General features: G+C 42.7%; 3 protein-coding genes across 6 annotated transcripts; all 3 read left to right on the top strand.

Annotated features, from left to right (window-relative positions):
- The first annotated feature begins 16,331 nt into the window (after window positions 1–16,331).
- Window positions 16,332–26,395, top strand: LOC118388008 (E3 ubiquitin-protein ligase NEURL3-like). Its single transcript, XM_035776871.1, has 4 exons — window positions 16,332–16,455; window positions 19,648–20,157; window positions 20,277–20,459; window positions 25,987–26,395. Exons 1-4 carry the CDS (start codon window positions 16,434–16,436, stop codon window positions 26,166–26,168), a joined length of 897 nt encoding a protein of 298 aa, XP_035632764.1. The 5' UTR covers window positions 16,332–16,433; the 3' UTR covers window positions 26,169–26,395.
- Window positions 26,396–36,469: 10,074 nt separating this feature from the next.
- rab11fip1b (RAB11 family interacting protein 1 (class I) b) lies at window positions 36,470–61,548 on the top strand. Of its 4 annotated transcripts, none has more exons than XM_052525760.1 (7): window positions 36,470–36,961; window positions 49,364–49,800; window positions 49,902–51,198; window positions 51,540–52,001; window positions 53,445–55,085; window positions 56,005–56,119; window positions 60,569–61,548. In XM_052525760.1, the coding sequence occupies exons 1-7, from the start codon at window positions 36,612–36,614 to the stop codon at window positions 60,764–60,766; spliced, it is 4,500 nt and encodes a 1,499-aa protein (XP_052381720.1). In that variant the 5' UTR covers window positions 36,470–36,611; the 3' UTR covers window positions 60,767–61,548. The 4 variants fall into 4 exon arrangements, with proteins under 4 accessions (XP_052381720.1, XP_052381719.1, XP_052381718.1 ...); XM_052525759.1 differs by having other exon boundaries at window positions 49,902–51,366; XM_052525758.1 differs by having other exon boundaries at window positions 49,902–51,438.
- Window positions 61,549–62,193: 645 nt separating this feature from the next.
- On the top strand, window positions 62,194–64,999 carry brf2 (BRF2 RNA polymerase III transcription initiation factor subunit). The gene is made up of 4 exons (XM_035776239.2): window positions 62,194–62,548; window positions 62,754–62,813; window positions 62,947–63,268; window positions 63,407–64,999. The coding sequence occupies exons 1-4, from the start codon at window positions 62,392–62,394 to the stop codon at window positions 64,269–64,271; spliced, it is 1,404 nt and encodes a 467-aa protein (XP_035632132.1). The 5' UTR covers window positions 62,194–62,391; the 3' UTR covers window positions 64,272–64,999.
- Window positions 65,000–65,940: the final 941 nt, after the last annotated feature.

Raw genomic sequence — 65,940 nt, 5'->3', positions numbered from 1 at the left:
GTCAATTTATCAATATTTAGACTACAGATTGTCTATAAAATAATGCTTATAATAGTTTTAAAAAAGCTGCACTTTGTCACATTATGTCAAAATGTAGTCTAATCATGTGGGAAACATGATGGAAGAACATGGATCATTTGAAAATGAAGTACATTGAACTATATACACCATCTGAAAATGCCTTAATTTCAATGTAATTGAATATTTATGTTTGGAAACCAAAGAAATCCATAATTTGTTCAAATTTGATATCAGTCCTCATTTAACAATCCTTAACTAGGCCTAACTATAAATGCCATTAAGCAGATCTAAAGTAATGTATGTAATATTGTTGAGCTGAGTAAAAATGTTATACAAATTGTCATTCTAATATGGCATTGCTGGCATAACCATATTCAGTTGCCAAAGTTTTGAAGGTTGCAGATAGAAATACCATGAATAGAGCCGTGATTCCTTATTCTACATGTCAAAGAGGCATGTTTGTAGCATACTGCTGAAGGCTCTTTTGGCCTGGTAGACCTCTGTAATTTACTAAATAAACATCAAGTTAAAAAAAACTATTGGAAGTTCTTATTTGAGTTGTTAGTTGTAGGAATGTAAAGGTTACATTTTTTAAAACACGTTTTTCAAGAAAAGATAGTTAGGGTTCAAAGAAAATGACTCAAGTAAAAGTGAGTCACCCAGTAAAATACTACTTGAGTAAAAGTCTAAGAGTATTTGGTTTTAAATATACTTAAGTATCAAAAGTAAATGCAATTGCTAAAATATACCTTACTATCAAAAGTAAAAGCATGAATAATTTCAAATTCCTAATGTTAAGCAAACCAGAAGGCACAATTGTCTTGTTTTTTAAATTTACGGATAGCCAGGGTCACACTCCAAAACTCAAACATAATTTACAAATGAAGCATTTGTGTTTAGTGAGTCCGCCAGATCAGAGGCAGTAGGGATGCGCATGGTCGTTCTCTTGACAAGTGTGTGAATTGGATAATTTTCTGTCCTGCTAAGCATTCAGAATGTTACAAGTACTTTTGGGTGTCAGGGAAAATGTATGGATTAAAAAGTACATTATTTTTGTTTAAGAATGTAGTGAAGTAAAAGTTGTCAAAAATGGAAATAGTAAATTAAAGTACGCATAACCCAAAAAACTACTTAAGTAGTACTTTAAAGTATTACTTTTCATCACTGTGTGCTTAGCTGATGTGTAAAATACCTATCCAGGCGTTGTAAGATCTGGCAGGCATCAGCAGAATTGGGTAGGTTACTTTCCGAAAGTAATCCATTACAGTTCAGTATTACTTGTCCAAAATTGTAATCAGTAACGCAACTTCTGGATTAGCCAAAATAAGTAAAGTAACGTGATTACTTTCAGTTACTTTTGGATTACTTTCCCCTTCAGAGGCATTAGAAGAAGATAAAAAGGACCGGTCAAACGCATTTGGTGTATCATTCCCACGTACCACTAGCAGCTTTTTAGCCCCATACGGTTACATACTAGCCGTCTAGTGTTTTATAAATGTGCAATAAACATAAAACACAATTATATAAGGAATTGACAACTCGTTCTCATTCTGAAAAATAAGGTAGGCCGCTTGATTTCTGTAAAGTGTACACTGGGAGTCGGGAAGCAAGTTCATGGAGTGTATTTAATAAATAAATGAACATAGAACAGAACAAGAAACACAGATAGCATACAGACATGAACACTGGAACAGAAACAATAACACCTGAGGAAAGAACCAAGGGGAGTGACAGATATAGGGGAGGTAATCAAAAAAGTGATGGAGTCCAGGTGAGTGTCATGAGGTGCAGGTGCACGTAACGATGGTGGCAGATGTGCGTAAAGATTAGACAACTGGCGACAATGAGCGCCAGAGAGAAGGAGCAGGAGTAGACGTGACAATTTCAATATCTTAACAAAGTGGACAGGCTGACGTGCTTTTCAAACAGTTGGAAACAGACAGAATGGTGTGTTCGTAACTATTCAACTGTTCAACCTTGTTAACTAGCAAATAGATCCAAGTTGGCTAAACTTGAAATACAAAGATTAGCTGGCTAATCACTAGCACGTGGGTTTGAGAGATTGTTGATGAGACCTGTGTTCATTTTCTATGGCCTAATGCCTCCTACAAGAAGTTAGTCATTCTTAGTGAATATGCATTATGCATGGTTCTAGTTAAATTTGTAACAAAAAAGGTAATTAGTGTTCATTGCAAAAAAAAGCCTGTTAAACTATTTTGATAAACACATTTCATTATTAGTGGGTCTTATGGTTGTGGAAGGCTAATATTTAGCCTAGGTGTAAACCCAGAATTCCTTAGATTATTACTAACTGTTTGAAATGCAATGTATTTGACCTTCAATTGTAAAACAATGATTATTTTCAAAGTTGTTCAAGCTCTGTCAAATTGGTTGTTGATCATAGATAGACAACCATTTTCAAGTCTTGCCATAGATTTTCAAGTAGATTTAAGTCAAAACTGTAACTTGTTCACTCAGAAATAGTCACTGTCTTCTTGGTAAGCAACTCCAGTGTAGATTTGGCTTTGTGGTTTAGGTTATTGTCCTGCTAAAAGGTGAATTAATCTACCAATGCTTGGTGGAAACCAGACTGAAACCGGGTTTCCACTAGGATTTTGCCTGTGCTTAGCTCCATTCCTTTATTTTTTATCCTGAAAAACTCCCCAGTCCTTAATGATTATAAGCATACCCTTAACATGATGCAGCCACCACTATGCTTAAAATATGGAGAGTGGTACTCAGTAATGTGTTCTATTGGATTTGCCCCAAACATAACACTTTATGTTCAGGCCATTGCCTTACCACATTTTTTGTCCGTATTATTTGTTGCAAACAGGATGCATGCTTTGAAATATCTCTTCTCTGGAGGCTTCATTCTTTTCACTCTGTCAATTAGGTTAGTATTGTGGATTTTAACTACAATGTTAGTTAAGTATGGCTGTATCTATGTAGTGACTGCATGTATTGATACACCATCCAAAGTGTACAGTAATTTTCTTCCCATCTACCAATCAGTGGTGTGTACTTATGGATGCCAGGCTTCCCAAAGAATTGACCAAGAAAAAAATCCAATCAGCGTTGAGCTAAACTGAGTGACCTATGAATGGTCCTGCTCACCAAAAAAAAGTGTCAAGGGAAGCCAGTTTGGATTTGGCTTAACACTAACCACATCACATCAAAAGCAGAATGTCATTACAGAAAAATTGGGTTGGCATGGTTACACGCGGACTGCAGTTGTGAGTCTGATTGGAAGTACAGTGGCTTGCGAAAGTATTCACCTCCCTTGGCAGTTTTCCTATTTTGTGGTCTTACAACCTGGAATTCATTTAGTTTTATTGGGGGTTTGTATCATTTGATTTACACAACCACAACATGCCTACCACTTTGAAGAAATATGACAAAAAAACTGAAAACTTGAGCGTGCATAACTACCCCCCCCCAAAGTCAATACTTGAGACACCTTTTGCAGCAATTACAGCTGCAAGTCTCTTGGGGTATGTGTCTATAAGCTTGGTACTTCTAGCCACTGGGATGTTTGCCCATTCTTCAAGGCAAAACTGCTCCAGAGCTTTCATGTTGGATGGGTTCCGCTGATGTACAGCCAGCCATCTTTAAGTCATACCACAGATTCTCAATTAGATTGAGGTCTGGGCTTTGACATTTAAATGTTTCCCCTTAAACCACTCGAGTGTTGCTTAAGCAGTATGCTTAGGGTCATTGTCCTGCTGGAAGGTGAACCTCTGTCCCAGTCTCAAATCTCTGGAAGACTGAAACAGGTTTCCCTCAAGAAATTCATCCATCATTCCTTCAATTTTGACCAGTTTCCCAGTCCCTGCCAAATAAAAACATCCCCACATCATGATTGGTGTTCTTGGGGTGATGAGAGGTGTTGGGTTTGTGCCAGACATAGTTTTCCTTTATGGCCAAAAAGCTCAATTTTAGTCTCATCTGACCAGAGTGTCTCCCTCCATATGTTTGGGGAGTTACCCACAGGCTTTTTGGCAAATACCAAACATGTTTGCTTATTTTTCTCTTAAGCAATGGCTTTTTCCTGGCCACTCTTCTGTTAAACTCAACTCTGTGGAGTGTACAGCTTAAAGTGGTCCTATGGACAGATACTCCAATCTCTGTGGAGTTTTTCAGCTCCTTCGAGGTTATCTTTGGTCTCTTTGTTGCCTCTCTGATTAATGCCCTCCTTGCCTGGTCTGTGAGTTTGGTGGGCGGCCCTCTCTTGGCAGGTTTGTTGTGGTGCCATATTCTTTCAATTTTTTAATAATGGATTTAATGGTGCTAAAAGTTTCTGATATTTTTTTATAATCCAACCCTGATCTGTACTTCTCCACAACTTTGTCCCTGACCTGTTTGTGAGAGCTCCTTGGTTTTCACCACTTGCTTGGTTGTACTTCGGTGTGCTGCTTAGTGGTGTTGCCGACTCTGGGGCCTTTCAGAACAGGTGTATATCTACTGAGATCACATGACAGGTCATGTGACACTTAGATTGCACATAGGTGGACTTTATTTAACTAATTATGTGATTTCTGAAGGTAATTGGTTGCACCATATCTTATTTAGGGGCTTCAGAGCAAAGGGGGTGAATACCTATGCACGCACCACTTTTCCATTAAAACATTTTTTTTAAGCAAGTAATTTTACAAGGCACTGTACTGCCAAATTCTCTCAAATGACATTGGTAGAGAAATTAACATTCAATTCTCTGGCACCCGCTCCGGTGACATTCCTGCAGTCATCATGCCAATTGCACGCTTCCTCAAAACTTGAGACATCTGTGGCATTGTGTTGTGTGACAAAACTGCACATTTTAGAGTGGCCTTTTATTGCCCCCCAGCACAAGGTGCACCTGTGTAATGATCATGCTGTTTAATCAACTTCTTGATATGCAACACCTGTCAGATGGATGGATTATCTTGGTAAAGGATAAATGTTCACTAACAGGGATGTGAACAAATTTGTGCACAAAATTTGAGAGAAATACAGTTGCAAGAAAAAGTATGTGAACCCTTTGGAATTACTGGGATTCCGGCATAAATTGGTCATCAAATTTGACCTGATCTTCATCTAGGTCACAACAATAGCCACTTAGTGTGCTTAAACTAATAACACACACATGATTGTATTTATATTGTCTATATTGAATACATAATTTAAACATTCACAGTGTAGGTTGGAAAAGGTATGTGAACCCCTAGCCTAATGACTTCTCCAAAAGCTAATTGGAGTCAGAAGTCAGCAAACCTAGAGTCCAAACAATGAGACAGGATTGGAGATGTTGGTTAGAGCTGCCTTGCATGATAAAAAAACACTCACAAATTGAGTTTGTTTTTCACAAGAAGCGTTGCCTCGAACAAAAGAGATCTCAGAATACCTAAGATTAATAATTGTTGACTTCCGGGTTACAAAATTATCTCTGAAAGCCTTGATGATCATCAGTCCACGGTAAGACAGATTGTCTATAAATGGAGAAAGTTCAGTACTGTTGCTACTCTCCCTAGGAGTGGCTGTCCTGCAAAGATGACCGCAAGAGCACAGCGCAGAATGCTAAATGAGGTTAAGAACAATCCTAGAGTGTCAGCTGAAGACTTACAGAAATCTCTGGAACATGCTAACGAGTCTACGATACGTAAAACACTAAACAAGAAGGGTGTTCATGGTAGGACACCAAGGAAGAAGCCACTGCTGTCCAAAAAAACATTGCTGCATGTCTGAAGTTTGCCAAAGTACACCTGGATGTTCCACAGCACTACTGGCAAAATATTCTGTGGACAGATGAAACTACAGTTGAGTTGTTAGAAAGGAACACACAACACTGTGTGAAGGGGGAAAAAGGCACAGCACACCAACATAAAAACCTAATTCCAGCTGTAAAGTATGGTGGAGGGAGCATCATGGTTTGGGGCTGCCTCAGGGCCTGGACAGCTTGCTATTAAAAATGAACAAATTAATTTCCAAGTTTATCAAGACATTTTGCAGGAGAATGTTAGGCTGTCTGCCAATTGAAGCTCAACAGACATTGGGTGATGCAACAGGACAACAACCCAAAACACAGAAGTAAATCAACAACAGAAGAAAATGCACCTTCTGGAGTGGCCCAGTCAGAGTCCTGACCTTCTGGAGTGGCCCAGTCAGAGTCCTGACCTTCTGGAGTGGCCCAGTCAAAGTCCTAACCCTCACCCTTATTAGTTTAAGCAGACTGCGTTTGTCTATTGTTGTTACCTAGGTGAAGATCAGATCAAATTTGATGACCAATTTATGCAGTAATCCGGATATTTCCAAAGGGTTTGCATACAGTTGAAGTCGGAAGTTTTACATACCTTAGCCAAATATATTTAAACTACATTTAATCCTAGTAAAATTGTCCTGTCTTAGGTCAGTTAGGATCACCACTTTTTTTAAGAATGTGAAATGACAGAATAATAGTAGAGAATGATTTATTTCAGCTTTGTCTTTCATCACATTCCCAGTGGGTCAGAAGTTTATATACACTCAATTAGTATTTGGTAGTGTCGGCTAGCCTTCCACAAGCTTCCCACAAGTTGGGTGAATTTCGGCCCATTCCTCCTGACAGAGCTGGTGTAACTGAGTCAGGTGTGTAGACCTCCTTGCTCGCACACGCATTTTCAGTTCTGCCCACACATCTTCTATAGGCTTGAGGTCAGGGCTTTGTGATGGCCACACCAATACCTCGACTTTGTTGTCTTTAAGCCATTTTGCCACAACTTTGGAAGTATGCTTGGGGTCATTGTCCATTTGGAAGACCCAACTGGCGACCAAGCTTTAACTTCCTGACTGATGTCTTGAGATGTTGCTTAAATATATCCACATCATTTTCCTACCTCATGATGTCATCTATTTTGTGAAGTGCACCAGCAGCAAAGTACCCCCACAACATGATGCTGCCACCCCCGCGCTTCACGGTTGGGATGGTGTTCTTCGGCTTGCAAGCGTCCCCCTGTAACGATGTTCGTCTGAGGAAGAAGTAGACCAAAGCGCAGCGCGGTATGTGTTCATATTTCCTTTAATTAACTGAACACTAAATAGAAAGAACAAGAGAATAAATGAAAACCAAAACAGTCCCGTATTGTGGAAACACTGAAACGGAAAACAACTACCCACAACCCATAGTGGGGAAACAGGCTGCCTAAGTATGGTTCTCAATCAGAGACAACGATTGACAGCTGCCTCTGATTGGGAATACCAGGCCAAACACCTAGAAATATAACACACAGAACAAAACATAGAAGGCCCACCCCAACTCACGCCCTGACCAAACTAAAATAGAGACATAAAAAAGGAACTAAGGTCAGGACGTGACACCCCCTTTTTCCTCCAAACATATCGATGGTCATTATGGCCAAACTGTTCTATTAGACCAGAGGACATTTCTCCAAAATGTACGATCTTTGTCCCCATGTGCAGTTGCAAACCGTAGTCTGGCTTTTTTGTGGCGGTTTTGGAGCAGTGGCTTCTTCCTTGCTGAGTGGCCTTTCAGGTTATATCGACACAGGACTTGTTTTACTGTGGATATAGATCCTTTTGTACCTGGTTCCTCCAGCATCTTCACAAGGTCCTTTGCTGTTGTCCTGGGATTGATTAGCACTTTTCGCACCAAAGTATGTTCATCTCTAGGAGACAGAACGCATCTCCTTACTGAGCGGTATGAAGGCTGCGTGGTCCCATGGTGTCACGCCCTGGTCGAAGTATTTTGTGTTTATCTTCATTTATTTGGTCAGGCTAGGGTGTGGCATGGGTTTTTGTATGTGGTGTGTTGGTATTGGGATTGTAGCTTAGTGTTGTGTTCTAGTGAAGTCTATGGCTGTCTGAAGTGGTTCTCAATCAGAGGCAGGTGTTTATCGTTGTCTCTGATTGGGAACCATAAACACCTGCCTCTTTAGACAGCCATATTCTGTGTTTTACCAGATAATTGTGTGTCGTGGGTGATTGTCCTTATTGTCCTTATGTCTGTCGTTTATTTTTTGTTCATTTGCACCAGTATTATGATGATGGCTGCCTAAATATTAAATATTATTAGAATGATATGGCTGCCTCAGGGGTCTCTTTGGGTCAGATAAGATGCAGGCTCACGAGGTGTGGTTGGGAGGGGGTAAATGGTCAACCTAGTGACGGCCCAACGTCCCTTTGATGCGGTGAAGTTGTCCTGTCCCCTTAGCAGAAAACCCCCAAATGCCCTGGCTGAGGGAAGGAGGTTCTCACCAAGATTTCACGGTAAATGGCATAGTTGTCCTGTCCCCTTAGCAGAAAATGTTTCCACTTCCATGTTTGACAGTGGGGATGGTGTTCTTGGGGTCATAGGCAGCATTCCTCCTCCTCCAAACACGGCGAGTTGAGTTGATGCCAAAGAGCTCCATTTTGGTCTCAACTGACCACAACACTTTCACCCAGTTGTCCTCTGAATCATTCAGATGTTCATTGGCAAACCTCCGACGGGCATGTATATGTGCTTTCTTGAGCAGGGGGACCTTGCGGGCGCAAGAGTGTTACCAATTGTTTTCTTGGTGACTATGTTCCCAGCTGCCGTGAGATCATTGACAAGATTCTCCCGTGTAGTTCTGGGCTGATCCCTCTCCGTTCTCAGGATCATTGCAACTCCACAAGGTGAGATCTTGCATGGAGCCCCAGGAGATTGTCCCTGACATCCTTGGAGAGCTCTTTGGTCTTGGCCACGGTGGAGAGTTTGGAATCTGATTGATTGATTGCTTCTGTGGACAGGTGTCTTTTATACAGGTAACAAGCTGAGATTAGGAGCACTCCCTTTAAGAGTGTGCTCCTAATCTCAGCTCGTTACCTGTATAAAAGACACCTGGGAGCCAGAAATCTTTTTGATTGAGAGGGGGTCAAATACTTATTTCCCTCACTAAAATGCAAATCAATTTCTAAAATTTTTGACATGCGTTTTTCTGGATTTTTTCATTGTTACTCTGTCTCTCACTGTTCAAATAAACCTACCATTAAAATTATAGACTGATCATTTCTTTGTCAGTGGGCAAATGTACAAAATCAGCAGGGGATCAAATACTTTTTACCCTCACTGTACACAGATGGTTCAAAATATCCAAGGACAGGGCGTACTGGGTCAGCATTTGTAGTGCAGGAATGTGGGGTGAAAATCAGGGAACAGATATTACAGATCATCTGGCTGTATCTACGGTGGAGATGATGGCCATACTGTTGGCCTTGCAGTGGGTGGAGGAATTTAAACCAGATGAAACCAAGATTGAACTCTTTAGCCTGAATGCCAAGCGTCACATCTGGAGGAAACCTGGCTCCATCCCTACGGTGAAGCAAGGCGGTGGCAGCATCATGCTGTGGGGATGTTTTTCAGCGGCAGGGGCTGGGAGACTAGTCAGAATAGAGGGAAAGATGAACGGAGAAAAGTACAGTAAGATCCTTGATAGAAACCTGCTCCAGAGAGCTCAGGACCTCAGACTGGGATGAAAGTTCACCATCCAATAGGACAAAGACCCTAAGCACAAAGTCATAAGTCGCTCTGGATAAGAGCGTCTGCTAAATGACTTAAATGTAAATGTAATGTAAATTCTTTCTGAATGCACTGTACATGACAGTTTCTGACCATTAGTGACTCACCACCCTAGCCTGTACTGAGCTCAAAGCCAGTCTTATGGTTATTTGTGGAACACACTGGTTGTTTTTAGATTTCTGAGAAAGGCGGTTTTGTTAATGTCTCATTTAGTAGTTTCTTTGCTCTGTCCACAGTGAGAACAAACCAAGGAATGGAGGAATCTGTGTGTTCAATCACAACTGCAATTGACATCATCATCCTGGCCAATGACGGCTGCTTTTCTATGGTATGTAAATCCTAGTGTGTCACTGTGAGCATTGTGTGTATGTGAGGCCGTCTCTGTGGTGTATGTGTGCAAGTTCGGAACGTGTGGGGCGTTTGGTTGGCAGATGTATAACCCATTATTTGCAAAGATATTAAGTTGATCAAGATTGCCACACAGTCTTCACGTCCTCTCTCAGGTTGGCTAGATACATGGTGGTCTGCCTGCCTGGGGTTGTCCAGGAGCCATGGTGAAATCCAGCCCCCACATTTGGTTTGAGATATCTGAAGTCAAAGACTGACACCTTGTGGCCAAAATGTAATACTGCAGCTGCTTGTTAAGAAACAACTGCACGCTTTCCTTCCATGTCTCATCTTCAGACTGTTGTTCTAAGGGCATTAAAATACAGTGGTGGAAAAAGTATCCAATTGTCATATTTGAGTAAAAGTAAAGATACCTTAATAGAAAAGGACTCAAGTAAAAGTAAAGATACCTTAATAGAAAAGGACTCAAGTAAAAGCGAGTCACCCAGTAAAATACTACTTGAGTAAAGTCTAAAAGTATTTGGTTTTAAATGTACTTAAGTATCAAAAGTCAATTTAAATTGCTAAAATATACTTAAGTATCAAAAGTAAAAGTATTAATTCCTTATATTAAGCAGATGACAATATTTTTTATTTAACTGCAACAAACTATTTGTGTTTGAGTCCACCAGATCAGAAGAAGCAGGGATGTTATCTAGTTAAGTGTGTGAATTGGACCATTTTCCTGTCCTGCTAAGCATTCAAAATGTAACAAGTACTTTTGGGTCTTAGGGAAAATGTATGGAGTAAGAAGTACATTATTTTGTTTAGGAATGTGGTGGAGTAAAAGTTGTCAAAAATGTAAATAGTAAAGTACTGATACCTAAATAAACTACTTACAGTAAGTAGTACATTAAAGTATTTTTACTGAAGAACTTTACACCACTGTTAAAAAGCAACAAATCAATTATGGCACAATCTTCTAACGTGGTGCAAACTGTTATTATTAACATGTTATTCACTTAAAGTTCCTCATCCTCATCTTCCCAGAGGTTTAGTATGGAAACTTTTCTGATGGATTGAGTGCTGCTCAAATAGAGATGAGCTAAGGCACCTAATGAAAGCTGTACTATAAATTAAATTAAATCAAATAGAATTAGTCACGTGCCGAATACAACCGGTGTAGACCTTACAGTGAAATGCTTACTTTTAAAACCTTTAAGAAAAAAATAGATACATAAAAACAATAACTGTAACAAATAATTAAAGAGCAAAAATAAAAAATAAAATAACAGTAGCGAGTACAGGGGGTACCGGTACAGAGTCAATGTGAGGGGCACCGGTTAGTCAAGGTTATTGAGGTAGTATGTAATGTAGGTAGAGTTAAAGTGACTGTGCATAGATAATAAACAGAGAGTAGCAGCAGTGTAAAAGGGGGGGTAAATACAAATAGTCTGGGTAGCCATTTAATTAGCTGTTCAGGAGTCTTATGGCTTGTGGGTAGAAGCTGTTAAGAAGCCTTTTGGACCTAGACTTGGCGCACCGGTACAGCTTGCCGTGCGGTAGCAGAGGACAGTCCATGACTACATTCACATTACATTTAAGTCATTTAGCAGACGCTCTTATCCAGAGCGACTTACAAATTGGTGCATTCACCTTATGACATCCAGTGGAACAGCCACTTTACAATAGTGCATCTAAATCTTTTAAGGGGGGTGAGAAGGATTACTTTATCCTATCCTAGGTATTCCTTAAAGAGGTGGGGTTTCAGGTGTCTCCGGAAGGTGGTGATTGACTCCGCTGTCCTGGCGTCGTGAGGGAGTTTGTTCCACCATTGGGGAGCCAGAGCAGCGAACAGTTTTGACTGGACTGAGCGGGAACTGTACTTCCTCAGTGGTAGGGAGGCGAGCAGGCCAGAGGTGGATGAACGCAGTGCCCTTGTTTGGGTGTAGGGCCTGATCAGAGCCTGGAGGTACTGAGGTGCCGTTCCCCTCACAGCTCCGTAGGCAAGCACCATGGTCTTGTAGCGGATACGAGCTTCAACTGGAAGCCAGTGGAGAGAGCGGAGGAGCGGGGTGACGTGAGAGAACTTGGGAAGGTTGAACACCAGACGGGCTGTGGCGTTCTGGATGAGTTGTAGGGGTTTAATGGCACAGGCAGGGAGCCCAGCCAACAGTGAGTTGCAGTAATCCAGACGGGAGATGACAAGTGCCTGGATTAGGACCTGCGCCGCTTCCTGTGTGAGGCAGGGTCGTACTCTGGGGATGTTGTAGAGCATGAACCTACAGGAACGGGCCACCGCCTTGATGTTAGTTGAGAACGACAGGGTGTTGTCCAGGATCACGCCAAGGTTCTTAGCGCTCTGGGAGGAGGACACAATGGAGTTGTCAACCGTGATGGCGAGATCATGGAACGGGCAGTCCTTCCCCGGGAGGAAGAGCAGCTCCGTCTTGCCGAAGTTCAGCTTGAGGTGGTGATCCGTCATCCACACTGATATGTCTGCCAGACATGCAGAGATGCGATTCACCACCTGGTCATCAGAAGGGGGAAAGGGGGACTAGGGTGGCTGGAATCTTTAACAATTTTTATGGCTTTGCTCTGACACTGCCTGGCATCTCCTGCGAATGACGGGGGCATAGAGGTCCTGGATGGCAGGAAGCTTGGCCCCAGTGATGAACTGGGCCGTACGCACTACCCTCTGTAGTGCCTTGCAGTCAGAGGCCGAGCAGTTGCCATACCAGGCAGTGATGCAACCAGTCAGGATGCTCTTGATGGTGGAGCTGTAAAACCTTTTGAGGATCTGAGGACCCATGCCACTACCACTAACTTGTGGAGAAGTACAGATCAGGGTTGGGTTATAAAAAAATATCAGAAATGTTGAACATCCCACGGAGTACTAAAACATTTAAAGAATATGGCAACACAACAAACCTGCCAAGAGACGGCTGCCCACCAAAACTCACGGAAAAGGCAAGGAGGGCATTAATCAGACAGGCAACAAAGAGACCAAAGATAACCCTGATGGAGCTTCATAGCAGAGATTGGAGTATCTGTCGATAGGACCACTTTAAGCCGTATACTCCACAGAGCTGGACTTTACAGAAGAGTGGCCAGAAAAAAAGCCATTGCTAAAGAGAAAAATAAGCAAACACATTTGGTGTTTGCCAAAAGGCATGTGGGATACTCCCCAAACATATGGAAGAAGATACTCTGGTCAGATGAGACTAAAATTCAGCTTTTTGGCCATCAATGAAAATGCTATGTCTGGTGCAAACCCAACACCTCTCATCACCCCGAGAACCCTATGTTTTTCATTGACGGTGACTGGGAAACTGGTCAGAATTGAAGGAATGATGGATGGCGCTAAATACAGGGAAATTCTTGAGAGAAACCTGTTTCAGTCTTCCAGAGATTTGAGACTGGTACGGAGGTTCACCTTCCAGCAGGACAATGACCCTAAGCATACTGCTAAAGCAACACTCGAGTGGTTTAAAGGGAAACATTTAAATGTCTTGGAATGTTCTAGTCAAAGCCCAGGCCTCAATCCAATTGAGAATCTGTGGTATGACTTAAAAATTGCTGTACACCAGTGGAACCCATCCAATTTGAAGGAGCTGGAGCAGTTTTGTCTTGAAAAATGGGCAAAAATCTGTAATTGCTGCAAAAGGTAGCTCTAGAAAGTATTGACTTTGGGGGGGTGAATAGTTATGCATGCTCAAGTTCAGTTTTTTTCTTACTTCTAGTTGTTTTTCACAATAGAAAGTAAAGCAAAACCTTGAGACTTCCTTATATTTCGTGCACCAGCTGTTGTTTACAAATATACATAGACCTCCACCCCTTGCTGTTCTATCCAGCTGAAAATGTGTAAAACCCGCCAGCAGTATGTTATTAATGTCATTGTTCAGCCACAACTTGGTGAAACATAAGATATTACAGTTTTTAAATATCCCTTTGGTAGGATATATATGCTTGTGGTTCATCTTTTTTATTATCCAGTGATTTTACGTTGGCTAATAGGATCGATGGTATGGGCAGATTACACATTCGCCATCAGATTCTTACAAGGCACCCAGACCTACATCCCCGATATCTCAGTCTCTAGTCTCTTTCTCCTGTGAATGACGGGGATGAGGGCCTTGTCGAGTGTCTGGAGTAAGTCCTTTGCGTCCCACTCGTTAAAGAAAAAATCATTTCTTCCAGTACGGTGAGAGTAATTGCTGTCCTGATATCTAGAAGCTCTTTTTGGTGATTAGACATGGTGGCAGAAACATTATGTACAAAATAAGTTAAAAATAACGCAAATTTAAAGATTCACCCTGTGTTGGATCTGTGTGAGTGTGTAATGCCATGGCGTGACTGTTTCCCACTCAGGCACCTGCATCAACCATACCTCAGTGATGATGTTGAAAAAGGGCAGCTTTGAGATCGACATGTTATGCTTGACCTGCTCAGTTTTGTACCACACAACACCAAAACATTTATAACAGATCCAGATAACCTGCTTTTACACTATAATTCAACTATTAGATATGAAATGTTTCTTTTTTTTAAAGGAATAGTTTCACTATATTAAAATGAGAGTTGGCCCCTAAAATGAGGGACAAACATAAATGAATCACTAATAATGTTTTATGTTTTTACGGTTTTACAATGATGGTGAACATTTTTGGGTTACATGGATTAAAATAATCCCAGAAGATGGAAAAACATGAGGAAGGGCAGGTTTTTGGCAATGCTGATTTTTTTTTTTTGAGGGGGGGGTCATTTTAGCCGATCTATTCACATAAAAAATTGGTTTTATGGAATTTGCCATGTGTCTTACATTAACGGGGACTTTCAGAAAGCAATATTGGTGCACAATTACTACTTAAAATATCAAAGGGATGCAAAAAGCACTCTATCTGTGGAACATCCCATTTATGCATAACGGGAGGCAAGTTTACCAAGCAACAGCAGACCAAAGATACAGATAAATAGGTCTATATCTGTCCCTGTCCTAGATGATAGAGATCATGACATGGAAGACCGTGTTACCAAAGCTCATTATCAAAGCTCATTGAATGTGTTGTATGTGTGGATCCTTTGGTCGTCATAGTTAGGGTCCAGTGGTCTGTCATAATCCCCATGCACTTCTGAGGTAACACCAGGGGCTTCCTCACTCTGCTCCCAGCAGCCCCCTGGTGTAGACAGACTGGGACACACTCTGCTTCCTTCTCCACTTAGTCCGGCGGTTCTGGAACCATACCTGATGGGAGAAGATAGGTTTTAGTGTGCACTGTAGTTTGTATCAACAGCTGGACTGACCACTATTAAACAACATTTTGTCTTTGTCATGCAACAAACCCATTTCAGGATAAAATGAGTGTAAGTGTGAAGGACTAAATGATGTTGGGCCATGAAGCAAACAGGTTTACTTGAACTGTAGCCGACTCAATTTACAAGAAATCGCTACGTGTGATTTCATATCACTAAAGTCCTCTGATGTTTTATGGCTCTATTGCCTCTTGTTGATTGGTTAAGATAGTCATGCTGTGTGACTGTGGACGTAAAATTGAAACTGAAAGGGATGTATATAATTTATTATTACCCTGACTGATACCTGGACAGTCTTATCTGAGCTTGCCAAGGGTGGCCTGTGCTGTAAACCAGAGCATGAAGGGACTCATGTGGTCCGTAGAAACGTGGTCCAGACAGCCACTGGGCAACCAAACCCTGGATTGTTTAGATTCATCTTGAACCCATGTCATCTCTCAGTTGATCATAAGTTGTTGATTCCCTTCCTTTTCAAAGGTTTGTCATTGATGTCTGTGCTGTAACTCTCTTTCGTATCCACAGTTTCCATCCACAGTTTTAATGCAAGTAAAGTCATCATATACAGTTGAAGTTGGAAGTTTACATACGCTTACATGCACAAGGCTGGGATGGGCTTCAGGACAATAGACAAGCAGCTTGGTGAGAAGGCAACAACTGTTGGCACAAATATTAGAAAATGGAAGAAGTTCAAGATGACGGTCAATCACCCTCTGTATTTTTTTGGTTCTAGTCAAGATTCTAGTAACCGTGTTTAGCACTACCTGTAGTTTATATAGTGCTTTATCCAGGTAGCTGGAAAGTAGAGCATTGCAGTAGTCTAACCTAGAAGTGACAAAGCATGGATTGATATTTGTCATTGAAATGTTTGTAGTGTTTTGTCAAAAGAGAGATCAGGGTCCAGAGTAAAGCCACGGTCCTTTCAGTTTTATTTGAGACGACTGTACAACCATCAAGACTAATTGTCAGATCCGGCATCACCTCTACTTTATTGCAGACATGAAATAAAACCGTTAAAGTATAAATATTGCCAAGTCATTTTGCTGAGCAAAGACAACGTGATATGGGGAAGAGTGGGTAGGTGAGGCTGTGTTATGCCCCTCCCCTAACCTTTAACTGAAGAGGTTGTGCTGTCTCAAAACAAAACTATACACGCCACACTAAGAAGAGCCAACATCACTGCTGCCTTGCTACTGTATCAGTCCAGTGTGAAGACTCCACGGGAAGAAAGCCAACTTCAAGACAGGCAAACCTGAAGAGGATGGAGATTGGTAGGAGAACTGGTAAGAATACAATATTAATATTATTCACATTCCGATGTATTCATCAACATATGTCTAGGCAGATATAACACGTGTACATAAATTCAATTAATTAGAAATGTGGATATAATTAGACATTCGAAATGTAAAATACTATTTGGCAACATTTTGACTTGATAAATGTTACTTCACAACCAGGATGTGAACAAAGCATCAAAACAACTGCGGTGAATCATTCAAACTATTTCAAAGGTCTTGAAATAAGCAGGTAAAAACGTACAAAAAAATAGCAACTTTAATATTAAATGGTAACCTGTGAGATTAGGTTAATAACTGGAAATATTTCCATTGTTGTTTGTGTGTAGATGGTGCAAGTAATGAAATTAACATCCATTTTTTTATTTAATAATTTAATAATTAGGGACCAATTATTAGCAAGTATCTAACAAATGATTTAATGAAAGCGGCTGAGAAATGCACCCAGGTAAATGATACCATACAAGCACATACAGTGGAATGTTTGTGGAGTCATAATATGCTATGTATGGAGTTTAACATCAGTTTCAGTATAGAACACTTGCTTCCCACGTGATCTTGTTAATCATGTAAAGCAAGGTACAAGGAGGATGTTTCAGAGAAATGGCTTGCATATAATAACGTCCTCATTCATATGACTTTTGGACTATGGAAAAATTAGAAGGGTTTAGCACGAGACATATTGACATATAATGAAACTGAAAGATCCATAACATGAGGGTAGTGCTTACGGCCCAGGACATCCCTGGGGCTAATGTGCAGTCATAAACTGTTCTCTCTACTACCGCATGGCAAGGGGTACGGAGTGCCAAGTCGAGGACCAAAAGGACCGTTTTTACCCGCAAGCCATGATTACCTGTTCAGGTGTCTTAAATGGCTACCCGGACTATTTGAATTGTGTGGCTCCCCCCAACCCCTCTTTTACACTGCTGCTACTCTATACCTACATGTACAAACTGCCTCAAATAGCCCGACTAACCGGTGTCTGTATGTAGCCTCGCTACCCTTATAGCCTCGCTACTGTTATTTTTCACTGTTTTTAGTTTTTATTTCTTTACTTATCTATTGTTTGCCTACAGTTGAAGTCGGAAGTTTACATACACCTTAGCCAAATACATTTAAACTCAAATTTTCACGATTCCTGGCATTTAATCATAGTACAAATTCCCTGTTTTAGGTCAGTTAGGATCACAACGTTATTTGTAGATTGTGAAATGTCAGAAAATAGTAGAGAGAATGATTTCTTTCGGATTTGATTTCTTTCATCACATTCCCAGTGGGTCAGAAGTTTACATACACTCAATTAGTATCTGGTAGCATTGCCTTTAAATTGTTTAACTTCAGTCAAATGTTTTGGGTGGCCTTCCACAAGCTTCCCACAATAAGTTGGGTGAATTTCGGTCCATTCCTCCTGACAGAGCTGGTGTAACTGAGTCAGGTGTGTAGACCTCCTTGCTCGCACACGCATTTTCAGTTCTGCCGACACATTTTCTATAGGATTGAGGTCAGGACTTTGTGATGGCCACTCCAATACCTTGACTTTGTTGTCCTTAAGCCATTTTGCCACAACTTTGGAAGTATGCTTGGGGTCATTGTCCATTTGGAAGACCCATTTGTGACCAAGCTTTAACTTCCTGACTGATGTTTTGAGATGTTGCTTAAATATATCCACATAATTTTCCTACCTCATGATGCCATCTATTTTGTGAAGTGCACCACTCCCTCCTGCAGCAAAGCACCCCCACAACATGATGCTGCCACCCCCGTGCTTCACGGTTGGGATGGTGTTCTTCGGCTTGCAAGCGTCCCCCTTTTTCCTCCAAACATAACGATGGTCATTATGGCCAAACAGTTTTCTTTTGTTTCATCAGACCAGAGGACATTTCTCCAAAAAGTACGATATTTGTCCCCATGTGAAATTGCAAACCGTAGTCTGGCTTTTTTTTATGGCGGTTTTGGAGCAGTGACTTCTTCCTTACTGAGCGGCCTTTCAGGTTATGTCGATTATAGGACTCATTTTACTGTGGATATAGATACTTTTGTACCTGTTTCCTCCAGCGTCTTCACAAGGTCCTTTAATGATGTTCTGGGATTGATTTGCACTTTTCGATCCAAAATACATTTATCTCTAGGAGACAGAACGCGTCTCCTTCCTGAGCGGTATGACGGCTGCGTGGTCCCATGGTGTTTATACTTGCGTACTCTTGTTTGTACAGATGAACGTGGTACCTTCAGACGTTTGGAAATTGCTCCCAATGATGAACCAGACTTGTGGAGGTCTACATTTTTTTTCTGAGGTCTTGGCTGATTTCTTTTGATTTTCCCATGATGTCAAACAGAGGCACTGGGTTTGACGGTAGGCCTTGAAATATTTCCACAGGTACACCTCCAATTGACTCAAATGATGCCAATTAGCCTATCAGAACCTTCTAAAGCCATGACATAATTTCCCGGAATTTTCCAAGCTGTTTAAAGGCACAGTCAACTTAGTGTAGGTAAACTTCTGACCCACTGGAATTGTGATACAGTGAGTTTTAAGTGAAATAATCTGTCTGTAAACAATTAGTGGAAAAATGACTTGTGTCATGCACTAAGTGGAAGTCCTAACCGACTTGCCAAAACTATAGTTTGTTAACAAGAAATTTGTGGAGTGGTTGAAAAATGCGTTTTATTGACTCAAACCTAAGTGTATGTAAACTTCTGACTTCAACTGTAATATTGTTTTTTTTAACTTAAAATTTGCACTGTTGGTTAGAGCCTGTAAGTAAAGCCTTTCACTGTAAGTATGTATTCGGCACACGTGACAAATAACTTTGATTTGATGTTCATATTGAAAGATTTACCCATATTTAGCAAATAATGAAACCATAAACGAACGGACATTTCTGCTTAAGTGTAGTCAACACCACGATATAATAATAAAGTTCAGGAATATTCTGTACAACACATGAAACATGTTTAAGGTACTAAGCAGATTTAAATCCATAAACTTCGTCTTCCCACATATTTTGACTTGTCAGCCATCTGCGAGAAAGTTTAAAATGTGTGTTAGCTTTAGGTTTTAAAGGAAGGTAGACTTGCCTGGTAAATAATGTCAGCTGATTGTTAGCAAAACATTATAAAACACAATTAAACATTATAAAACACAATTAAACAATCTTCCTCCCTCCCCTTTAGAGATGTATCCACCCAATATATGTGGGCGTCACTGTCTGGGGCCCCTGTCCTTCCACAAAGGGGCCTTGGGAACTGATGTGTGGCTGAGTCTGGGAGGTAGACGTGTGGAGAGGGACAGAGAGACCTTCCAGAATGGTCTGACTTTCAGCAGTCGTCCAATCAGGGTCCAGGAGAAGATACATCTGCGGGTGGAATGTTGTGACCAACACTGGCATGGAGCTCTGCGGCTGGGCTTCACCATCATACCCCCCTCCTCCTCTGGGCCCCTCTTCCCTCCTGCTATGGCTATCCCTGACCTCACCACCACCTACGGGTACTGGGCATCCATCGTGCCCTCCAGCCTCATCATCCCAGGTGCAGAGCTCCGCTTCTGGGTGACCCCTCGAGGAACGCTGGTTTACGAGGGGCCAAATGGTTTGAGGTACAAGCTACTGAAGGGGGTGGATGTGACACGCCACCTGTGGGCCATGATAGATGTCTACGGACAGACCAGAGCTGTGCTCCTATTGGGTGAGGCACATGGTGAATTTCTTGGTTGATAAAGTAGCTTGTACAATCTTTTATTTTTTTAGATAGTATCACATTAACTCCGACTGATCAGTGCTTTATGTTCTTCCTTCCTTTTTCAGGATCAGAAAAGAAAGACTTATTGAAGTTGCGGATCCGGAGGTCCTGTCCTGTCCCTCCTCCTCCCTCTGTGTCTCATAGGGACAGCTGCATGTGTGTGAACGAGGATCATCCCTGTCGCACCCCTCAGGACTACAGGCTCTCTGCTGACCCTATCACTACCACACAGATAGACCACTCTATAGGTGTGTAACTAACTGCATTATTAAAGCCAGACAGTGCCGGCTCCAGGCATAAGCGACATAAACTGTCTCAGCCAGTAGGGGGTGACCAAAATAAATACATTAATTAATTAATTAAAATATATATATATATATATATATTTAGGAACTCAGTTGGTGACAACTTATTGTTGAGAATTAGAATAGTAGCGCAGTGGTTAAGGGCGCTGTACTGCAGCACCAGCTGTGTCATCAGAGTCCCTGGGTTCGCGCCCAGGCTCTGTCGTAACCGGATGTGACCGGGAGGTCCGTGGGTCGACGCACAATTGGGTTAGGGAAGGCTTGGTCGGTAGGGATGTCCTTGTCTCATCGTGCACCAGCGACTCCTGTGGCGGGCCGGGTGCAGTGCACGCTAACTAAGGTTGCCAGGTGTACCCTCCGACACATTGGTGCTGCTGGCTTCCGGGTTGGATGCGCGCTGTGTTAAGAAGCAGCTGGGTTGTGTATCGGAGGACGCATGACTTTCAACCTTAGTCTCTCCTGAGCCTGTACGGGAGTTGTAGTGACAAGATAGTAGCTACTGCAACAATTGGATACCATGAAATTGGGGAGAAAAAGGGGTAAAAGACAACAAACAAAAAAGGAAAGAGAATTAGTAGAATAGAATAGTAGAATTCAAAAGGTGCCATTTCGAAATTTGGTGCATCAGTAGTTTTTTTCTTATGTCAGTCATTGACAGTCACTCAATTAGCCATGTCAGCTAACAGTTTTTAGATTGGTAAGTTAGTCTAGCCAGCTATCTAAGTTTGTAGTAACCATGGCCCAGTACCATGTGCCCAATGGTCCATGAACTCCCCCATTGATTTTGTTAGTCACTCGCACTCATTAATATGGCCTAAGTCTTGACAAAATGTCTAGAATTGCAGGAAATTGTCATTGTAAAACTGCATACTTGTTTTCTCTGCCCCATGGCAAAATTATATTTGTTATCAAATTGCTAAGCTTTTCTCCACCCAATGGCAACATGTGTAGAACTGTAGAAAGCTTGCTTTAAAACCGCAACCTTTTCTCTACTCCCCATTGAAAAATGTGTAGAATTGCAGGAAATTCATTTTAAAATGGAACTTTTTCTATCCACCTTCAAGAGGGGGCTTCCCAAACAAATCTCGCTTAGGGCCCCCCAAAGGCTAGGGCATTCAGGTGGCGAGTGTAGATATTTACAAAGTTGATACAGTTGCAGTGACGATTTTAGCATATACAGTGCATTCGAAAAGTATTCAGAGCCCTCGAGTTTTTACACATTTTGTTATGTGACAGCCTTATTCTAAAATGTATTAGATAGTTTTTTCCCTCATCTATTTACACACAATACCCAATAATGACTAAGCAAAAACAGATTTTTAGAATTTTTTGCAAATGTATTAAAAATCATAACTGAAATCACATTTTACATAAGTATTCAGACCCTTTACTCAGTACTTTGTTGAAGCACCTTTGGCAGTGATTACAGCCTTGAGTCGTCTTGGGTATGACGCTACAAGCTTGGCACACCTGTATTTGGGGAATTTCTCCCATTGTTCTCTGCAGATCCTCTCATGCTCTGTCAAGTTCGATGGGGAGTGTCGCTGCACAGCTATTTTCAGGTCCCTCTAGAGATGTTTTATTGGGTTCAAGGCTCTGCCTGGACCACTCTAGGACATTCAGAGACTTGTCCGGAAGCCACTCCTGCATTGTCTTGGCTGTGTGCTTAAGGTCGTTGTTCTGTTGGAAGGTGAACCTTCGCCCAGGTCCTGAGCGCTCCGGAAAAGGTTTTTGTCAAGGATCTCTCTGTACCTTGCTCCGTTCATCTATCTCTTGATCCTGAATAGTCTCTTCGTCCCTGCCGCTTAAAAACATCCCCAAAGCATGATGTTGCCACCACCATGCTTCACCGTAAGGATGGAGCCTCAAGACGTGACGCTTGGCATTCAGGCCAAAGAGTTCAATCTTGGTTTCATCAGACCAGGGGATCTTGTTTCCTTGATACCTTTTACGTGTCTTTTGGCCGAACTCCAAGTGGGCTGTCATGTGCCTTTTACTGAGTGGCTTCCATCTGGAGCTCTGTCAGAGTAACCATCGGGTTCTTGGTCACCTGCCTGACCAATGCCCTTCACTCCCGATTGCTCAGTTTGGCGTGCCAGCTCTAGGAAGAGTCTTGGTGGTTCCAAACTTCTTCCATTTAAGAATGATAGAGGCCACTGTGTTCTTGAGGACTTAAATGCTGCAGACCGTTTTTGTTACCCTTCCCCAGACCTGTGCCTCGACACAATCCTGTTTCAAAGCTCTAGGGACAATTTCTTCGACGTCATGGCTTGGTTTTTGCTCTGACATGCACTTTCAACTGTGGGACCATATATAGACAGGTGTGTGCCTTTCCAAATCATGTCCAATCAGTTGAATTTACCAAAGGTGGACTCCAGTCAAATTGTAGAAAAATCTCAAGGATTATCAATGAAAACAAGATGCACCTAAACTCAATTTCAAGTTTCATAGCAAATGGTCTGAATATTTAAGAAAATAAGGTATGTTTTTTACTTTGTATAAATTATACATTATTTAAAAAATTAAAAACAGTTTTCGATTTGTCATTATGGAGTGTAGATTGATGAGGATACACATTAATCAATTTTAGAATAAGGTTGTAAACGTAACAAAATGTGGGAAAAGTCAAGGGGTCTCAATCCCGAATGCAATTTAAATCTTGGTGGGGCAAACTCGAAATAAAAAATAAAATATGTAGATGCCTGCCACCAAAGCCACTATACAAGCCTAAACAATACATTCATTGCACTATAATGGTGACAAATGCCCACACAGTGTTAGGGTCTACATAAAGCTGTCCCAACTCCTTTCCACTGCTACAGCTGCCTATAAGTAGAGCCTTGTCTGGCAGCGAAACAGTTCATTCAGCGTCATTTACAGCCTTTAAAAAAAACATAGCTGATATGGCTGACTTGCTAAAACAAATGTGGTTTCTACTGACAATTGAGATGTACAAACTTTGGCATAAGGGGACGACGAGCAGATAAGAGGCAATCCGTAACTTTGATTAAGATATTAATGAGTGAGCTAGGATGGATTTAGTATAACTATTTTGTTCGGCACTTTTGTAATGTACAGTGACAAAATTTAGAACATGGGTCGTTCTTACAGTGTTCTCCCTGTACACCAAGTCAGAACTGTAGGATAAATAAAGGGTGCACATAAGCAGACAATGAAAGCTCTTACAATATTCAATATTTACATTTCTCTAAAACAGGCTATAGGCTACATGTGCACCACCAAGTCAAAACAGTAGGCTAAGTTATGAGGGGAAAAGGGACCAAATTATTAGGGTGAGGCACAGCTTACTACACACCATACACTTAGTATTACTTTCTTAGCTACAGTATACACATCTGACTGGCATATTACATCATTTAAGCAGCATACAAGCCATTGTTGGACTCACATTGTTGTGCTGTGCTCACTTGAACAGGAAGGTGGCGCAACAATCTTTTGTGGGCAGATTTTGTCATCAAAGTCTAGCATTCTCTGGATTTATGGTGCTTTCAAGACACCTGGGAACTCTGGGGTTAAAAATCAAGGTCATGATGTCAGTGATCTTCAGGTTGGAGCTCTAGAAAGAGGTCAGAGTTCTCGATATGAAATTCCGAGTTGAATGACCTTTCAAAACATATTTTCCCGGTCTGAGCTCATTTTTTTCCAGAGTTCCCAGTTGTCTTGAACTCACTAAAGTCTGAGATTTCCAAGTTTCCAATGCAGCAGAAGTCATAATGGATTGACAGCATGGCCAATGTTGAATGTTTATACTTTTAAAATTGGAAAAGAGACCCTTAAACCCAGACTTGGACCACACATCCACTCCACTGTAGAGCAAGCTAGTGATTGCTTTGCAATTCTTGCCGTTAGCCACAGATTTCTTCCAAACCACTCATTGTTGAATTTGCGATTTCCAACTTGTTGTGTAATGTTTATGTCGAATGGCCGATGAGCACCGATATGTTTTTATCTGATTTCTCTTCATAATTTTTCTTCAATCAAAGATTGAAAAGGATTTTCCAGTAGATTATCGACTTGATTCATAAGATTTCGAAAGTATGATGTTGGCATGATCAGTCCAATCAAAGCTACGGTAGATATAACGGGATTTGACGTAATTTTACCTTGGCCTATGACCTTGAGCTTTCTTGGATGGGCACTTCTAATGTAACTCTATGGCTGCATTTCAAACTCATAAAAGACACGCCCTCGTCCACTTACCCTCACCTTTTGCCCTTGGGGGAATCCCCGTCACCATCTTGGACGTCGGTTCAAACTATTAGCCAAACAAGGGAAGTCCGCAAAGTAAGCCCCTCAGCCTTCATTTTTGCGACTGTACAATTATGTTCACTTTGAGGCCTGAAATGTCCCATAATTCAATTTGCAATGATTGTACATCCGCTATGAAAAGTCAGCCAAAACTTAAAACCTCAACGTTAATATGGATAAGTCAACATACAAGTGTAATAAAAACAAATGTAAAAAGGGTAGAAATTGTGCTACTAATACACATGACGGCACAAACACATCTCGTAAAAGTAATGATGTTTTTGTTTGGTTAGCTTTTGGAAATTGTAGAAATAAAATATTTTCCTTCAGAAGTTCCAGCTAGGCAGGCTAACGTCAGTTAGCTAATTAATTTGCTATCATACAGTAGGCGTATATTAATAATTATATAGTTAATATAAGTAAACATGCAACCATAATTGACTGTAGCGCATATTAAGCACCCACAGGCTACAGTGGCTGAAAGCACAATCATCGCACGATGAACGAGTGACGAATTTCCGGGCAAGGTGGTCCATTTTAAAAATCATTCCTTCCTCCCTCGCCCCTTGCCCTGCAAGTGTATACTCATCAGACTTCATGATACGTCATCAGAAGAGTCCACTTAATTTGAGGGCTGAGGGGATAGGGTGTGTCTTTTAAGTGTTTGAATGCAGCCTATTGCAGCACCGAAGAGGCTTGAATTTTCGAGCTCTCCCCATAGATTTGGAGGTGATGTAGTGTCACCATGAGTGACAGGACACTGAACCAATCACGGCGCAACAAGAGAACATTACCATTACATATTTTCCGCTGGCTGCCTCACCAACATATAAAGCACTGAGCTAGGCTGAAACACCTGCAAATTGGAGCTGCCTTAAGAAAGCAAAAAATAGACCATGTTTGTGTGCCGCTTCATTAACTTAATCATATTTTTATTTTTTATTGTTTGCAAACAGATGTGTCACGTATTAACGTCAAAATAACATGCAAAAACAAAAACTTTGTTTTAGCTAAACAGGTGCCCCACCTACCCTGAATGATGGGTCGCCACTTGTGCAGTTGTACAGTTTTATTTCAATGTTAGGATATGGATTTCTGTTGACCTAAAGGAACTGTGGTCTATTTACAATATAGTTTTCTTGGCAGCCTATTTTGTTGGTGACCGTAAAGTTACTTGCTTTCTATTTATTCTGCACTGTAGATCGGGACATCGCTGACGATTGCGTGGTCTGTCTATCTGCTAGAGCTTCTGTGGTCCTTCCCTGCGCCCACCGCTGCCTGTGCCTTCGCTGCGCCCAGCGGGTCACGGCCGAGTTTGGAAACTGCCCGCTGTGTCGCCATTCAATCAGATACAGCGACGAGGACAGGGGGATACAAAGTTGACCAACCGATGGGGAAAGGAGGGAGAAAAGCAAAGATGATCTAATCAGCATTATATTAGTTCATAATATTGCAAACATTTCCCTTATGTTCTTTTTTATATCAACTGTCTATTTTTCACTGTGACTTATGTTATAATGTAGGCATGTATAGTACATGTAGGCATGAATACTTGATGAAGAACGTCTCACTGTAGATGTTTTATTTGTCAATGAATCCAAATGTAAATAAATGCATCCAAAATGAAGACCGTTTCTCTTTTATTTGATAACTTTAAATAAATAGGCCTAGGGAAATTAGTCAGACAACTATGTAGCCAACTGAAGAAAAAAATAGTTTATTCTCAAAATGAAAGCATATCAATATTTCTGGTACTACAAACACAGTTTCTATACCAGGCTACAGCAGAGATCTTGTGCAACTTCGATGTGCAATATGCAGTAAGTCATGTCAGGAAGGGTACCACATGAGGGAGGAGGATGTCTTCCCTGTAACACACAGCGTTGAGATTGACAGAGTTCTGCCATGGCCAGTGAAGAACCCGGATCTCAATCCCATTGAGTACGCCTGGGACCTGTTGGATGGAGGGTGAGGGCTAGGGCCATTCCACCCAGAAGTGTCCAGGAACTTGCAGGTGCTTTGGTGGAAAAGTGGGGTAACATCTCACAGCAAGAACTGGCACATCTGGTGCAGTCCATGAGGAGATGCACTGTAGTACTTAATGCAGCTGGTGGCCACACCAGATACGGACTTTTATTTTGACCCCCCCCCCCTTTGTTCAGTGACACATTATTCCATTTCTGTTAGTCACATGTCTGTGGAACTTGTTCAGTTTGTCTCAGTTGTTGAATCTTGTTATATTCATACAAATATTTACACTTTAAGTTTGCTGAAAATAAACGCAGTTGACAGTGAGTGGACTTTTCCATTTTTTTCTGGGTTTATTCATTTTATTCACTTACAATACTTTGGCCGACAAAGTTTGTTCGAGACTCACAAGAGCCGGGTGAAGCAGCCCTTGTGGGCAGTTTCAGGGCTTGGATCTGGATACAGGTCGTGGTTCTCTAATCGTCTTTCGCTGTCTCCAAGCTTTCCTGTCTGGGCACTAAAGGACAAGGCAGGTGAGATTAATATTTTGTTGCACCATCTATTTAATGCACCATCTATTCATATTTATCAAATAAATAATGATGGGCTATTCCAGGCTATGAAATATCTAGTGTTGTTTAGGCTACATGAGTTTTGTCTTTGAGTATTTGGCTATAAACAAGAAGCATAAGCATTTGTAATTAATGTGGAAGGGGAGGGAGGCAGTTCAATATTAACAATAGTTTATTAGGCAGACATTGTAAAAGTAATGTCATCGGTGGGTTCAATTCCACAGACATAAGGCTTTAACTCTGTTATATGTTACTCTATTATAAACTGGATGGTTCAAGCTCTGAGTCCTGATTGGCTGACAGCCGTGGTATATCAGCCCGTATACCATTAAGTTGAACCAGTTTATAATAGCAATAAAGCACCTCTGGGGTTTGTGGTGTATGGCCAATATACCATGGCTAAGGGCTGTATCCTGGCACTCTGCGTTGCATTGTGTATAAGAAAAGCCCTACGTCGTGGTATATTGGCCATTAATTAACCACACCTCCTCGTGCTTTATTGCTTAAGTGTATACCAGTAAGTCGACTTACTGACAGAGATACAATCTTTTGGATGGAGGCTGTTCTTGGGTGGAGGCTCCATATCTCACAAGTGCAAAGACGCTCAACTGCCTTAACCACGCTCTTTGCTGTATATGCGTTATATCACACTCACTTGTCAGATTTACTCAGCTTGCTCTGTTTCCTCGACCTCTTACCCTGATGACATGATGGTAACCCAGACTGGACCTCCATGGTGCCTCTGCCTCTGACTGTCACCAAGGTAGCTGCAAACACAGACTGTCCTGCCACACACACACACACACACACACACACACACACACACACACACACACACACACACACACACACACACACACACACACACACACACACACACACACACACAAATGAACAGATACAACATTCTTAATTTAGTAAAATTTCAGTGCATTTTCTCACACCGTCTCTATATCTACAGGTGAATGGGTTAAGTGAAGCTGAGCTGGCTAACTTGTGAGTGGGTGATATCATAGTGGAGACAAATGGAGAGTCCTGCAGGGATGCTGCATGTGCCGGCTCAGAAAAACAGCCAGAAATCCAGACCTCAGCTCACATACCTCATAGACAGGTATGCTGAGAAAGAGTTATATATTCACTTCATTAGCATATTGTAAACAGATGACTGGGTTCTGTTCACTTTGTTTCTCTCGGTCCCTTCATGACAGACCTGAAACAGTCTTTGGACTGACCAGAAGGGTGCCTTTTCTTCAGGAGTTCATCTGTCATAACAAGGTTGGTTCTTTTACTGTAAAGAGATTTATTGAACAGATTTTTGTTATGTGCTGCATTTCTAATATGAATTGTATGACTATACTCTATACAGATTGAAGCAGCTATAGGCAGTTTTAAAAGCATTCAAGTATATTTTTTTAATGATTTAATGTCTCTAGATTGCTGCCAGTCAACGGAGTAATGAGAACAACAGCAAACTAAAATATTGCATCACAGCGCCAGTACAGAAAGTTACCTTGATTTCCGTGCCTAACATATTTTCCATGATTCCTGTGGACAGGAAGACTGATCATATCCCCAACAACAACAAGGTGACTGATTCAGGACAGTAAATCGATGATCGTAGCCAACAGATTGTGATTAAAGTCATTTGCTGCCCCCATGTGGATACTCTTTAAAGTGTCCCACGCAGGGAGAGGTGACGCTTTCAATTACTGTATGCATTTTTATTACCTAAAGGTAACTCCTCTGTATATAGTGTATAACGAGTATCATAATTGCATTATTATTCACCTTTCCCTCCCATTTGTCACAGTTGTGATGTCCCCAGGCAGAGGTATCCTCTTGTGGATTCTGATTACCAGACAATCCAGGGCAGGAGAGAGAGAGACACCCACAGCCCCTCAGCAGTCGTAACACCTTCCGCCTAGAAGAGGAGGTGCTGGAGAAAGACTGTAGAAGTGAGACAATTTATAGGTCAAACATCGAAGAAACAGGTCTGAAGTGAATGCTTCCTTTTTCTTTTGACACACGAAGGAGGTTCTGTAAGAACAGATAGGGAGTTAATTGTAGTGTGAATGATTTCGGGAGGTGCGGCCCTGCGGACCCCCAAAAAAACTTGGCCACCCAGCAACCCCTCCCTGTTGAGAGTGTAGAGGTTCTGCGAATGTGAAGCTGTGGAACTCTTATCGTGTAAGAATATGACCCTGCTTTTGGTCTCCAGTAAAATATTCACTTTCTTCCCAGGATGTGCCAGGTTTTGCCAATTATTGTATCAAGTATTTTGAAATAGCTTTTTGAGCTTTCTAGTAAAACATTCACACAGAGTAAATAGTCAAAGCACAAACTGTCCAAAGTTAAAGTACAAATTGTAATGTATGCCATTCTGAGATCCATGCAGCTGGGTAAATGTTTGATCCTCTGTGCCATTGACTGTGATGGTAATGGAGTTTCTCTCTGCAGTACTCTACCCGTCAGGACAAGAGATAGGCATCATAGACACCAGCAGTGTTACACCTGTAGGGACTGTGGGCTGAGCCTTCTCAAGAGGCGGCACCTCTGGGTGGATGAGGAGCTGTAATGTGGGAATTATTTGAGATACTCTTTGAAGAGGTAGGGTTTCAGATGTTTTCAGAAGATGGGCAGAGACTCTGCTGTCTTAGCTTCAGGGGAAAGTTGGTTCCACCATTGTGGTGTATGGACAGAGAACAGCTTGGGCTGGACTTATAGGGGGTTGACCCATAGAGGATGGACGGCCAACATACCAGAGGTGGCAAAACACAGTGCTCGGGTTGGGGTGTAGGGTTTGAGCATAGCCAGAAGGTATGGAGGGGCAGTTCCTCTTGCTGCTCCATAGACAAGTACCATGGTCTTGTAGTGGATGCGAGCTTCAACTGGAAGCCAGTGGAGGCAAGGAGGAAAGAGAGTTGGAAAGAAATGAATCGAAGGCAGATGTCAGGAGGTTGAAGTCGCCAAGTACAAAGAGAGGTGAGCATACTCCTTGAAGGAAGCTAACCTGCTCGCTGGCAGGTTTTCTTCAATTTACCCAGAGTTTCTCCTCCTCTTGAGCTGAAGCCTGCAGAGTGAAGGTGGTGTCAGACATGGCATGTCCTTTTCTGGAAGAGACAGTTGATATTGAAGCACAAATACTCCACAGAAATCTGTCGGGAGAGGGTGATCAGACCCCGCTTGGATGTTTAATCATTCCCTGATGTTTATGTGTTTGAGCGTTTCCGTTTTTCTGCACAATCGATCATTCATCTGAACACTATTCTCAGCCCTTATATCGTTCATTTGACACATCGTGGACATATTCTCAGTTCGGAAACAAATTATTTGTGTTGCACTTGTTTTTTTTGCCAACGGGAGTTTTCTATATAACGTCGGTGACGCTGAGCATATTTCCAAGGCAACCGTCTGTCTGGCTGTCTGTCAGAAATGTGACTCTTGCACTGAAACGTTTACTGTACTCTTGTGGTGTTCAAGACTCAGAAGAATTCCACAAAAGTGCAGGTATCAATCAAAGCAATAATTAATTCATTTAGTATGAAGCTTTGAGACTTGAAGCTCTAATCAGTTCATTTGATATATTTTATGGTTTCCAGGTGTGATTGGCTGCATATGTGAATAGGAAGTCTTTCCAAACACACCCCTATTTGCTGACCCCTTACCCTGATCCTATGTCCGGCCCTCAGCAACGTTATAACTTGGCTCACTGCAGGACACGACCCAGGGTAGAGATGACCATTGGGATGCTCAAGGCCCGGTTCCAGTGTCTTCGTAGGCTCAGAGTCACCCTAGAAAGGGCATGTGACATTGTGGCATGTGTGATTCTCCACAACATTGCCACAATTAGAGGAAATCAATGTCCTACTCAACCAGTGAATGATCCTGATAATGATCCTAACCACCCCGCTGACGCATGAGATGGAAGAGCAGTCAGAGACACAATATGCTACCATCATTTGTGATTGATCCATCACCTCCCCAGTGTCAAATAAAGGCATTATGCCTTTTTTTATGAAGTCTTCCTTATTTCCTGCAAGTACAAATGCAGTACAGTAGTTTGTATTTTTTTGTGTTGTTCAGACAAGTAAAATCCACCTGTGGGCACCTCACCCACCTTTAACTGATGTTCTACCTGTGGACACCTCACCACCTTTAACTGATGTTCTACCTGTGGACACCTTTAACTGATGTTCTACCTGTGGACACCTCACCACCTTTAACTGATGTTCTACCTGTGGACACCTTTAACTGATGTTCTACCTGTGGGCACCTCACCCACCTTTAACTGATGTTCTACCTGTGGACACCTCACCACCTTTAACTGATGTTCTACCTGTGGACACCTTTAACTGATGTTCTACCTGTGGACACCTCACCACCTTTAACTGATGTTCTACCTGTGGGCACCTCACCACCTTTAACTGATGTTCTACCTGTGGACACCTTTAACTAATGTTCTACCTGTGAACACCTCACCACCTTTAACTGATGTTCTACCTGTGGGCACCTCACCACCTTTAACTGATGTTCTACCTGTGGACACCTCACCCACCTTTAACTGATGTTCTACCTGTGGACACCTCACCACCTTTAACTGATGTTCTACCTGTGGACACCTTTAACTGATGTTCTACCTGTGGACACCTCACCACCTTTAACTGATGTTCTACATGTGGGCACCTCACCCACCTTTAACTGATGTTCTACCTGTGGACACCTTTAACTGATGTTCTACCTGTGGACACCTCACCACCTTTAACTGATGTTCTACATGTGGGCACCTCACCCACCTTTAACTGATGTTCTACCTGTGGACACCTCACCACCTTTAACTGATGTTGCATCAGTTGCATTTCTATGTTTATATTTTGCATCTGCAGCCTTGTGGTACATTTCTAAATGACATTTTTCAATTTGTTTCTCTAAGTACACCTTGTACAGCTGTTTCACAGGGAGCTAAAGGAACACAAAAAAAATGACATTCAATTCCACAGTGCCAGGTCTACTTAGTTCTATTGTAAGTCATGGGCCAATGCTGAACATCTTACTGAGGTAAGTTGTACTGTGGAGGTGGAGGGACCCTCTTCCTCATTGTAATTTCCATCATTGCTCTGTTAGAAAAAAAGAAGGTAAATGTTTTATTATGATACAACACTATCAACTGTTAGATGGTTATTTTTAAGGTGTAAACCTCAATAGACTTCTCTGTATCTTCTCTCTGTGGCAGCTGACAAGGGGTCTTCATTATCCTCCTGTAATGAAAATGAACCATTTTGATGTTCTACTCTAAACCATTATGAGAAATCTGTGGAGTATTAAGAGTACTTAGAACTGCAAGGAGGTATGTTATGGCAGAAGGCTCCACCAGACAGAATACACCGTCAGTAACTGGTAGAAGATGAAGATTAGACAAATGAAAACTTTACCCAGAAAAGTGCCCCACCTAATTTGAATTTGGTTTTTACAACAGTGTGCAGGCCACATCACAATTTCTCAAATATATAACTCTGAGTAACCTTAAAATAGATTGATGTCTGAAGGACAACTAAGAATCTGAAAAAGTAACAGCAGTCAATTGCAAAGAATTGCACCGCTACAAGAAAATCAACGTGCCAAGTTGTGTCTAAGATGGATGGGTGGGAGTCACTGAGGCAACACTGGCAAAAGAATGAATGTACATACAGTATATCATTAATTTGAATAACTAACCTCTTATATAGGCCATTTTTGGGTGGTTGGGTCAGATGAGCTTCTTCCAATGATACCTTCAGTAATAGGTTGTCACGCCTTGGTCTTAGTATTTTGTGTTTTCTTTAATTATTTGTTCAGGCCAGGGTGTGACATGGGGTTATTGTATTGTCTTATTGGGGTTTTTGTAGGCATTGGGATTGTGGTTGATTAGGGGTGTGTCTAGTATAGGCTTGGCTGCCTGAGGCGGTTCTCAATCAGAGTCAGGTGATTCTTGTTGTCTCTGATGGGGAACCGTATTTAGGTAGCCGGGGTTTCACTGTGTATTTCGTGGGTGGTTGTTCCTGTCTCTGTGTAGTTTCACCAGATAGGCTGTAAAAGGTTTCACGTTCCGTTTGTTGTTTTCGTATTTGTATAGTTATTTCATGTATCGCTTTTTTCCTTCATTAAAGACATGAGTAACCACTACGCCGCATTTCGGTCCGACTCTCTTTCCACAAACGAAGAACGCCGTTACATAGGTCACCCACTGTTTTGACTGAGGGTCATCTCCTCAGCCTCTGTGTGGTGGTGGACCCCTACCCGTTTATCAGCCCTCAGATGTTTTTATATTGGCTATAACGGAGGTCAAATTTGAACATGTCCAGTAAGCACAACATTTGGAGACTTGTATGTATAAAGGCATTTAGGTGTTACTTTCAAATAAAGAATATTAAATACTGGCAGTGTTGGGATGGCTGAAATGTTTTTTTGTTGTTGAAAAATGTCACTACTTAAATATATCACATGTTGAATGTAGCCACTGAATGCTGTTTAATTATGTAGTGTAGGCTAAACAACATCACAATTGCTTGTAATGAAATTCTACCTTACCTGTTTGAAGTATATTTTTATATTTCATCTTCAGTTGCTGCCAAGTATGTTTTGTGCCTGTTGGGTTGCACCTGCATAAATATTAAACACACACACACACACACACACACACACACACACACACACATACATATTATATAACATGTTGAATAAGTTTGACAGCTCAGAGTTAGTCAACCCAGAGTTCAGGTTTAAACTCAGAGTTTGTTAAACCTGCTTTCTGAAACAGGGCCCTGGAGTCCTCTAGCTATAGAATGAAGCAGTAGGGGGCAACCTTTACACATTGGCTGCCTGTGTTAGTTTGCCCAAAGTATGCGATTTTATTACAATAAAACTACATAATTTAACTATGTGTAACCATGATTTTAATTGAATTTAGATATTGGGCTGTTATATTAAATTGATGAGTTTAAATATAATGATCTGAATACAAATCACGCTGTTATTATGTAAAAAAAAATTAAGTGATCACTTTTGAATAGGAGATGAGACATTTGCATGAGAGATATAAGAAAGCCCCGAAAGGCATATGTGGAAGATGGACATTCAACATTCAGCAGGGGCCAGAAGCCAAAATTATTATAAACCACTTCTTTCAATACTGAATGCCTCAAGCATTCAATCATAACTGGCTACTGGGTTTCCAGGATAACACTGAGAATAGTTTTTTCTTGTATAGCTTTAGAACTAAAACCATGATAGGGTGTTTTGGCAATTCAGTCCTTTTCCAACAGACAAAATTAATATTATCTGGTACATAGATAGAAAGAGAGAGAGAGAGAGAATTTGGTTCATTTGAATTCTGCTCAGAGTCAATTCTACTGGAATGACAATTACTTTGATGTAAATAAAGATGAGTAAGGTACATTGGAGGAGATGATGCTGTCTGTGCAGATATTCATTTTTCCTCCTCACTACTACTTGGTCTGAGTGTCAGGTAGATATTGGTCACGTTCCCCGGCTCAGATGTTGCATGCATCAACCAATGATTGCGTACCACGTCATCGACCATGTCATCGACTGACAGATTTCTATAACATAAGATGTAGTTTGCTGATACGTAAAATACCTATCTAGGCGTTGCAAGATCTAGCAGACGTCAGCAACACCTGGGGAAGGGAACGCGCCCATTTTCTGCAGGACCATGACCCCAAAACACACATCCAGGCTGTGTAAGGGCTATTTGACTAACGAGAGTGATGGAGTGCTACATCAGATGATCTGGCCTCCACAATCACATGACCTCAATCCAATTGAGATGGTTTTGGATGACTTGGACCGCAGAGTGAAGGAAAAGCAGCCAACAAATGCTCAGCATATGTTGGAACTCCTTCAAGACTGTTGGAAAAGCATTCCATGTGAAGCTGGTTGAGAGAATGCCGAGTGTGCAAAGCTGTCATCAAGGTAAAGGGTGGCCACTTTGAAGAATATGAAATATAAATATATTTTGATTGTTTTAACACTTGTTATGCTTACTACATGATTCCATATGTGTTATTTCATAGTTTTGATGTCTTCACTATTATTTTACAATGTAGAAAATAGTAAAAATAAAGAAAAACCCTTGAATGAGTAGGTGTGTCCAAACTTTTGACTGGTACTGTATATTTTTAAACAAAATAAATCCAAATGGAGGCCTACCTCTATCGTTTGCTGTAGGCCTAGCCTACTATGATAAACCAATTTCCACATTCAATGGGAAATAGAGATTAATGTAAAAAATTGTAGTGCCTGAACAAAAATTTAAATGCAACATGTAACAATTTCAAAGATTTTTACAGAGTTACAGTTCATATAAGGAAATCAGTCAATTGAAATAAATTAATTCGGCCTTCATCTATGGATTTCACATAACTGGGCAGGGGTGCAGCCATGGGTGGTCCTGGGAGGGCATATGCCCACTGGGGAGCCAGGCCTAGTCAATCAGAATGAGTTTTTCCCCACAAAATGGCTTTATTACATACAGGATTACTCCCCAGCACCCCTCTCCCTTTCGAACGATCCTCCAGGTGAAGAAGCCGGGTGTGGAGGTCCTGGCCTGGCGTGAATACACGTGGTCTGCGGTTGTGAGGCCGGTTGGACATACTGACAAATTCTCTGGGGGACATTCCTGCAGTCAGCATGCCAATTGCATCCTGTGGCATTGTGTTGAGTGACAAAATGGCACATTTGAGTGGCCCTTTATTGTCCCCAGCACAAAGTGCACCTGTGTAATGACCATGTCAGCTTCTTAATATGCCAACCCTGTCAGGTGGATGGATTATTGTAGCTGATGAGAAATGTTCACTAACAGGGATGTAAACAAATGTGTGCACACAATTTGAGAAAAATAAGCCTTTTGTGTGTATGGAAGATTTCTGGGGTATTTTATGTCAGCTCATGAAACATGGGTCCAACACTTTACATGTTGCGTTTATATTTTTGTTTAGTATATATACTTCTATTGGATAATGTTTCCTAATGATGTGGGTTATTTTTTCAGGCATCCGGTCGAAAGTCGAGCTTTGTCATTCATTTGTGGGTGTGTCTTGTCTCAGCAAATAACCTGTCTCGCAAGAGTATTTCAACATACCACGCCCACTCAGCTGTTTCCTCAACCGTCCATAGGTAAAAGTTTTTCTCTGTCGCGCTACACTAACTTATCTACTTCTATGTAGCGCATCAAAACGTTTCTAGACATTATTCAAAGGCCCACTCGTCCAAACCTCCGTAGGTCTCAGCCATGTCTCTATCGGACCAGAGCCAACAGTGGTATCCCACCAGCGTACAGGTAACTGTGCTTCAGGCAAGAAGCCTGAGGATAAAGGGAAAAAATGGCACCAACGACGCATACGCCATCATGCAAGTAGCCAAGGATAAATTCGCTACATCGGTGGCAGAAAAGAGTGTGGTACCGGTGTGGAAAGAGGAGGCCACGTTCGAGCTGCCGCTCTTCCACAACGGTAACACAGAGAAGTGTACGTTGCATGTCCACGTAATGCACCGGGCTCTCGTGGGATCGGACAAGTTGCTCGGGCACGCAGTCATCAACCTGTTGGAGCTCAGCGAGGTTAAATCCCGCAATAAGACTGAGTGAGTGTTCACGTCTCTGTCCAGTAATAATCACAGCTTTCTATTTCTACATTGCTCAAGAAAGTGTTTTTGCCGTTAGTAACACAATTCCTTTTTAAATGGATAATCTCTGTAGTTGCGATAGCCTATTTAAGACATTGGAGCACCACAATGTCACTACTCCATTGGCCTTCAATAGGGGTTGTAATTATACAAGAAGAACAGGGACTGCTCCCATATTCCACTTGTGTAATAATCACCAAACTCAACATGCAACAACAATGTTATGTATTAATTACAACAATACAGTATAAGAGCAGGCTATAAGGCCTAAAGTGTTATCCCACATGGTTTTACTCTGACAGTTCACTCAGTAGAGTGCTACAACCAGTTGTTAGAGCCTATGGAATAATATTGATTATTGTCCTGTTTCTTTTTTGTTCACTCCTCTTGCCTGCCTTCACCTCCCATTGAGTGACTCTGTTTGTTTTGACAGCCTACTGATTTAGCTCATAACAGTGTGGCACGTGAGCAGCACAACACCCCATTACCAATACCTCACAAGTCTCCTCTGAGTCATTAGTTCATAGCAGTGTTCTCTCCCTTTATGAATATCTGTTAAGGTTGAATATCTCCGAACCATTGGTTTGCAATACTGAAGCCCTAAAAGGGTGGTTTGTTTGACTGTATACTGTATTTTGACTGTATTCATTTATGTTATAAAGAAGGTAATGTTATGTACATCAGTAAGTCTCAGGTGTTCATATATTATAATAACAGTCAAAACAATCCCTAATGTATAGTTTTGAAATGAACAATGAGGATTTGAGTCAACAGTAAAAGCCCCGGTCAAACAAAAGCTGAGCCTTGCGGTTGCCTGTTCTGTGACACTCTGTCCTGGAATAAAACATCCAGCTGAAGTCTGGAAGGAAATGAGGAGGGGGCAGGAAGAGTCAACCAGGGGTCTCAGACCTGTGAGGTGTGTGTGGCCATGAGTTCCCTCTTGGAGGTTACAAAAACCAAATGAATACAATGCTGTGACTGCAGCTTCTTATCTTCAGTGAAGCACTCAATGTGAAACAGAAAGCTGACAAGGTGAAAATCTGTCGTTCTGCCCCTAAACAAAGCAGTTAACTGACTTGCCTAGTTTAAATAAAGGTATTTTTTAAATAAAAAATTATATATTTTTTTAATCGTCAAATCTGTGCCCAAAAAGACTGATTTCCGATTGTTATGAATACTTGAAATTGTCCCTAATTAATCGGCCATTCCGATTAATCGGTTGACCTCTACTCTCAACAGACCCTTGTGAACAACACCCTGCTAGGGAAGGGCCGGGCATTGGAGAAGAACAAGAGGAGAAGTAACTTAACTGAACATCATTGAAAAGGAAGTAAACTGTAGTGGCGTTAGATGGGTGGAGGGAGTTGACTAAAAACAGAATAGAACAGTAAATGAAAGGGTCATTTAGAATGAAAAGGCCCGGCGTCAGAGTATCATCTCAACGCAGCAATCTGCATCCCAGTGTGAAGTACACAACGTGCAGTACTACTGCTACTCATAGGCATGATGGACTAATGGAAAGAGATGGAACACTGTGCGAGTCAGCATTTAGGCTATTGTTCTCTTTCAGCATATACTCTTCCTGTGTAACCCTGAATGGCTGATAAAACAATGCCTTCCTTGACACAAACCGTTCTTATCACAATGTGCAGCTGAGTCTCTCCCCCTCATACACATTCACACACACATTCACTGAGAGAGAGAGACATAACTGAAAGCCAGCCTTTTATTCAAAATATGGCCCCTATAATAAGGTTTGCAGATTAAATCTGCACCAAGTGCAGTCACTCTTATAAAGCATCTGTTTATGAACAGCCTTGTCCTTGACATAGTTATGCCACAGAGGATGTACTCCATGTACCTTCATTGTGATAAAAAGAGCTGAAGAAAAATATGCACAGATAAATGTGCTGCTAAGAACAGGGTTGGAGAGCCCTGCTCTATACCATTGAGTCAATTCCTGTGACATGTACATAGAGAAATGACATTGTGTGTGTGTGTGTGTGTGTGTGTGTGTGTGTGTGTGTGTGTGTGTGTGTGTGGTTTTCTAGTTCTCTCTTTGAATGACAAACACTTAATTTAATAATATTTTTGTACGAGCGAACAGCTGAAAAAACCCTGCCGAAAACCCAAACCAAACAAAAACATCTCAAAATGTCATCATAATATATGCGGGAACTGTTTCAACTGGGAAACATGCAATAGTCTTTACTGTTTTTCGTCCTAAATTAAGTAACGTTCTTGGGGGGGTTATTAATTAGGCTGCAGGCTTATTTATTTCACAACTTCTTGAGAAATTTTACATCTCACTAAGCTGTCTCTAGGTATTTCAGTCCACACGCAACATGTGCCCATGTCCTATTTCGCTGCTATACACAGCACCAGGTGATGTGCACTGCACGCACACACTTAAGTCTGGTAAGTGGACACTCTTGAAAGTGGATATTGCTGTGTCTTGTGATGTGTAAGGAGAGTGCTTCTTGGTTAGACTTTTAGAGTAAATCTAGTTTGGTTTTTGCATCTTTCTGATGACCTATGCAAAGATCCATCAGGATTTGCCATCTCCTTATATAGGATCAGACTTCTCATGCCCTATGTAAAGTTCATTCTCCATGATGATAATTGGTTTCATGCTACATGCTTTATCTGAGTAGGAGACAGTCTGGAGACAGGACTGAGGATCTCCACGGCGGATAGTTTCCCCCCTCCCCCTCGGTGTGACAGTGATAGGTTCATGTGACGTTGTTGTTATCTCTGACCTTTAGCTAAAATGCCAAACTTCAGCAGAATTTTTGTAATTTTCTTCTCAGACCTGAATTCTTCCCAGAGCTACTTTTATATGCCATCTTCATAGCCTCTCAACTGTTTTTCAATGTCTGGTCAAAGGATTGTCCATGGTAACTCATAAAACCTGATTCATACACCTTATGCATTGTACATAGTCCTATCAACCTTCGTTTTGAGTTCTTCAGAAAATGTCTTAAAACCAGTGAGCCGTGTTCAGGGAGTTTTCTTATTGTGTTCTACTGCTTTCTCAAGGTTGACGATGGTGTATCTGATTTCTGCGGTGGCCAAATCCAGACTTAGCCTCACATTCCAGAATGTTTAACTTGAAAAACAAACCTATTATGTGCTCCCCCTCTCTGGTGGTTGGGACTTGACCGTGGCTTTACCAGCTCCCAAACAGACCGCGTTATGTTTGACTTAAAGCAGATAACTCAGTGTTGCTGTTTACACCGCCTTCCTTCCAGTTCTCACTAGCCCCTGCCAGCTGCAGACAGCTTCTACCTCTCTCTGAAACAGATGCAGTTCATTCAGATTCATTCAGACATTTTTTTTTTCATTTTCTAAAGGACTAGCGGATTGCCTATTGAAAAATGACATGTTTTATTTAAAGAGCAGTTTCAAACATTGGCACGGTATCTAGACATTGACACAGCACAAATATCCCTCTGGTAATGATTTCTTACTCTTAACTCTAAACTGTGTTTGTACAGTACCAGTCAGAAGTTCAGACACACCTACTTATTCCAGGGTTAATCTTTATTTGGACTACATTCTACATCTACAAAATAATGAAATAAGACATGGAATTATGTAGTAGCCAAAAAGTGTTAAACAAATCAAAATATATTTGAGATTCTTCAAAGTAGCCTCCGTTTGCCTCTTGAAAGCTTTGCACACATGGCATTCACTCAACCAGCTTCATGAGGTAGTTCTTTCAAGTGCAGTCGCAAAAACCATCAAGCGCTATGATAATACTGGCTCTCATGAGGACCGCCACAGGAAAGGAAGATCCAGAGTTACCTCTGCTGCAGAGAATAAGTTAATTCAATTTACCAACCTCAGAAATTGCAGCCCAAATAAATGCTTCAAGTAACAGACACATCTCAACATCAACTGTTCAGAGGAGACTGTGTGAATCAGGCCTTCATGGTCAAATTGCTGCAACAAAAAAAAACTAAAGGACACCAATAAGAAGAAGAGACTTTCTTGGGCCAAGAAACACGAGCAATGGACATTAGACCAATGGCAATTTGTCCTTTGGTCTGATGAGTCCAAATGAGAGAATTATGGTTCCAACCGCTGTGACGTTGAGATGCGGAGTAGGTGAACTGATGATGTCCTCGTGTGGTTCCCACCGTGAAGCATGGAGGAGGTGTGAGGTTGCTTTTCTGGTTACACTGTCAGTGATTTATTTAGAATTCAAGGCACACTTAACCAGCATTCTGCAGGGATACACCATCCCATCTGGTTTGCACTTAGTGGGACTATCAACTGTTTTTCAACAGGACATTGCCCCAACACCCCTCCAGGCTGTGTAAGGGCTATTTGACCAAGAAGGAGAGTGATGGAGTGCTGCATCAGATGACCTGGCCTCCACAATCACCCGACCTCAACCCAATGGAGATGGTTTGGGATGAGTTGGATCGCAGAGTGAAGGAAAAGTAGCCAACAAGTGCTCAGCATATGTTGGAACTCCTTCAAGACTGTTGGAAAAGAATTCCATGTGAAGCTGGTTGAGAGAATGCCAAGAGTGTGCAAAGCTGTCATCAAGGCAAAGGGTGGCCACTTTGAAGAATATAAAATATATTTTGATTTAACACTTGTTATGCTTTCTACATGACTCCATGTGTTATTTAATAGTGTTTATCTTCACTATTATTCTACAATGTAGAAAATAGTAAAAATAAAGGAAAAACCCTTGAAAGAGTTTGTCCACACTTTTGACTGGTACTGTATATACCTGCTTCCCCATCAATTTTGTGAAGGGGGAACATGGACCTGAGAAATCAGCCTCAAATCCCATCTGTGTGTTACTGATCTGACACATGTACAGAAGTAGGGTACATGTACAATGGGGACCATAAACTGTTGAATAGTAATGCCTCATTTTGCATAGTGTATTATAACATTTAGTACATTTACATGCACACTAATAATTCAATATTAAACTGATTATGGCAGTAGGCTGAGCATGGCAGTAGGCTGAGCATGGCAGTAGGCTGAGCATGGCAGTAGGCTGAGCATGGCAGTAGGCTGAGCATGGCATTTGTCATGTAAACACCTTACTCTGCTTCTCTGAATCAGCCTAAAGTCATAATCAGTCAGTATACCCCGATTGAACACCAGGATTTCGCGGCAATCTTTGGAATTATTAGTAAACACCTTGGTGTATTTGATCTGCGCATGTGCAAGCGTCCCTCTTTCATGAGTTTGGTAAAACTGAAAGTATGGGTCTTAGAAATAGTTTTCGCTTACAAACGTTATACATCCCAACTCGGAATCAAATAGGCATCACAAAAGTAACATGGTTGCAGTAATAGAATGTTTATTTTGATTGGTGGTTTTCTGCATTTACCAAAGTCCCATCAGGTAACCTGATTTCAGATGTGTCCATGTAAACAGGATTATTAGGGAAATAGTTATTCTTTCAAAGCATGTAAACATTTTAAATTGAACTACTATATTAACCTGATTTATTCCTAATGGTCATATTATTGTGTGCATGTAACTGTACTAATTACTAATGCATGATATGGAAAAGCGACATTGCAGCACATTTTTCGGTGCATATTTTTCTTCCGCTCTTTTTATCACAATGAAGGTACCTCCTCTGTGGCATAACTATGTCAAGGACAAGGCTGTTCATAAACAGATACTTTATAAGCGTGACTGCACCAAACACAGATTTAATCTGCTAACCTTATTATAGGGGCCATATTTTGAATAAAAGGCTGGCTTTCAGTTATGTCTCTCTCTCAGTGAATGTGTGTGTGCATGTGTATGAGGGGGAGAGACTCAGCTGCACATTGTGATAAGAACGGTTTGTGTCAAGGAAGGCATTGTTTTATCAGCCATTCAGGGTTACACAGGAAGAGTATGTGCTGAAAGAGCCATTAGAATAATAATAACCTAAATGCTGACTCACAGTGTTCCATCTCTTTCCATTAGTCTATCATGCCTGTAAGCAGCAGTAGTACTGCACGTTGTGTACTTCACACTGGGATGCGAGATTGCTGCGTGGAGATGATACTCTGATGCCGGGCCTTTTCATACTAAATGACCCTTTCATTGACTGTTGTATCCTGTTCTTAGTCAGCGCCCTCCACCCAGCTAACGTCACTACAGTTAATTGTTGTAACTTCCTATTTACTGACTTTAAGTTACTTCTCCTCTTCTTCTTCTCGTTGAATGCATTCAATTGTACAACTGACTAGGTATCCCCCTTTCCCTTTCTCCAATGCCCGGCCCTTCCCTAGCAGGGTGTTGTTCACAATGACTAGGTATCCCCCTTTCCCTTTCTCCAATGCCCGGCCCTTCCCTAGCAGGGTGTTGTTCACAATGACTAGGTATCCCCCTTTCCCTTTCTCCAATCCCTAGCCCCTTTCCTTTCCCTTTCTCCAATGCCCGGCCCTTCCCTAGCAGGGTGTTGTTCACAATGACTAGGTATCCCCCTTTCCCTTTCTCCAATGCCCGGCCCTTCCCTAGCAGGGTGTTGTTCACAATGACTAGGTATCCCCCTTTCCCTTTCTCCAATGCCCGGCCCTTCCCTAGCAGGGTGTTGTTCACAATGACTAGGTATCCCCCTTTCCCTTTCTCCAATGCCCGGCCCTTCCCTAGCAGGGTGTTGTTCACAATGACTAGGTATCCCCCTTTCCCTTTCTCCAATGCCCGGCCCTTCCCTAGCAGGGTGTTGTTCACAATGACTAGGTATCCCCCTTTCCCTTTCTCCAATGCCCGGCCCTTCCCTAGCAGGGTGTTGTTCACAATGATCCCCCTTTCCCTTTCTCCAATGCCCGGCCCTTCCCTAGCAGGGTGTATCCAATGACTAGGTATCCCCCTTTCCCTTTCTCCAATGCCCGGCCCTTTCTCCAATGTATCCCCCTTTCCCTTTCCCGGCCCTTCCCTAGCAGGGTGTTGTTCACAATGACTAGGTATCCCCCTTTCCCTTTCTCCAATGCCCGGCCCTTCCCTAGCAGGGTGTTGTTTGACTAGGTATCCCCCTTTCCCTTTCTCCAATGCCCGGCCCTTCCCTAGCAGGGTGTTGTTCACAATGACTAGGTATCCCCCTTTCCCTTTCTCTGTTGAGAGGTGTGATGTTCACAATGACTAGGTATCCCCCTTTCCCTTTCTCCAAGGCATCCGTGAACAACTACAAGGATTGTCTGGGTGTGTCCTGTTCACTGAGAAACTTTTAAAACAACTTGACATTTTCACCACAGAGAAGAATGAACTGTCCTTTGTTGTCTGACATCAATTGAATTACAGAGCTATATTGGGATGAAATAATAATTGGCCTTACTGTAAGTGTCCATTCCTTACTGCTTTGGCAATGCAGCTTGTGGTAGTGCAGCTGTAAGGCCAGAGAGTTGGTTTAGAATGTTTGTTTACATAACTACTCAGCTACTGCGTACAGTATAACAGCTGCTATGTGGCCCCTAAGTAGATTCCACAAGCGGGCACGAATGTCCCTGACGTGCTTGCTCAGTATTCCAAACACTAGCAGGGAGGTGTAGAAGGAAAGGATGAGTCTTTGGGGTGTTGTCAGTCACATGGAAGGAGGGTGTGTGAACCTGACTAATATTCAAGACTGGATCAGTATTTTTAGACGCAATGGCCTCCCTCAAGGGAGATGCATTTACATTTACATTTAAGTCATTTAGCAGACGCTCTTATCCAGAGCGACTTACAAATTGGTGCATTCACCTTATGACATCCAGTGGAACAGCCACTTTACAATAGTGCATCTAAATCTTTTAAGGGGGGGGGGGGTGAGAAGGATTACTTTATCCTATCCTAGGTATTCCTTAAAGAGGTGGGGTTTCAGGTGTCTCCGGAAGGTGGTGATTGACTCCGCTGTCCTGGCGTCGTGAGGGAGTTTGTTCCACCATTGGGGGGCCAGAGCAGCGAACAGTTTTGACTGGGCTGAGCGGGAACTGTACTTCCTCAGTGGTAGGGAGGCGAGCAGGCCAGAGGTGGATGAACGCAGTGCCCTTGTTTGGGTGTAGGGCCTGATCAGAGCCTGGAGGTACTGAGGTGCCGTTCCCCTCACAGCTCCGTAGGCAAGCACCATGGTCTTGTAGCGGATGCGAGCTTCAACTGGAAGCCAGTGGAGAGAGCGAGATAACTAAACAGAACTTGTTTACACACACAGTAATCTACATCAATTATGGAATGTCTCTATGTACATTTCACAGTAATTGACTCAATGGAATGGAGGGACAGGTTGAACAAGCCTGACCACATTGACCTTTTTTAAAAGTTATTTTGTACATAAGGTTGCTGCTACTGTCTGATCGAAAATAACTTCTGGACATCAGAACAGCGATTACTTACTTCGAACTGGACAAAGATTTTTTTACTTAACAAGTCCGACGCAAAGGATATACTGCTTTGTCGGGAATGGGCCCAAATCCCTGTCATTTATGTTAAATGACGGAAAAAAAGGTTACAGAGGTCTAAACCTCCACTACCATCTGTTCTATTGGCCAACATGCAATCATTGGAAAACAAAATGAATGATATACGATCAAGACTATCCTACCAATGGGACATTAAAAACTGTAATATTTTATGTTTCACCAAGTCGTGGCTGAACGCCGACACGGATAATATAGAACTGGCGGGATTTTTCATGCATCTGCAGAACAGAGAAACTACGTCTGGTACGACAAGAGGCAGGGGTGTGTGTGTGTCTATTTGTCAATAACAGCTGGTGCGCAATGTCTTGCTTGCCTAAGGTAGTGTGATCTACAGTTTATCATAAAGTACTCTGTCTACCAAGAGATTTCTCATCTATATTATTCGTAGCCCATCTATCACCACAAACCGATGCTGGCACTAAGACCGCACTCAAGCTGTATAAGGCCATAAGCAAAGAAGCAGTACTCCTAGTGGCCAGGGACTTTAGTGCAGGCAAACAAATCTGTTTTACTTTATTTCTACCAGCATGTCACAGAGGGGAAAAAAACTCTAGACCACCTTTACTCCACACACACAAACGCATACAAGGATCTCCCTCGCCCTCTATTTGATTCATCCATTGGCATTGAGGAGTATACCACCTCAGTCATCGGCTTTATCAACATGTGCTTCGAAGACGTCGTCCCCACAGTACATATCCCAACCAGAAGCCATGGATTACAGGCCACATCCGCATCGAGCAAAATGCTAGAGCTGTCGCTTTCAAGTAGCGGGATACTAATCTGGACGCTTATAAGAAATCCCGCTACGGACTCAGGCGACTCATCAAACAGGCAAAGCATCAATACAGGATTAAGATTGAGTCCTACCTACACCGGCTCTGACGCTCGTCGGATGTGGCTGGGCTTGAACACTATTACGGACTACAAAGGGAGACCCAGCCGCAAGCTGCCTGGTGACGCGTGCCTCGACGAGCTAAATGCCTTTTTATGCTCGCTTCGAGGCAAGCAACATTGAAGCATGCATGAGAGCACCAGCTGTTCCAGACGACTGTGTGATAACGCTCTCAGTTGCTGATGTGAGCAAGACCTTTAAACAGATCAACATTTCCAAAGCTGCGGGGCCAGATGGATTACCAGGACGTGTATTCAAAGCATGCGCGGACCAACTGGCAAGTGTTTACAATGACATTTTCAACCTCTCCATGACTGAGTCTGTAATACCTACATGTTTCAAAAAGACCACCATAGTCCCTGTGCCCAAGGAAGCAAAGGTAACCTGCCTAAATGATTACCGCCCCATAGTACTCATGTTGGTAGCCATGAAGTGCTTTGAAAGGCTGGTCATAGCTCACATCAACAGCATCATCCCGGAAACCCTAAACCCACTCCAATTCACATGCCACCCCAACAGATCCACAGATGACACAATCTCAATCCCACCCCACACTGCCCTTTCCCACCTGGACAAAAGGAACACCTATGTGAGAAAGCTGTTAATTGACTACAGCTCAGCATTCAACACCATAGTGCTCACGAAGCTCATCACTAAGCTAAGGACCCTGGGACTAAACACCTCTCTCTGCAACTGGACCCTGGACTTCCTGACAGGGCGCCCCCAGGTGGTAAGGTTAGGAAACAACACGTCTTCCACGCTGATCCTCAACATTGGGGCCCCTCAGGGGTGGGTGCTTAGTCCCCTCCTGTACTCCCTGTTCACCCACGACTGCGTGGCCATACACTTAACACCATCGTTAAGTTTGCAGATGACACAACAGTGGTAGACCTGATTACCGACAACGATGAGACAGCCTATATGGAGGAGATCAGTGTGGTGGCAGGACAACAACCTCTCCCTCAATGTGAGAAAGACAAAGGATATGATCGTGGACTACAGGAAAAGGTGAGTTTTAAGTTCCTTGGTGTCCACATCACCAATGAACTTTCATGGTCCACCAAGACAAGTCTTGAAGAGGGCACGACAACACCTTTTCCCCTCAGAAGACTGAAAAGATTTGGCATGGGTCCCCAGATCCTCAAAAAGTTCAACAGCTGCACCATCGAGCATCCTGACCGGTTGCATCACCGCCTGGTAGGGCAACTGCTCGGCCTCTGACGTAAAGCGGTACAAACGGTAGTGTGTACGGCCCAGTACATCACTGGGGCCAAGCCTCCGACCACCCAGGACCTATATACTAGGCGGTGTCAGAGGAAAGCCCAGAAACTGACTCCAGTCACCCAAGTCATAGACTGTTCTCTCTGCTACCGCATGTGAAGTGGTAATCCTAGCGCCAAGTCTAGGACCAAAAGCTCCTTAACAGCTTCTACGCCCAAGCCATAAAACTGCTGAACAGTTCATCAAATGGCCTCCCAGACTATTTACATTGACCCCCCTCTATTTGTTTTTACACTGCCGCTATTTATTATGTATGCATAGTCACTTTACCCCCACCTACATGTACAAATTACCTTGACTAACCTGTACCCCCGCACGTTGGCTCAGCACCGGTACTCGCTGCATATAACCCTGTTATTGTTATTTTATTATTATTTTTGTTTATTTAGTAAATATTTTCTTAACTCTATTTCTTGAACTGCATTGTTGGTTAAGAGCTTGTAAGAAAGCATTTCACGGTAAGGTTTACACCTGTTGTATTCGGTGCATGTGACAAAGTTGGATTTGTTTTACATTGTTGTACAATTCCCAAATGTATTGCTCTATTTTTCTGTGAATGCATAATAACATTGGACAACAATGAAAGCTGCCACCCCTACCTACCTTGCCCTACGTTTACCCACACTGTCCTCTCAACAACAAATCTGCAGTAATAGTGAGGAGAGGCTCTCTCTCCCCCATACAGTTATTCATCATATTTGTCATTCTGTGAGCAGTCAGTGTTTTTTTTTATTGCTTTTCTGTTTCACATTGAGTGCTTCACCGAAGATAAGAAGCTGCAGTCACAGCATTGTGTTCATTTTGTTTTTGTAACCTCCAAGAGGGCTCTCATGGCCACACACACCTCACAGGTCTGAGACCCCTGGTTGACTCTTCCTGCCCCCCTCCTCACTCACTTCCTTCCAGACTTCAGCTGGGTTGTTGAGGAACAGGCGACCTCGGGCCTCATGGGTTTTGCTTGACAGACTTTTAATGCTGACTCAGCTCTGGCCTGTAGTAGCCTATACAGTACATTTTAAGGCATGGTGTTCAGTCTTAACATACAACAGAAGTGTGCTACAACTTAGTAGGACGGCAAGGATGAAATTGTCTTTCTTTCTATGGTGACCATTTAGTATGAATCATAATGCCCACTGACTCTCAAGATCGCTTACCGCATCATCGGTCATTTTCCCTGGCTCCTCCACCCTTGGGCCTCTCCAAAAAATAATCACTGTTTCCATGGAAGGACTCTTAACATTTGAAAGGAAAAATAGCAGCAGCCCCAACTTACTGGAATTATTCACTTGGCTATGATAAAACCCTTGGAACCAATAGGATTAGAGGTCAACAAATAAGGGGGAAAATACAGCCTTGAATAAAGCCATGCTATGGGTGACAGCTTTCTTTATTTGTGATAGCTAACAACATGTAGACACTATATATTTTTTACAACTGGAGGTGAGGCCCAGGGACTGATGATCACATGACACTTATTTGATCATCAGCCTTCCTCTGCTTATGCATCAGTCTGCTAAGTGTGCGTTATCTGAAAAGAGTGGTGAATGCCTACACATTTCTAGTTATTTCTGAGTGCCCTGTCAAGTTATTGGAGTAGCTCAGATGACCTCTAAACAAATAAAACATTACCTTGGTTCTTTCTTTCACTGCCTCACATTCATAGACCTTGTTCCTGAGCCATCTCTCCGATAAGAACAGCATGTGTTTCGTACCAATTCAATGAAACTATTTGATAAACGATAGACTTTCTCTCAACAGATGGCATAAGCTGTTGGATAAGGCAGGCAAGCCAGACAAAGACAGGGGAGAGGTGCTGGTGGACATCCAGTTTATGAAGAACAACCTGACAGCCAGCATGTTCGACCTCTCTGCTACAGACAAGCCGCGCTCCCGCCTGGGCAAGTTCAAGGACAAGGTTCGAGGGAAGAAGAAGGAGGGTCTGTCGGACTCAGCGTCTGCCGTGGTGCCGTCCTTCACCCAGGTTCTGACGGACAGCGAGGGAGAGGGGGAAGGGGAGGGAGGTGCAGACAAAGAAGAGAAAAAGAAGAAAAACAAGCTGAAGTCTCTGTTTTCCTCCAAGTCTAATCTGCAGCGTCACGGACTGTCTCAATCCATGTCTGTCCTGGGCCCTCTGCCGGAGAAGGACTCCTCACTGAGTGGCAGCCCCTCAGGCCTCAACGAGGACTCCTCTGAAGGTGAGCATCATCACAGACTGGCCTTCCATTTTAAATATAGCAATCTATTAGAAAACTTGTTAAACTGTGTTTACAAATCCCCCCTTCTTTCTCATCCACAGGTAAAAATAAATTCAAGTTTCTGACCCATAAGCGCACAGGCAGTTCCGACAGTAAGGCTTCTCAGGGCTCCCTGTCTCTAGGGCGCTCTAAGATCCATGCCCCGCTTGCAGAGCAGAGTAACCTGTGCATCAACGGCAGCCACTTGTACACAGAACATCCCCATCCCCGGAGCGCACGCACCGGCTCCACCTTCAGCCTTGCCAGCTCAGGCCACGGTTCCATGGAAGACCTACGCAGGGCCCAGGGCCGTAAGAGCTCCAGCACCTCCATGGACTCTCTCACGGCCCTGAAGCAGCCCTCACCCTGGGCAGAGGGGGAGAGCAGCAGGGCAGAGGAGGATGAGGAGGAGGAAGACAGAGTTAAGATGGATGAGATGAAGAGAAAGGAAGAGCAAGAGAGAAAGAAGTTAGAGGAAGAGAGGATGAGGAAGGAGGAACAAGAGAAAAGGAGGATTGGGAAGGAGGTAGAAAGACTTAGGTTTGAGGAGGAAGAGAAAACAAGGAAGGAGGAGCAGGAAAACAGAAAGAGGATGGAGGAGGAGGAAAAGATTAGGGTTGAGGAGGAAAGTAGAATGCTGGAAGAGAGGAAGAGGAGACTGAAGGAGGAGGGAGAGGAGAGGGTAAAGAAGAAAGAACAGGAAATGATTAGGTTACAGGAGGAACAAGAGAGGTGGGAAGAAGAGGAAAGGATGAGGCGAGAAGAGCATGAAAGAATGAAGAGGGAGGATAGACTGAGGAAGGAGGACGAGAGGAAAATGAGGGAGGAGGAAAGATTGAAGAGGGAGAAAGAGGAGAGGATTAAGGAGGAGGAAGAAAGGATTAGGAGAGAACAAGAGGAAGATATGCAAAGAAGGGAGGAACGGCAGAGGAAGATGAGGGAGGAGGAAGAAAGACTAAGGATGGAAGAGGAGATGAGGGAGGAAGAAGTAAGAGTGAAGAGAGAGCAGGATAGGCTGAGAGAGGAGGAGAGAAGAGTGAGGGAGGAGGAAGAAAGAGTGAGGAAGGCCGAGGAGGAAGATAGGCTGAGAGCGGAAATGGGGATAAAGAGGACAGAGGAGGAGGAAAGAATTAAGAGGGATAGGCTGAGAAAGGAGGAAGAGGAGAGTAAGATCAGGAAGCAGGAAGAGAGGATAAGGATATTAGAGGAGGAGATGTTGAGGAAGGATGAAGAGCAGAGGAAGATCAGGGAGGAGGAAGAGAGGATAAGGAGATTAGAGGAGGAGATGTTGAGAAAGGAGGAAGAGGAGAGGACGATTAGGGAGGAGGAGGAGAGGATAAGGAGATTTGAGGAGGAGATGTTGAGGAAGGATGAAGAGGAGAGGGAGATCAGGGAGGAGGAAGAGAGGATAAGGAGATTAGAGGAAGAGAGGATAAGGAGAGTAGAGGAGGAGAGGCTGAGGAAGGATGAAGAGGAGAGGAAGATCAGGGAGGAGGAAGAGAGGATAAGGAGATTTGAGGAGGAGAGGCTGAGGAAGGAGGAAGAGGAGAGGAAGATCAGGGAGGAGGAAGAGAGGATAAGGAGATTTGAGGAGGAGATGTTGAGGAAGGATGAAGAGGAGAGGGAGATCAGGGAGGAGGAAGAGAGGATAAGGAGATTAGAGGAAGGATGAAAGGAGAGGAAGATGAGGAGGAGGAGAGGCTGAGGAAGGAGGAAGAGGAGAGGAAGATCAGGGAGGAGGAAGAGAGGATAAGGAGATTTGAGGAGGAGATGTTGAGGAAGGAGGAAGCAGAAACAATGAGGCTTGAAGAAGAAAGGGGCAATGAACAGGAGAGGAGTGATAAGGAGCAGAAAGAAAGATTTAGGGTAGAGGAAGAAAATATGAAAACAGAGGAGTTGAGACAGGAAGAGAAAAGGAGAAATGCACAGATGGAGGAAGAGCAAAGGCGTGAGGAGGCGAGGGCACCGTTGGAGGAAGTTGAGAAGCAGATGGAGCAGTATAGCGAGGCAAAGGTCACCGTGTGCAATAATCCTTTTGAGGAAGTCTCTCCCACCAGTTCATTTGATGACAGCTCTTCAAATAATCTGTTTGAGGAGAACCCTATGACCACTACTGGACCCATCAGCTGCCGGATAAATAAAGTATCAGCAGTCAAGCCAAGGTCAGTCACATACACACACTGTCTCAGTTCCCTTTGCCAGAATTCCATTAGCCCTTGGGTGCCATAAATTATGGATGCACTATTTATTTAGTCTCCAAAAGCAGCAGGGGGGAAATACCCAAGTGTCTTCTGGAACCCCCTGAGATCTCTCCTTTCATCCACACACACTAACTTTCCCTCTCTCAAATCCTCAGATTCTCTGATTCAGATATCCCATTTCATCTTCTAACAAAACAATATCAATAATGCTAACATTCTCTTTCCTCTGGGTGGCACAAGTCAGATTTATGTGGAAAACCTACCAACTTGTCTGAGACTTTTATACCACCAGTTAATCAAGGGAGGCAACAAGCCCAATGTATGGACATGGCACGGTGTGGCGGATTGCAGAGACTCGGCTGGATGGAATTGGGTTGGTTTTATTGGATCCTTACTGCTTTGGTAGAAAATTGAGATTTGATCAGAAAACCTGTTGCCTTATCAAATACTTTGGTACAGGGTGACGCTCTGTAGAGAATATTAAGTTCATCTCCGTGTGTTGGAGTCATGGCCGTTTGGTGTTAAGCGAGATGTCCTGGTATCTGTTGGCCTGCGGTGTATGACACTACTCTCACATGCGCATCTCATTAAAGCACAATCCCCTGAAGTGCTATGACACCGTCATGAAAATTGCAGTGCAGTGGAAAATGTGGTTGTGCGTGTTCGCTTTGGAAACCTTTGGCTCAGCTAGGATTGGCTGCTCCTCCCATGAATCACACCTTGCTATACAGTTTCTACAGATGTCATATGAAAAGTGTTACAAGTGAGACACAAAGCATTAGGTGATTGCTCAAGTTTTTAACTAGGGCGTTGATGTTGAATGACTCATGAGAGTATGTATGCTGATGAGGATGAAACCAACCAACAGGATGATTTGACTTGGTGTATTCAAGCAAGGCTGTTTGGTCATGTGAACAGTTCACGGGTTCAGAGGCTAGGAAAATGATTTATCTTTTTTTATTTCTCCTTTTGGTGTATTGTTTCAGTCATGTTTGGTTATTTTAAATCTACATGTAAAACCTTTCCGTGCCTTAGTGTGTTTGTGTTACTAACCTAAACATTATAACTAACCTTCATGTCCCTCTCATAATAAAATGAAATCCCACCCTTTCTCCCATGTTCTTGTCTGGTGAGTTATGAGCAACTAATAACAACTTTGTTATATAACACCTCTGTAGTTTGTAGTTTACATTGACTACCTCTCTGCTAACTGGGATGTTTGTGTTTGGATTCCAGCAAGACTTTCATAGCAATTCATCATTTAGCTTTAGAAACAAATTCTATGTTCTTTAAAAAAGTTTTGAAGGTTTTTCCATTTTCAATGTTTGGTAGTTAGACCTTGTCATCAGCAACAACAACAAAAAATCTCACTGCACCCTCCCCTTCCTAACCCTGCTCTTCCAGACCCTCTTCATGGGGGAACCCTTCAAAGCCTGCTATATCTTCCAACCCCTTCTTATCGTCCTCGTCTCCTGAACTGGAGAGTTCTATGGACTCCCCCAGAGGCGCAAGGGAAAATAGAGATGCTATTGACCCGTCTGCTAATCTGATGGAGAAGAAAGACCCTGCCCCTGTGGCTCCCATCAATCAGCCCTGGGCTCGTAAGGACAACTGGTCTAGTAAATCTCATTGTGCCACACCTACCCTCGCTAAAACAAAGCCAACAAAACCGCCCCCTCCCCTCAGATGTCAATCTTCCACGGCATTGGTGGGAAGTGGGGATGACCAGGGGAGTGTTAGTGGTAAGGACCATTCCAGTGTCAGACAGGATAAGGGCCCTGCTCCACTGCCTCCAGACAACCAGCGATGGGCTCATAAGGACAACTGGCCCAGTAAGTCCAACCCTGGTTCTGCCACTCCTACCCTCACCCAAAAAACGCCAACAAAACCGCAGCCTCCTCCAAGACGCCACTCTGCCACGTCATTGGTGGGAAGCGAACATGACCTGCACTTAAATGAGAGTGTTAGTCAGGGTGATTCCGGTGTCAGGGGGGACAAGCGTCCTGCTCCACTGCCTCCTGACAGACCAAACCAGGCTCCAAGCCAGATACAGAGGGACCAGAGTATGGCCAGTGTGAATCGGGGACATAAGGACAGAGTGGATGCCTCCATGTCCAAAGTTTCTCAACGTGTGGTACAGATGATCACGCCACTGAGATCTTCCTCCACAGCTACAACAGAGCACATCAGTGGAGGCCAGAGCTCTACCCACCATGGGAACCAAGCAGAGGAACCCATGCCATCAGCCACTGGGGGGTTGGTGGTTGCAAAACACAATAAAGGTCCAGCACCCTCCAGGCCCCAGCACCTTCCAGGGAAGACAATGCCAACTCCAACAGTTGATGTGTTAGATGAGCAATCAAATACTGAGGAACATGACTCTTCGGTTGAGTTTGGTCCAAATAATCCCTTTGCAGAAGACTGCAGAATGGAGAAGTCCTCTGGATGTGGTGTAGAACAGAGTCTAACTGGTGAGCGCCAGGGGAGCCCGGACTCTCACATTCAACAGAGTTGTACCTCCACAGATGCAGATCTAGGTCCGTTTCAGAAGCGTGTGGTTGGGGACACAACTGAGCTTCCAACGCCAGATGCTCTGCCAGCCGAGGATGTCTCCTGTCCCACCAAAAGCACATCAGCGAAGCGGGCCCGTGCTCCCTTGCCTCCAGTGAAGATGACATCCACCTTTAGAGAGGAGGGAGCTGGTAAACAGAGTTCTGGAAAACTACAAAGCCCAGAGGCTCCCACTTCGAGTAAGCTTTCCTCAGGTAACTGGGTAAAAAAGCAGAATGGCGGGGTGGGTGTGGCACTACCATGTGTTACACTTGCCCAGCCCCCATGTTTCCCATCACCTGCCCCCTCCTCCATACCCCACCCCGAGCCCCTGAAGGGATCAGGGAGCAGGAGAGACTGCCCTCCCCAGACAACAAGCTCTGTCCCTGGCCAGAAGACCCTGCTTCATGCTGGAGCTCTGCCCTCCATTACAGAGCAGAACAGTGGAGAGGAGGCAGGAGGGAGAGGGGACAGGTCTGCCTCAAGCACACGCAGGTGAGAGAGATCTCAGCCTTTTCCTGTAGCGTGTAGCAGCTATGTGCTGTCCACCAAACCTCTCCTGTAGAATGTACTGTAGTTAGAATTACTAAACCTCCCCAATCGAAGAACCAGAACACTTCATGAAAGTGACCCTTTTATAAAACTCTTCTACTCTCTTATCAAATGTTTAGCTGCACTTTCCTGAATTAAATCACTAACTTATGACTAGGTTGTATTTGCAATACTTTCAAAAATTGTGCAAAGGAAATCATAGCTGGTACTCCTTTAAAAATGATTATACTATAATTATTATGGAGTTCAACATAAAGCAAAAGGAACAGAGCAATTAGCAGTATATTATGTCATCAAAGAGCACTTAGCTACTAATTACTGCAGATGTCATTTATTTTCTGCTCGTTGTTTAATTGTGATGTCATTCACACAATGCCCTCAGCCAGTATGAATCACGTTTATAGAAATGCCAGCCTTTGTAGCTTTCATTGCTTTTTGTCATGTTATTCTTCCTGTAGAATCTGACAAATCTCAGTGGAGCCTGTAAAATGCCATTACTCAGACTGTGCGTACACTGTGGATCCTCTGCAGTCTAACCTTATCTAAGAGAGAAAGAACAGATACTCTTGTCATTGTGTCATATATGGTGGGAATGAGTAAATTGTGAAGACGAACCCTGCTCGGATTTCTTGTCATGTCGAACTGATCAAACAAATCGTTTCCCACTGTTGGCAGCAAGCTTCAACTCTTTTTTAAAAAATTATTCTGTGCTATGAGACATATAATAATCAGACCTGCTTTTTGAGAAAAGGCATTTATTCGGATATCCCCCACATCCACGTGCTGCATCCTCTAATAACAATACTTTTCAGAAAAGTTTGAGTCTCTCTTACTCTCACTGTCTCTGTCTATCTCGATTCAGGCCACACCCAGTAAAGCCCTTGAGTTCCCTGGAAAACCAGCCAGCTTCTAACATCCATGAGGGACAGGCTGGCAAATCTACAGGGATCCTCGGTGGCCTTCAAGAGAAGATAAAGGTACGTTAAAGGAATATACATTCAGGTCCATAATTATTGGCACCCTTGATAAAGATACAAATAAATAATACAAATACTGAGCTGTATTTTATACTAATATGCTTGCTCAGAGAAAGATTTTGTTTAACAAAATAATTGTCACCTATTTTCAATACTTTAGCACCCTCCCCTTGCGAGGATAATGAGGCTATTTCTAAAATAATTTATGAGATTGGAGAACACGTTGGGTGGGATCTTAGACCATTCCTCAATACAGAATCTTTCCAGATCCTTGATATCCTTTGTCTGTGCTTGGACTGCCCTCTTCAATTCAAACCACAGGGTTTCAATGGGTTCCATGTCCGGAGACTGAGATGGCAATTGAAAAATGTTGATTGTATAGTCAATTAACCATTTCTTTGTCGATTTTGATCAGTGCTTGAGGTTGTCTTGCTGGAAGATCTACTTGTGGCCAGGTTTTTTGGCTAAAATGTCCTAGTACTGTGTAAAGTTCATGATGCCGTTGACCTTAACAAGGGCCCCAGGACATGTAGAAGCAACATAGTCCCATAACATCATAGATCCATCACCATATATTCCTGTAGGTATGAAGTACTTTTCTGCATACAGTGTATGCTTCAGTCATCTGACCACTAACTTGTGACTAGGTTGTATTTGCAATACTTTTACTTTGTGCAAAGGAAATCATACCTGGTACTATATTAATTATTATATAATTATTATATTATTATTGAGTTTTTAACATAAAGGAACAGTATATTATGTCATCAAAGAGCACTTAGCTACTAAGTAATTAATGCAGATGTATTTTTTCTCTGCTAGTTGTTTAATTGTGATGTCATTCAGACAATGCCCTCAGCCAGTATGAATCACGTCTACAGAAATGTCTACATTGTTTTTTTGCGCCTGGGCTGGAACAATACATTATGGCCTTTCTCTTGCATTTCAAAGATGATGGTCCAAAAATATGCATTTGTGTTATATTCTCCTACATTAGGCAGTTAGATTTGGGTATGTCATTTTAGGTGAAAATTGAAAAAAGAGTCAGATCCTTAAGAGCTTTTAATAGGCTTTTTAACAGGCCTTTAGCCAATTTTAGCATGGTGATTTATTTGTATTTTTAATGATTTCATGTCAGTTGACAACTCAGCCAAATGTAAACTAAAAACTAGACGTTGAACTGATTCTCTATGTAGGATATTACCTTATGTTAGCCAGTGTAAAGGACATCACGCCGCTTCCTTAGCAACTACCACTTCCTCCTGATTCGTCTCACACAGGGCTCAATCCCAAAACCACGTGATCTCCCTCCTGAAGCGTCTTACCAGTTGACGGCACGTGAAAGGGGAGGAGACCGGTTAAAGAATACTTTTTAAGCCTTGAGACAATTAAGACATGGCATGTGTATGTGTGCCATTCAGAGGGGGAATGGGCAAGACAAAAGATGTACAGTTGAAGTCAGAAGTTTACATACACCTTAGCCAAATACATTTAAACTCAGTTTTTCCACAATTCCTGACATTTAATCCTCGTATAAATTCCCTGTTTTAGGTCAGTTAGGATCACCACTTTATTTTAAGAATGTGAAATGTCAGAATAATAGTAGAGTGATTTTATTTCAGCTTTTATTTCTTTCATCACATTCCCAGCGGGTCAGAAGTTTACATGCACTCAATTAGTATTTGGTAGCATTGCCTTTACATTGTTTAACTTGGGTCAAACGTGTCAGGTAGCCTTCCACAAGCTTCCCACAATAAGTTGGGTGAATTCTGGTCCCTTCCTCCTGACAGAGCTGGTGTAACTGGGTCAGGTTTGCCTCCAACCTAAATGTATGTAAACTTACGACTTCAACTGTAGATATGTATAGGGGTAAGGTGATTAGGCATCAGGATATATGATAAATAGAGTAGCGGTACAACCAATTGTGGTTGTATGTGTATTGAGTCAGTATAAATGTGACTGCATGTTATGTGTGTGTTGTAGTTTCAGTGTGCATAGAGACAACAGAAATACAAGGGTCAACTCAGTCTGTGTAGCCACTCTGTTAGCTATTTAGCAGTCTTATGGCTTGGGGATAGAAACTGTTCAGGAGCCTTTTGGTGTCAGACTTGATGCACCGGTACCGCTTTCTGTGCGAAAGCAGAGAGAACAGTCTATGGGTGGCTGGTGTTTCACACCACCTGATATAGCGGTCCTCGATGGCAGGGAGCTTGGCCCCAGTGATGTACTGGGTTGTCGGCATCAACCTCTGAAGCACCATGCGACCAAGGGTGGTGCTGTTGCCATACCAAGCAATGATGCAGCCAGTTAAATGCCTAGTACAATAAAGGTTAAATAACAAACATATTTTAAAAAGTCCAGATGCTCTCAATGGTGCAGCTGTAGAACCTTTTGAGGATTTGAGGGCCCATGCCAACCTCCTGAGGGGGAAGAGGCGCTGTCACGCCTTCACAACTTTACGTGTGTGAGTGGACTATTTAAGTCCTTAGTGATTTAGACACCGAGGAACTTGTAGCTCCTGGCCCGCTTCCCTACAGCCCCGTGGATGTGTATGGGGGTGGCCCGTTTCCTGTAGTCCACGATCAGCTCCTTGGTCTTACTGACGTTGAGGGACAGGCTGTTTTCCCAGCACCACATTGTCATGTTGTCAGCAAACTTGATGATGGTGTTGAAGTTGTGTGGGTCCACGCAGTCATGGGTGAACAGGGAGTACAGGAGGGGACTAGCGCACACCCCTGTGGAGCCCCCGTGTTGAGAGTGAGCATGGCGGAGGTGATGTTGCCGACCCTCACCGGCTGGGGTTGGCTCGTCAGGATGTCCAGGATCTAGTTGCAGAGGGAGTTGTTCAGTCCCAGGGTCCTAAGCTTGGAGGGAACAAGGGTGTTATATGCTGAGTCAATGAACAGTTTTCTCACATAATTTTACAACTACTTTGCAAGGTTAGTGGAAGGGGAAGCTAACATGCTAAGTAGTTGCAATGTAGCTAAAAGGTAGTTGCAAAGTTACTAATTAGCTTAAATGCTAAAGTTGTCCATGATGATATTTGAACAATGTTAGATGTTTGCGTTATACACTTGACCAGCCACCTTACTTTCATGTTTGCCTTAAGCAACCTGTCTTATGTAACCGTACCAATTGTAACATATACTAATTTCAGTGTCCCGGATTTACATTTACTATGGTACATCTAGTCCGAGATCAGGCTGCTAAGACGTCTGTCCTCAAAACAGTTTATGGACTTGGGCTCATGTATAACGCATTTAATGAACTTGAGTGTAGCCTATGTCTTGCAAGATCACATAGGCCTAATGATTTAATTAGTATTTACATAACAGACCTGAATATAACAGCGTAGTAGTAGGCCTATATTACTGTTACACTAAAAACACCTGTCATTTTTTTACTTTTAGGGTTCTGGCTGAAGTCACTCTTTTTTTCCCTCATGCGGCCAAAACTCAACTGAGCACGCAACTTGGCAGGATGTATAGCCAGTCTATGCTAGCTGTGCCATTCGAAATCCTGTTTCAAGTTCAGGCTCTGTCAAAGCCGGCTGTGACCGGGAGACCCATGGGGCGGTCTACAATTGGCCCAGCGCTGTCCGGGTTAGGGGATGGTTTGGCCGGCAGAGATGGTCTTGTCCCATCGCACCGACTCTTGTGGCGGGCTGGGCACGATGCATGCTGACACGGTCACCAGGTGTACGGTGTTTCCCCTGACACATTAGTGCGGCTGGCTTCAGGGTTAAGCGGGCATTGTGTCAAGAAGCAGTGCGGCTTGGCTGGGTTGTTTCGGAACACACGGCTCTTGACCTTCGCCTCTCCCGAGTCCGTGCAGGAGTTGCAGCGATGGGACAAGAGCATAACTACCAATTGGGGAGAAAAAGGGCAACAACCAAAAATTTGAGAATAATTTATTGAGACAATGTGTGGGCATAGGCAGATGTTGCAATTGGAGGATGCGTTATTCTATATTCTACAATGCATCTGTTAGTCATTTCTCAATCAAAGTCGTCATTTAAAAAAACATGCATTTCCGCACCTAAAGGAAGGGCACTACACCCCTCTGTATGTGTACTGACTAATCAGACCCCATTGTGTCTAAGAAAAAAGGTGCTATCTAGAACCTAAAAGGCTTCTTCGGCTGTCCCCATAGGAGAACCCTTTGACAAACCCTTTTTGGTTCCTTTGACAGACATCATCAGTGCCCAGGGAGCAGTTGTTGTTGGGGGTTAACTGCCTTCCTCAGGGGCAGAATGGAAGATTTTCCACCTTGCCAGCTTGGGGATTCAAACCAGTGACTTTTTAGTTACTGGCCCAACGCACTTAACCACTAGGCTACCTGCCGCCAGACATTATAGATAATTCATGACATATAGTATCCTTAGAGAAGTCTATGGAAAAATATAAATGGCACTGAATGATTGTACCACCTCCATTGCCTCCCTTCTAGGTCAAAGACACAGGGGTCAAAGGTCCCTACTCCCAGCTGACCCAGGAAGAGCTGATCTCCCTGGTGCTAAAGCAGCAGGAGCAGCTCTCCAAAAGGGACGATAAGATTAAGGAGCTGGAGCAGTACATTGACAACCTGCTGGTGCGCATCATCGAGGAGCAACCCAGTATCCTGATGACCATGAACTCACTCAAATGAGTGTTCCTAATCATTCAGAGTAGGGCTTTACTAAAATGTGTATCTTCCTCAATGCACATGTATTGGGCTGGTTGAATATTTCAGTCTGAATTCACCTGACACCCATGTACAGTATACCATACCAAGCACTGGCTTTCTGTTTCTACTGAACAGGTGCACTTTTGTTCATTACATTTTGATTGTTGACTATTTGATTGCTCATTACATTTTGACTGAATGATTTTGTAACTTTATGGTGTGTAAAGACAGTCAGTATAAGAACAACAAAGCACAAGTTTAAATAGGCCCGTGGGAAGTTGCCTTATGTTTTTGACAGTTTGATTTTTCTTAGTAATTAATGTTTTGATTTTCTTGCGATGAGTATGATATTCTATGAATGTTTTGATTTTCTTGAGCGGAGTATCATATGAAGGTTAAATCCAGTGCAATCACACTGAAGAATGAATTGAATAATACATAATGAAAGCTCCAATAGAACAGTGGAGTTTGCATATTTGGTAACACTTTATGTAAAGCAGACAGACTGGTATAATATGGTGTCATACATGCTTATGACAAGTATTACAATGAATTATAATCACATAATTAGTCATACCTGTTGGTAAAGTGTTTGTATTGCTTGTCTATGAGGTACATATATTATTCCCTGATACTGTATAACTCGTATAAATGTTGTACATATTGAGATGTTCTTTTCCTATTGTCATGTTGAATCACTTTGAGGAGGAAATAATTGATAAGTTGCTAGTCTTAAGAGATAAACATGGATTGAAAATTATTACGATTTAGTCTACAGATAAGCAAGGTTTACTGGGAAGTGTGGACTATACAAAGAATCGAGAGTTCATTCATCAAAAGGCAATCTCACTGACAGGTGCACCTCTGGAAACAAATAGCATGGGTGTAACCTATAGACACCGTTCAAAGTGGCATTTCCTTGTGAAGAAAGCTATTGAAATTCAGAGACTTTTCTTAAACCAGCTACCACTGGCCATGGGTAGGGGTCTGACGCATCTTGCTACTGTATGTTGGTCTGCCTTTGGTCATACAAATTATTACTGTATAGTTGGGTGAAAGTTAATCTCGGGACACCCCGAACTAAAATCTAATGTATCCTACGTAATTGCGTCAAACGCTCAATTACATCTGTCCACGAGAGATTAGGTGAAAGTCGGAACGTTTATATTTGATCCATGTAAAGCCTATTTTACAATGATAAAATAAAGACTCATTTTCAAAAAATCATGTAATTTATTTAGCCTCAGGTTGACAAACACACAAACAAACACTTTCTATCTTTGTCTCTCACTCGCACACTTTCTATCGCTCTCTCATCTGTAAAGTGTGTATTAATATCTTGTGATAAACCTTTAAATAAAGCTTGACGCATCGATTACACGCAATGAACGTAACGTATGGATAAAATGCGCTGTTCCAATAGAACGTTGCAGTAGTTTTCAATAGCGGAACGAAAGTAAGGGTGCCTTGTTCCTACACGGATCATAAAGGCTGAGCTCACATTAAGAACTCGAAACGTTCATTGGTCGTTCACAGTACATGAATGGTATTGACTCACAAATGTATGATTTGCTAGCTAACTTTAACCAACATACATCAACCTGAAGATGGCTAATGTCGGTTTGAAGTGTCCGGAGTGTGGCTCGCTCGACATAGTGGACGACGAACATTATTCACAGCCACAACTTGTATGTGCAGATTGTGGCGCTGTGGTATCCGAAGGTCTACTCACCACTACCCGAAGTGAAGAGACACAGGGCACAGGTAGCTAACGTTAGTTATCTAACTTACTGATTTATCTGTCACCATCTTAGCACAAATATTTATGCAGCTAAGAATGTGCTTTCCTACTGAGTGTAGGTCATGCAGTCTTCTGTAAGGCTATTCCACATGCCTGCTGTCTATATTGTGACTGATTTAATTGAACACTTTGTTTGTATTTCCTTGTCTGCTTGTTTTGGTCCTGTAGATGTAAGATACAGTAATAGCACAGAAGTGGACAAGAAGCCATGCCGGAATCTAATCAATGGTAGGAACTGCACCGTTTCCCTGTAGAACTACTGACTACCTGTTTCTGACACAATGTGAGGGCTGGATATCACAAAATGCTGTGTATTTTAGTCATGTTTGACTGGCAATAATGTATCACTTCCTCCAAACAGGCATACAACGGGTGCGTGCTCTCTGTCGTATTCTCAGACTCACTTTCCTCATGGAGGAGACTGCAGAGACCCATTTTAAGCAGGCCTATGAGCACCCTAACTTCATCAGGGTTAGTCTGCAGAAGAAAGAGGTTCTGGCAGGATGCTGCGTGCTGGCAACCTGCAGGCAGCACAGCTGGCCCATCGCCATGGGAACCATTTGTTGTCTCCTGGAGGCGAACCCCAGGCTGATAGGCGTGGTCTACCAGGAGATGGTGAAGACTCTGAAGATAGAGGCTCCCCCCACCAGTATCATTAACCTACTGGAGACACACTGTCAGGCGTAAGTCAATCACCTCAACTATAAACATTAGCCTTGATTGCCTGATGATAAATAAATTGCCTGACATAGCACATGTTGTTATTAGGTAGACATTTGATGCTTATTGAGAAACTGTCTTTTCTCTCCTTTCTCTGTCAGATACAAACTAAGTCCTCAACATGTCCATGAAGAGTTGTCGGAGTCCTCCAAGGATTTGACAAAGCGAGCTGCTGTCCTGTTGGAGCTGGCTGCAGATGCCTGGCTAGTGACTGGCCGCCAGCCCATCCCCATCCTCACGGCCTCCATTTTCCTGGCTTGGCAGTCCCTGAAACCCACACAGACCCGGCTCAAATACACACTGGCCAGGTTTTGCCAGATGGCCAAGGTGACCAAGTCCTCCATAGCTCCGAAGCGGGTGACCGAGCTGAAGGAGGTGCTGTGTAAGCTGGGCCAGGAGCTGCCCTGGCTGAGGGGGGATGAGGTGACACCCCAGACTGTGATACAGATGGTGGATGACATCCTGAACCATAGACTCACCCTACTGAGGAGGGCCCTGAGCAGTCACGAGGAAGCCCTGGCCTCTGAATCAGTACTCCCACCAAGTTTAGAGGACTCCCTACCTGGATCCAACACGACCTGCCTGGAGGGTGCAGCTTCATCCCAGACCCCAGGGCAGACCCCTAAAGAACCCTTTGTGGGGGAACCAGACACCGGGAGCGTCCAGCAACAAGGAGATGTTGACCTGACATACACTGTTGTAATGGAGGGGTTGCCACATACAGGACCTGGCACAGACTCTCAGCACAGCCAGCCCTCAGTACCAAACTCTGGTAAGAGGAGTTTGTTTGAACCCCCTTCTGTGAGGTACGCTAAGATAAGGAGGGTGCAGGTCCCGGTGGTGGAGGTGACTGGTGATGAGGAGATCTCTGACAGTGAAATTGACAGTTACATCCGTACTCCTCAGGAGATCAGAGACTATGTTGAGGCTAAAGAGGCATTAGCTTCCTCTGATGATGAGTTATGACAGGAAGGGATCACATTGTAACCAGGTGACTTAGCTATACTGCGCTGTCTGATCTGTAATGCATTATAATACAACGATTTGGCTATTTATTTTGTATGAATATTGAATAATCTATTGTACCCTTCAGGTCATAATGCAACACATTAAATCTACTTATTTCAAAACACTCACCAACAGTGTTTAGGACTATTTTAATTTTAATGGTGATTGTATCCTTAATGTGTTAGTTTATTTGAAAGATTCTTCTTTGGCTGATCAATGTTATTGCATTGAAGGTGTGTGTGCATCCAAATATGTTACTAAATGGTCTGTACTTCAAACTGGAAAACAAGCCCATATACAGTACTTGAAGTGGCCCATTAGACTCCTTAGCTTTGGTTCTTTGCAAATTATTATTCATCATCTCAGGCCGGCTGTTAGTGATTTTGGAGCACATTCGCCTAATTAGTGTCAATGTTGTCACAGCACAGCCTGTAGCCTAAAATAGTTTTTTCAAACAGTCAGCACTGTTGGTTATTAGGTTGTTTACAGCAGTCAGCCTAAAATATTTATAATCATTTTTACATAAGTTAGGCATTAGTCATCTAGATTTTAACTTTCTGAAGCCACGTTCTGTTTATTTACTGATGTTGTGGTGAGAGGACTGTTACCATAGCAACCACAGGTGGGATTTGCGGACAGTCACTGTTTACTTGTCACAATAAAGTATACATATTTTTTTACTTGGATTATTGCATTCTAGTTATTGTCTACCTGTAGTCTTGCCTCTCCATGTACTCCTCTTGTCAGTCCATTCATATCCCACTGGGCACACACTGGTTAAATCAATGTTGTTTCCACGTAATTTCAAATAAATGGCGTTGAACCAACGTAGAATATCGGGGCCCCAAAAGGCTAGGGCCGGTTCTGACTATGTGGGTATGGAGACCCGCTAGCCACTGCAGCCCCTCGTGAGGAGTTCAGATGTTTTGTTGCCCCCACCCCCGTCAAAGTTGCCCATACCTTATCCAAACATTTCATGCGAATGAATTGCTTGACGCATGAGGAAAAAAGTCAGACCGGGCTGATGGAAACAGGAAATGATCCGTGGTGTAAAGTACTTATAAGTCGAAATACTTTAAAGCAGTACTTAAGTAGTTTTTTGGGGTATCTGTACTTTACTATTTATATTTTTGACAACTTTTACTTTACTACATTCTTAAAGAAAATAATGTACTTTTTACTTCATTTTCCATGACACCCAAAAGTACTCATAACATTTTGAATGCTTAGCAGGACAGGAAAATGGTCCAATTCACACACTTATCACAGGGAGGCAAACTAGTCACCTTTTTGTTGAAATTTGCCGTTTTGAATCCAAAATAGATGACCTACGTGATTTGTGTAGATTTGACGAGAAAAGTTTGGGAAAGGAGGGGGGTTTGGATCCTTACTGGCTGTGAGCGAGTGATGCGCGTTTGGAGCAATACTGGCTGTATCCAAGGCTCAGCCAATCGTTCACATAACAGAATGCAGAACGTGACTGAAGAAAGAAGAGACAACCAACTTACTAGTTACAGCATCAGCGCACTCTCTGGAAAGACAGCTTGTCTGTAACAGCGGCGCGTCCCCTGAACGATAACGAAGGTGTAAAGTTATGTGAGAAGCCTGACCACGTAGACGACCGAGG

Source organism: Oncorhynchus keta, chromosome 9 (genome assembly GCF_023373465.1).
Source record: "Oncorhynchus keta strain PuntledgeMale-10-30-2019 chromosome 9, Oket_V2, whole genome shotgun sequence".
Lineage (NCBI taxonomy): Eukaryota > Metazoa > Chordata > Actinopteri > Salmoniformes > Salmonidae > Oncorhynchus > Oncorhynchus keta.
The sequence above is the reverse complement of the archived record's forward strand: the minus strand, read 5'-3'. Positions and strand labels throughout refer to the sequence as shown.

Bases quoted from the DNA above. Each gene is read 5' to 3' on its own strand.
- LOC118388008 (XM_035776871.1), top strand. From the start codon at position 16,434: ATGGAGATTGGTAGGAGAACTG. The intron at 16,456-19,647 runs GTAAGAATACAA...CCTCCCCTTTAG, and splicing joins GGAGATTGGTAGGAGAACTG to AGATGTATCCACCCAATATA. The intron at 20,158-20,276 runs GTGAGGCACATG...TTCCTTTTTCAG, and splicing joins CAGAGCTGTGCTCCTATTGG to GATCAGAAAAGAAAGACTTA.
- rab11fip1b (XM_052525758.1), top strand. From the start codon at position 36,612: ATGTCTCTATCGGACCAGAGCCAACAGTGGTATCCCACCAGCGTACAG. The intron at 36,962-49,363 runs GTGAGTGTTCAC...TTCTCTCAACAG, and splicing joins AAATCCCGCAATAAGACTGA to ATGGCATAAGCTGTTGGATA. The intron at 51,439-51,539 runs GTTGAGGAAGGA...GGAGGAGGAGAG, and splicing joins AGGAGATTTGAGGAGGAGAT to GCTGAGGAAGGAGGAAGAGG.
- brf2 (XM_035776239.2), top strand. From the start codon at position 62,392: ATGGCTAATGTCGGTTTGAAGTGTCCGGAGTGTGGCTCGCTCGACATA. The intron at 62,814-62,946 runs GTAGGAACTGCA...TCCTCCAAACAG, and splicing joins ATGCCGGAATCTAATCAATG to GCATACAACGGGTGCGTGCT. The intron at 63,269-63,406 runs GTAAGTCAATCA...TTTCTCTGTCAG, and splicing joins CTGGAGACACACTGTCAGGC to ATACAAACTAAGTCCTCAAC.